Source organism: Rattus norvegicus, chromosome 8, assembly GCF_021556685.1.
Source record: "Rattus norvegicus strain SHRSP/BbbUtx chromosome 8, alternate assembly SHRSP_T2T, whole genome shotgun sequence".
In the NCBI taxonomy this organism is placed as follows: domain Eukaryota; kingdom Metazoa; phylum Chordata; class Mammalia; order Rodentia; family Muridae; genus Rattus; species Rattus norvegicus.
The window spans coordinates 49,826,087-49,898,175 of NC_141541.1; the positions used below are offsets into that span (position 1 = coordinate 49,826,087).

At 42.3% G+C, this 72,089-nt stretch overlaps 1 long non-coding RNA gene across 2 annotated transcripts; it reads left to right on the top strand.

Moving 5' to 3' along the window:
- The first annotated feature begins 13,404 nt into the window (after positions 1 to 13,404).
- LOC102547107 (uncharacterized) lies at positions 13,405 to 39,261 on the top strand. 2 transcript variants are annotated; one of them, XR_015627204.1, is made up of 7 exons: positions 13,405 to 13,772; positions 14,345 to 14,440; positions 14,539 to 14,890; positions 15,157 to 15,382; positions 16,889 to 17,008; positions 24,993 to 25,099; positions 36,604 to 39,261. It is a non-coding gene; the product is annotated as an uncharacterized LOC102547107 (long non-coding RNA). The 2 variants fall into 2 exon arrangements; XR_015627205.1 differs by lacking the exon at positions 24,993 to 25,099 and having other exon boundaries at positions 36,604 to 37,759.
- The last annotated feature ends 32,828 nt before the right edge of the window (positions 39,262 to 72,089 follow it).

Sequence of the window (72,089 nt, forward strand, 5' to 3'; positions counted from 1 at the left end):
GAGGAGGAGAATTTGGTAGATTTTGCCCAAGTATTTATTCTGTGACTGTGGGCAAACTGTTTCTTATCCAATGCTCACACAGGAAGGAGAATGGCTGTAGCCTCTGGAGTCTCCCCCATTGCTGGCCTCTGGCCATGCTCTGGTATACTGAATGTTAGTCACAGTGACAAGATACATGATAAAATTAAAGAAGGAAACTGGTTTGAAAGGTTTTAGTTCATGGTTGCTTGTCCCTGTTGTATCTGGGTCTGTGGTAAGTCAAGACATCAAGATGGAGGGCACCCAGTCCAGCAGAACTCTGTCTTCCCATCTGTTTTGTTTGTTTGTTTTTTAATTAGTCCCTGTGTCATTCTACAAGGACTGGAACAGATTCTGGTGGGGAAGAGGGGAGAGGCCCTGGATAAGAAGCCAAACAGTAGAAAATGCAAATTGAGAACAGTCGATAATGCTTTATGTCTGACCGAGGCTTTTTGCATTTGAGAAAATGAAGAAACATGTAAAAGTACTTTAGGAATGATTCATCACCCATGGACAGAGATGTATCACCGTTAAGTTTTAAGTGTTTCTTCCCTCTGCCTCACTAGAACTGATCGCCGCATGCTCTTTCTCCTGTGTCATTAACTGCTCTGTGCAAACATTATTTGTTCTGATCTTATGCGGACATGTCATAATTTTCCAAACCTCTCATTAGTTTTAGACACTTTGATTGCTTCTAAAATTTTGCTACTATGAATAACTGATGATGAATGTGCTCACACGTAATCTTTTTATGCATTTCTCATCATTTTATGAGGATGTATTCTTACAAGTAGAATTAGCAAACTCAATAGTACCAATCTCCGTGGTTCTTGAAAACTACTGTATGGTCTCTGTCTAGAAAGCAGTCCCTATTCCAAAACTCATATTCGTGGAAGTATTTTCAACGCCCTTTGATGATTTTGGAAAGCTTTTCCTGATTTGGTAAGAAGAAAGAAAAATTTTGATGTTTCTATTTTCTTTGATTTCTAGTGAGGTGGGATAAATGATTCCTTCTTTAAAAGACAAAGTATTCATGGGATTGGAAAATATGTGCTTAATTTTCAATACGTCTTATGCTAACATGTTTTACCTGCTTCAATGCAGGCTTTCTCTTTTATTTGTTATACTGATATTATTTTATATTTTTGTTATATTCTGATTGATTGTATTTATGCTGGAAAGTAATTGAATGCCGTACGTGGGCTTGTAATCCACCACTTGACTTAATGCTAATTCATGCTTAATTTTTTTCAGCTCATTGTGAAGGGATTTGTAATAGACAATAAAGTATTATGGAAATTATGAGTGTTCAGTTTTTACCTTTCAAATGATTCTGCTCTTAATTCTCTTTCATTATGTCAGCATCTTCTCTGCCGAATTGGGCCAACTTGACTGAGCTTGGTATTTGACATTGGTTTAGGGTACAGATTCTTTTACATATTAGGAAGAAATATTGTCTTCCTTATCGCAATATAATTAGTTTCAATGACAGACGTTAAGTTTTGTAGTGTTATTGACATGTTCATGTAGCCGTCCTTAGTTTTATTTTGTTTTTAATTATGCTTATGTATGTCTATGTATCCGTATGTATGTGTGAGTGCAGGTATCTGCAGTGGCGAGAAAAAGGCAGTGAGCCCTTGAAACTGGAGTTATAAGCAACTGTGAATCACTCCCTGTGGGTGCGGGGAGAACACCTCCTCTGCGGGCCATCTCTCCAGCCTTGTTTGCATTGGACGATAGATAATAAATGTTTATTCTTTTATTCCAGATGTGTTACTCTATGTGACAAACAGTGAGGATAGTATCTGTCCTCTAGCACACTCTTTACTTTATATAATGGTGTATTATTTAAGCTTTGTATCTACAGTCACAAAAGAGGTGTTGCCTACAGTCCAATTTTACAAATTATAGGTCAGATTTTTATTACAGTTATGTTAGCTTCTGACATGCATCAGTACATGCTCAACGTTTTCTCTCTACAGGTTACTCCCACTTTGATATTTTGACAGATTCATCATCAGTGAATCTATTTTCTCCTTGAATTTTTTGTGTGATGGATAGAACATTTTCATAATTGTTTTTTCAAGTTCTTTATTGTCATATTATTTCATCCACTCAAAATATCCATTACTCCCCCCGCATGCCTTGGTTAATTGTAAACATCCTAGAGATTCACCGCTGTCTTATGGATTTCCTAGTAGAAGAAGATGTGTCGTTGAGATGATTTTTATGGTGCCTATACACGTTGTACTCAGTCCTCGTGTAATATTTTACTTCAAGTATGTTATGACTTCCCTTCATTTCCTGACTTAAATCATAAGTCTATACATGTCATAGGGTTTCTGAATTAATCAACTAATTTTTATTTTAAAATTTATTTCTTATCTTACCTTTATGGTTCCTTACTACCTACTTCCTTCTACATTGTTTGACTTTACTTTTTTTTCTAGCTATTTGAGATGAAGGATTTTCTATCTACTTTCTAAAACTAAACCATTTCAGGTGATAAAATCCCCTTAAATTGCAAGTTTGGTTATGCCATACAAGTGCTAGTCCTTAGTTCGTATGGTTATCTCTTATCAATATGTCCCCTGAAAGCTTCTTGGTCTTTACTACTGGTGCCTAAACATTTTAAATACTTTTCAAATGTGTTCCAGTCACAACTTTTCATCTGTACTTTAAGTTTTGTACCAAATGTATTATGCATGATACTGTTAAACCCTTTCCTCTGGCAACTACATTCAAACACGAATAATAGTCAATTGACTTCAAAAGAGCTAGTGTTGGTCACATTACACTTTACAAACTAACAATATTGAGTACGTTCTATGTCAATTGTTTGGTGCAGTGAACTGGATCATTGGATCTGAAAGTTCAGTCTTGACAGGAAATCAGCTAGAACTGATCTCCTAGGCAGATGTTCCTTGCCTGTGGCAAAAACTATTTCATTAGCACCATATTTACAAATGTAAAAAAAAATTTAGTACATTTTTTCCTTGATCAGTTAAACTCCAATTTTGTTTTAAAAAACCAGCCTGTGCTTGCTCTTGTCCACTAAGCCATCCTTGATCTCATATGTCTAACTACGTCCCTCAGGATTTTGGAGAGCACCGTGTTCATCTCATTGTGTGCACTCCTGCTGTTCCCTTAACTGTTTAAACATTTTTGTTCATGTATTTTTGCATTTATGTGCGTATACTACACACAGAAGTAATGTGTGAAGGCAAGGAGAATGTGTCAGATATCCCGCAGCTTGAGCTATGGGTGGTTGTCAGGTGCTCAATATGTTGGATAAACATGGGTGCTGGGGATTGAACTTGGGTTCTCTGGAAGAAAGTAAGCACCCTTAACTACTGAGAGCCATCATTCCTGCCCTGTGCACTGCCAGTTTGATATGATCACTCCTCTGTGAAAGATTTTGAGAGCAGTACTGAGTATAATGTTAGACCATTTATAGTTTACGTTTTTAAATGAGATGAACTGATATAATATTGACTCAATCAACCATTTTGAATTAGTAATAACCAATATCAATTCAAGCTTCCATTCTTACTGGTTCTTCAGGAATAGAGTTGAAAAGGCAGTCCAAAGAGAACCCCTAAGGAGCAGAAATGAGACCTTCCTACAAAGTCATAGTGAGATCTCCCTGGGTTATAGACATTCAGTCTCATCTCCAAAGAACGGGTGAGCTACTTGTTGATTCTAGGGACAATGGTTATAGAACATTGAACTTGAGGAGGAAGGACCTTGTAATTTGTTTCTATTGGATAATTATGGTTTTCCGGCTTGTCATATATATGTAAGAACAGCCTCTTAATTCTTCTAATCTGGGCTCATGTCCCAGCCTCTGCAAATGGTCTTTCTGGCCCAGTGTTAAAGGAGCGATTCTTTGTCCCCAGAAGTCTCCTCTGTGTGCAGATCAGGCTGTTCTATTGGTTTCTAGCACTCATGACTTTTTTCTGCAGTTTTGTCATTAAGAAAGCTTGGGTTGTTTTGTTTGTTTGTTTGTTTGTTTGTTTGTTTTTTTGAGAGGAACTTGAAAATACTTTTCTATCTCCCACTTTTGAGCAAAATATTGCACAACGCATGTACCAAATAAAAATGTTAGCACATGGGGTTGGGGATTTAGCTCAGTGGTAGAGCGCTTGCCTAGCAAGCGCAAGGCCCTGGGTTCGGTCCCCAGCTCCGAAAAAAAAAAAAAAAAAGAAAAAATGTTAGCACATGTGTACAGGTGTGTTAACATATGATGATGGTAGGTGTGTATGTATGATTATGCAATGCACAAATACTCTTGTCAAAACTTGCCTCTTTCAACCGAAAGAAAGAAAGAAAGAAAGAGAGAGAGAGAGAGTGAGAGAGAGAGAGAGAGAGAGAGAGAGAGAGAGAGAGAGAAAGACAGATGTGGGGAATGTTTGTGGAGAGGGTAAAATGATCCCAACCTAAAACTTTCCCCAAATCCTTCAACCTCACTTTCTTCCTCCCCCCCCCCCCCCCACCTAGTATTCAGACAAAAACCTTCCAAGTGATGTATGTGCCTCCTTGTGCTGGTACTGGAAATTTTCTAGTTCCCCCATGAAAGCTTAAAAATACTGTCCATCACACTTATTCTAAAATCATTATCAGGAATCAAGAGAAACCCTCAGAAATACACACACACACACACACACACACACACACACACACACACAGCCATATACTCACCCAGCCATATACTCGTGTACACACAGATCACTATCCGGAGCCATGAGACGCATGCGTGCCTAACAGCCGGCACATGTATGTACCTCTACCCATGCGAACACACACGTAATTCATCCTCTCCTTCCCTGACAGAGAGGGCGGAACTTGAGGGCTCTTGAAGCACAGTTGATTTCTAACACCAGCTGCCATGGAGCACTGGTCCAGGAAGCAGAGGGACCATGTGGCTGAATTTCAGGGTAATTAACAATGTAAAAGGGAGCCCTGGGTGCCACTGGGCACTTAGCAGCATGTGCAAAACTCTTCTAGCAGATACCCAGGTGGGCACGAGGCCAACAGTATCCCCACCCCCTGTCTCCTTTGGCAAAGGAAGCTGAACCTGCTCTAAGGAACATAAGTAGAGAGGGGTGGAGTGAGGAAGGTTCACATTAGGCAGCGAACACATTCTGCCATCCATGTTGGAATATTGGTCGCATGCTGTTCTGCCTTAATTTGTCAAGTCTCTTTAGCAGCCTAGGAATAGCCTCCTCCCTACCCAGGCAGACTAACCACGTGAACAGTCGTAAGGGAGATGGTGCCTGCAACACTAACCCCCTAATTTTTCCTTATCTGTCCCCACATCTGCTGCTGCAGCAGGCGGCTGGCAATTTTAGAGAGGGCAGTTCCCACCGGCCCCATGTTTCACCTTCTATTACTTCTGGGCTTTAATTTCTGCTTGGGTTCCATTGTCACAGGAGTTGCTGCCAGCGTCAGGTAACAACAAAATTGGAAAAGGATTCTTACCTCCTCTCAATGCTCCCTACAAACTAATATGCATGTCCCGGGTGGTAGTTTGGAAAGAGGACCTCTTAGGGAGCTGTAAGAATATTAGAGTTGAGTGAGATTTTTTTTCCTCTTCCTCCAACACTCTCCTTAGAACTACCTTGCTGCTCTGTTTCCTCTGAAAGAGCTAACCAATGGTGGGGAGGCTGCTTCGTGCTCTGTGTTTATACAGGTGAAGGGTTGGCAGAGATACTCCCTCTTGTTTTTCTTTGAAAAGAGCCTTCTGAGGGAGCATGAGAGAGTGGAGCTCTTCAGCTCAGTAGAGGAGACCTTTTGCTAGCAGGCTACTGTGTTCCTCTCAGTTCAACCCAGGCTACTCAGATTCCGCTGTAGCCATGCCAGGCTCCAAAGAATTCACTAAAAAAGGCCAATCTCTAGTATGCCTCCAGGACTTTTGGTGGGATGAGCGATCACCAAACATGGCTCTGTCTAGTCGCTTCCTATTTAGATACCCTCCCTGAGAGCCTCCAGAATGTTCTGTGCTTACATTTCTCATGTATTGGGCCTTTTGCAATGAAACAAGGACGGCCAGTTATATGTTGTGACATTTTCAACTTTTCTGGGCAGGACAAGGGATGCATTCTAACACTGGGCATGAAAACATGGTTTTATCTGAACAGGATATTTTCCCTTCTGTTTGTTGACTGCCTGTTGTCAGTTTGATTCCCATTGTCTTTCTCTTTTCTCATTGTAATGGACTCCTAGTCAGTTATCTCTGTTTGAGAGAGCACAGTCCCTTGCGGTGAGGGAGGCATAGCAGCAGCCTGCTGAGTGGTGGCAGCTTCCTGGTGGTGGAAATATGAAGCTTACTCAGCTCTCCTTTGAAGGATGCAGTTGGGATGCTGGCTCTCAGCTGTCTTTCTGGACCCAGCTTCTGAGATTATACTATCCCATTTGGGACAGGTCTTGCTCCCTCTGTTATACTCTCTAAAAACACTAGTCTCGTGTATAAACTCAAAGATGTTCTTCACTAGTACTCCAAGTGTTTCAGAATACAACCAAGTTGACCCTCAAAATCAGCCCACACGCCATATCGTGAATAAGGTGGAACTCTACTCTCCAACTGCTTTGTGGTAGGACATCACTTTCTCTGGCCTTCAGATCCATGCTGCAGTTCCAGGGTCTCTTGGATACCAAGTCCACCAGGCTCTGTCATTAGGCTTACCCTGTCAGCTCTTGAGGTCTCAGAGTCAGATCTGAATGAACTCTACCCGCCCTTCTGGATCTCTGACTTGCTGACGACAGATCTTAGGACTTGCCAACTTGTTTAATCTCGCGAGCTGATTCCTTTTAGTAAATCTCTTTTAGTATTTACATCCTATTCTCAAGAGAACCCTGACTGACTGGTGGAAGTATTTTTAAAACTTGACCTCTATGAGTGCCTATACTGGGAATAGTTTAACATCTATAAAAGAAAGAAAGCAATAGCCAAAAACAGTTACGTTAGATTGGCTGAGTAGCATTTGATCCACCTTATACTGTACAAAACATGTGACCAGCCCATTGCTATGTTACATCTGGCTTTGCTGGTTCTTAATCATCACAAGCCATCATCTGACATCAGTTTCTGCATCAAGTTCTAGGGCATACAGTAGTTGTTATTGCTTTAACTATTGCTGATTTCAAAGGCCAATGGACAATCATGTAGAAAGGCAGGAGAGCCTGGGCTAGAATGGTTTTTTAGATGAAATAAATTTCTGCTGATGGCTTTCTGTTGAACACAGACATAAAGGGCTTTCAGAGCTCTGAGGAGTTTCATTAGCCTGGGAAAACTAAGCATAAGTATGTTGTCCTCGTGATTACTTTTGATTAGTTACCAAATGCTGTTGTTTTTCTTCTTGATAGTTAGGGATTGAACCTACAATCTCGTGCATGTGAGGCAAGCACTCTACCACTGAGCCATATCCCTATCTCTTCACACATTTAATCGTGCCCTTATAACTACTTCCCTACTTAGAAGGACAAATGGCAGGAACTTTGAATACGTGGAAAGTCTTACAACCACCCAGCCTCTGAGCTCAATGGCTATTCAAGATGGAAACCAAGGTTTTTCTTAGGGGGCCTCCCAAGTACGCTTCATTTGTCACAAAAGCAGAAAATAAAACCATCTGGAAACTTCTTCAAAGGGTACCTGTTTTCTGTATGAAGAGACCTGCATGATCAATTCATAGAACCAAATTAGGCTGTTATAGTTCATCTTAGGATTTTTATTACTGTGATGAAACACCATGACCAAAATTTCACCTTACAGCTTATAGTTCATCTTCCAGGGGTTCAAGGCAGGAATCTGGAGGCAGGAACTGATACAGAGGCCATAGAGGAGTGCTGCTTACTAGCTTGCTCTTCATCCCTTGCTCAGTTCCTTTTCTTATACAATCCAGGGTCATCAGTCCAAGGATAGATTGCCACAGAAGGCTGGGCACACAAACACCATTCATTAATCATGAAAATGCCCCACAGCCTTGCCCTCTGGTCAATTTGGTGGGGGAAATTTTCTCAATTGAGGGTCTCTCTTCTCAAACGACTGTAGCCTGTGTCGAGTTGACATAAAACTACCCAAGTCATAGTTTGAGCTAGAAAAAGGCCAGAATATGCCATAACTTCCCTTCTTTGAGAGTCATTCCCTTTGTGACACTTCACTGATTATTATTATCTTTACTACTGGGTGTCAGGAGAGCATCTATACAGATGATCACATTGGCTTTTCTGAGATTAAAGTTGCATTTTGAAGCAGAGTTGATTATGCAGCTACATGCATATTTTTTTCTTATTAAGGGCCACTTTTTCTTTGCCAGCCATTTTGTCTAATACTTCTAGTGTGTTGTTTAACTGAAGGCCTACAACATGTTCTTAACTTTGTTACTGTGAGTATCAACTTTTCTGTTAGGGAAACCAAACATAAAAAGAATAACTTGGCCTGTGGGCTTAATTAAGTCTGCCCCAACTCACCCTTTAGACATGGTGAGGTCTTTCTTAGCCCTTGGTGCATTTGGATGTGATCTTCTTTAAAAATGAAGGTTCAGTCAGTTCAGCTGAGGTCATTTGGGGAGACTTCAGCCTGACATGACTCCTGTCTTCAAAAGAAAAAGAAAATTGAATACACAGAGTGCAGATACTATAGAGAAAGAAGGAGACAGCTGTGTGGCAAAGAACATGGATATCAGAGTGGTACATCTACAAGGCAAGGGGGGCTAAGGACTCTAGGTGGACACAATATTCATATCCTCTAAGAAAGATGGGACATCCCGACACATTGATTTCACAATTCTAGCCTGCAGACCTGTGAGATCATAAGTTCCTGTTTTTAAAAATCAGCCCCATTTAAAGTGTTTTTAGCACATCATCCCTGGGAAAATAGTCCAGTTCCCTTGCCCCAAGTCTCAGAAGTAACAGACTTATATACTAGGATGTGAACCCCTGCCAAACTGAATGTCAAATCCTTACGCATTGCTCATGGTCTAGTAAAAGCAACTAATACTACCGAAGTGGTAAAAATTGAGGCTCTTGAGTTCAATAGAGGCTTCCTAGCCTCAAGTGGATCTCAGGATCTGGGATTCTCAAGGCTCACAGGTACACAGGGGTCTCCTTGACTCTGCAGTTCTGGGTTCTCATTTGGTGGATTCAGAGAATGAAATACATTCTTTGAAGGATGAGTTCTCAAAAAGGGTTTTGTTATAGGATTAAAGGTGGAAGCTTAAGAGAGAGTAAGGGCCATTCCCGTACAGAAGAAGTGGGTCCCAGGAAACTGAATATCACTGTGGGCCCCTGCCTAGCATTAATGAAGTATAGAGGTGGGAGATGAGCTGGTCAATCCAGTCGGCCTATCCACAGGGAGTTTGAGTGCCTCTTGTGCCTTCAATTATAGCATGCAAGCTGGGATAGTCACTATGTTGCATATAAGAGGAAAGAATGGGGCCAGCAAGATGGTAAAGACATTTGCTATACCAGCCTGAAGACCTGAGTTTGATCCTATGAACCCTTGCAGAGGCAGGAGAGAGCCAATTCTATAAAGCTGTCCCTTGACCTCCCCAGATAATATTAAATCTCAAAAGCTTTTTAAAAATAATAAGAGGGATGAAAAGTAGCAAGAAACCAGGTCAGCAGCTAGAGCCTCCTCTGAGCATTCTTGGACTATGTGTAAGACAGAACCAAGGACATTTGCTGCTTCTGGCCAAGGACGCAAGCTATGACCGCTTCTAGGGTCTTTGATCTAAAAGTACCTCACAGGTTTCTATCTACTGTTCTTATCACCACTTGAGAAAATGCTGCAGGAGGGGTGGCATCGAAAAGACGTCTGTTGCCTAGGAGGATCACAGTCTAGATGATGAAGGAGGAGAGCAGAGAAAGCCAGGCAGAAAGAATAGGGCAATCGAGGAAGACATGGTATGTGTTGTGCTTCAAGAGGGGAAAAACATTGCTCATCGAAAGGTGAGGGGAGAGACCCATGATAAGGACATGGCATTCTGTAAACACTATTTCCCAGGAATGTCTGGATGCATGCCCACAGGTGCCTTTCTGTAGCAGAGGACCATTGAAAATGGCCAGATGGTTATAGGCTATAATGCTGGCATTATAGAAGCCCCTGCCCTTCCATTCACTGTGGAAGATTTTGTGCTATAGTTAAGCCTCTTAGGCAGAGTGAGCCAGAAGATTCCATTCACAAAGACACACACACACACACACACACACACACACACACACACACACACACGCACACGCACACACACACACACACTAAGGAACATTTTCCTTGCTTGTCATTAAGGGCTTTCTCTTAATTAAGTCATCCACTTACTCTCAACCAGAAGAGGACACCCGGAAGTCCTTTTCTAGGAAAAAAGTTTCTCTCTCCTCTTAGTAACTACACCTGACCCCACCCTTTCAATCCCCCAGTTACTAGTAGGCTAATGTTTAGGGGTAAATAAGCTGAGGAGATATGGTGCTAGTCCCTTTGATCTTAAAGTGGGAAAAACATAGCAGGAAAGACACTGGAGCCTGAGCTCCTGGGTGATGTCAAGAGAGTGCTCCATACACCCAACACAGACAGACGAAGTTATGTCTCCTGGTGAGATCCTAGCAGCTCATGCTCTGATGAGGCAGGTCATGAGCTAGTTACTAGAGGACATTGCTAGCAAATCTCTAGATTCCAGGTTCTGCCTTAACTCTACCAGTGAAGACTCTTACTGACTACTTTTCAAGTTTATCCACTTCAGGTGAACTCATTTACACGATGCAAAAGAGGCTATGCAGGCAGTTGTCATTGCCTCTGGCGTGTCTTTCCATGGACTAGAGAGCAGTGCCAAGAACATCCTTTCTTCTTTTGTTCTGTGCCCTCCTAGGGAAGTGGTCTCCAAATGCTGTCGAGTCTTTCTTGTTTCCTGATGCCTTTGTCTGCTTTTCCCTTTCTCTCCATTTCCCAGGACACAGTTGACACGGACTCATTCGCACCCATGCTTCGGGGGCAGTCACTGATTAACCCCTCTACAAATTGATTCCTCTGCCTCTCCTCCCGCACTGTGCTATCAGAATTTCAATTATAGCTTCAGCATGGATAACGTGAGAACTACCGTTCCAAACCTCGTTCACTTTAGCCCTCCCGTGGCTAGGTAAGAAGCTAGCCAAAATCTCAGAGTCTTAAAACAGCACTTACTATTGCTATTATATCTCTTGATAGATTGTAGAGCTTACCTGGGCCTGACTACTCACCTACTCCTACTATCAGACCGTAGCCAGGAGGCTGGGATTAGCATCCAAGACCTGATTACTCATGTGTGTATTGCCAAGCTGAGGTAACTCAAACAACTGAGACTCTTTGGGGTACCTCTCCTTTATGTCCTCTCCTCACAGTTTTTCCCTCTTTGTAGTTTCAGTGTAGATCAAGTCTTATATGGCCACTTTAGGCTCCAAAGGCAGTTATTACAGGAGATGCTAAAAAAAAAGGGTAAGTACTATATTGTCTTTTACTCCTAAGCCCAGGCACACAGTGCTTCATCTGTCATAGATACCCCCAGAGTTGATGGGGAGGGACCACAACCCCTCTCTCAACTTCATAGGAGAGGCTTAGCGTCCCAGTGCAAGAAGAGCATGTGGGAATGGAGTGTATTCATGAGGCCATGCTTAGAAAATACAACCTGCCACAGTTACAAATCCAGTGTCTGGCAAATTGCCTGGTGCTTAATGGTCTCTCTATAAATATAAATGGTTGAATGAACGAATGACCCTCATCTCCCTCTATAGACTGTATTATCTTATGCCCAGCCATAGAAGCAGCTTCTATTCTTGTCTCCTTTTCCTGCAGCCCATCCTATGTCCAATTTATCACTTACACCATTTTCTAAAGATCCATTTTCTGAAACCCCTGCTCTTCCCATTTCTCCTTTTCAAAACCCATCAGCAGTCCCTAATGGCTTACAGCAGAAAGAGGGCAGTGCCCCAGTGTGTGATGTTGGGAAGTTCCTCACTATACCACAAGTCTGCATGCCCACAGAGATATCTCCCTCTACTGTGGACGAAAAGAAGAGCATCAGAAGATGCTGAAATGAGCTAAGTATTGTATTGTGTTGTATTGACTTACTTTTCACAGGGGCAGCTTTTGTTTATAAAATTACAGAGTTCTTGTTCAGTATAATGGATTAAAATCCACATTTTCACCAATAGAGTGATGGAAAGGGGGAAGCACACACATTCCCAACACATGAGGCTGGGGATACAGCGTCTTTGGCAGAGCGCTTGCCTAACATGCATGAAGCTCTGGGTTCAGTCCTCAGTATTGAAGGAACTGGGTATGATCACACATGCCTCTAGTCCCTAGCACTTGAGAACTAGACACAGGAGGGCCAGAAGTTCAAGATCATCCTTGGCTACGTAGTCTAAGCTGCACAAGGACAAAACACAAAGCAAACAGAAAAACTAGTGAGCAGCAATGACAAAAACAAATACACGAAAAGCTAGAAGTGAGATGGAGAAGAAAAAAAAATGCCTCAAGTACTCAGAAACTGGAAGATAATGGAAGTCCCTGTTGTGTAGTCTTGGGGTTTAAGAACTGGAAAAAAACACAGAAAAGCCAAAGACCATAAAAGCTTGAATGAGAAGGAAGAGCTGTGTCACCCCCATCTTCTCTGAGAGGTTGAAGCAGGGGACTCTACATGTGGATGGATAACAAGAACAGCTGATGTTGAGGATGTTATTGGAAACAGATGGAATTAAATAAAAAGTCACACATGGGACAAAGAGCTTCTCATCATTTCTTTTTCTATTAGGCTCATGCAGTGCTCCAAGATAAGTTGTGCCCTATACTGCCCTAGCCTGCACCACCCAAGAGCTTGGTGAGTCCTCTCTGAGGAGGGGGAATTCAGATGATTAGCTCTTGAATAATAGATTTAGAGATTCTTCTTTTCATTAACCCGAAAGGAAACTCACGAGGGCACAGTCTGAAAGAGGTGACCATAATGGTCCTTTGGCTAAGAGGAGCTTGTCCATGATCACATTACATTGGGAGATAGACACATAAAGGAGCAGCAGAAGGAGCTGTGGACAAAGGTCAGGAAGGAGCCACCAATAAGAGCTAAGGAAAGAGTTAAAAGGACAACAAAGAAGACAGTCTGTATAAAGATTAGAAGTGACACTGAGCACATGGAACTGAGGGTAGGGGTTTGGAACAGAAAACCAAAGGTTCTGTGGCCCCCTAACATTAGGATACCAAGGAATTTCATAGAGAACAGACAGGACAAAAGTGAGAACAAAAAGAGAGTGCAAGAAAAATTCCTGAACAGAAAGACGAGAGTCTCCAGACACAGTGTCTGGAAATATCCATCCAAATTCCACTCGAAGGGAACATCTGAACATCCCGGAGAATCTGAGTTCCACGGGTACAGCCAGCATAACGCACTCAGCACAGACATGAGCAGTGCCTGACAGTGGCAGGCCGGAGTCCTTGGGAAACAACCTTCACCGTCCTGAGAGAGAAGGCCAAAGGATAGCTTCTTTACATTTACTCTTAAGAGGGGTCTGTGCATAGACTCAAAGAATTACCAAAACTAAACAAAGAAAGCAATCGATCTAGGAGAGGTGGGAAGGAGTTTCAAGTGCCGGGCTCTCTGCAGCAGATCTAGAAAGTGATCAGAGCAGAGTAGGCACCAGAAAAGATGGGAATTCTTCAAGGACAACTGACACACAGAGCCTGCAGCACTGGTTCCAAAGCTCAGAGAAGATTCTGCACTTCAGGCAGTCTGGAGGTAAGTTAGTAGGATGCTCGTTAAAAATGAACGAGGAGCTGGTACAATGACTAATTCCAGCAGACAGGAAAAGGAATCAAAGAAAATGGATTTTTGCATATATCTTACAGCTCATCCCTGAACGGACCGTACATGATGATTCTAATTGTGTGAAGCTTAGCGGTGACGTATCATTACCTTAAAATAAGTAAATAAAATGAAAGAAAGTGGGGGTGAGAGTAAAAGAGAGAAGGGGGGAGTGGGAAATGCCTGAAAGCTGTTTCCCCTATAGTACCAGGAAGCTCTTGCTTGCATGAGGATATCTGAATTCTCTTTACAGCACTCCCTTCTACCCCAGCCCTGTGCTGATTAGAGTCACCCAACACCTTTGGCTTTCCAGCTGTGCCCATCTTCTCTCCTATCTCAGAATTGTCCTTATCACCCCTCTTCTCCATGTTTGATTATTTAAACTGTTCTCTGCACTCTGTGAAAGTCTTTATGGCCACCCCCATTTTCAGGGAACTTTCCCCTTTTTAAACTACCAAGGCAGTTACTATGTGCACTCAATTAGCCTTGGGGATTTTGCATTTCAGCTTTCCTGGAGATGTGTGCAATGAATGCCTCTGTACAGGTCTTGAGGACAGATTCTCCCACTGTGGCTCATGGGGTGCCACGGAGCTGTCTACATGGTAAGAACATTAATATTTTTTGAACAAATTAGCTAATTAATAATTAAGTTACTTTATTTGATGTCTCCCTCATGTTAAGCTTTTGTACTTTTTTCCAGTGAACAACAGGGGTTGGTTGTGACTCTCTACTGATCTCCTGTGCCTGTGGTCCTGGACCTGAGACGACAGAATCTGTCATTTCTTAGAGACACTGTTTGTTCTATGCTCGGAGCATGGCGCCCAGGGAGAGGAGATAATTTGGACACAGATGGAGTGTCCCCAGTACAATCGGTGGCAGTTTTGTTTTGGACAAGCTGTTCATAACAAAGCCGCGTGGGAAAAGAATCAGCAGGTGGAGAGAGTGGTCAAATCAAGTCTTAGCTCCTCGAGGAAGAGAAAAGGCAAGAGGCATTCCAAGTCTTAAAGTACCGGGAGTCCACCCTCTCTTCCCAGCCCTTCCCCTGGAACAAGGTGGGTGGCTGGTAGTGATGTTGGTTCTGAAGATGCCAATTTAAAAGTCACATAGCGCTTGTGGTCGTTTGAACAAGGAATCTCCGTAGGCTCAAGGATTTGAACATTTAGTGCTCCGTTGGTGGTGCTGCCTGGGGAGGTCATAGAATGTTTAGGAGGTGGCACTTTACTTGATGAAGTAATTACTGGAGGTGGGGACACTTTAAGAGTTTTATAGCTTTGCCCAAGTTCTACTTCATTTTCTACTTTGTGTCTGGTCTTTGCAGGAGAGACCTCTCAACTTGCTGCTCCAGCTACTGCCTTCCATATCTCCCCCATAGTCATGGACTCCTCCTCTGGAACTGTGGCCAGAATAAACTCTCTCTTTCATTAGTCTCTTTGGGTCACAGTGCTTTATTACAGGAGCAGCAACAATAACGACGATAACTAATACGGAGGCCTTCCCACGTGGGATGGAACGCAGACACTCTCCAGCCAAGAAATGTGACAAAGGTATCAGCTGAATTTTCAAAAACAAACTTTGGGCATCCCATCTAACCCTCCTGACCCAGATCCCAGCTAGGGTGGGCCAGAGCACTGACACTGCATGTCCTGCTCTACCGCTCAAGATTCCTAAAACCAGGAAAGCAATGAAAATAATGTTTCTTCCCTTTGAAAGGAAAAGGAAGGGGATGCCTTTCACATGGTCCATAACACACCTTTTGGGTCATGGTTCACTGAATTCTAGAAAGTTGTAGTTGGAAGAGTATCAAGAGGCTATTTAGACCCAGAGAGTATTGTTTAGAACTGCCCTGTTCTTCTGCTTCTCCTAACAAGCCCCCCACCTTCCAACCAACCCCACCCCATCCTGCCCATAGCATGCGTGTCCATGGCTGCAGCTCAAGCTTATACCACAGATGGAGAGAAGGACTGCCCTTAGCAAACCAGTGACAGGAGATGCTGCGGCTTGCAGTCTCAGGCTTTGTTGGGTGGAGTAAGACACAGCTTGCCTCTGAGTCAACCGTTTATGTTTTACAATCACAACCTCTTCTCGCCTACCAAGAGAGGATGAAGAACACTTTAGATGCTCTCTAGAAATGAGCATCTAAGCATCCGAAAATGGCATCTGAGATGCTCCAGAATCCAAAATATTCGGAGCACAAACATGGAGTTGCCAGAAGAAAAATCTGTGAAACTTTATTTTGTGCGCAAAATTATGGAAAGGTTCATATAAAACTATCTTCTTTGGACCATGTACATAAGGTGTACTCACAAATGTGCACACAGGCCTTACACACAAATTACACACAAATGACTGCATGTCTAGACATGGTTGCTGTCCCCAAAATCTCTCTCTCTCTCTCTCTCTCTCTCTTTCTCTCTCTCTCTCTCTCTCTCTCTCTCTCTCTCTCTCTCTCTCACACACACACACACACACACACACACACACACACACACACAACCACACATACATATAAGGATATAACTCCATTTTTTTAAAATCTGAAATCTAAATCAACTTTAGTTTCGTTTGCTGTAAAAAGCAGATTCTTGACCATGCAGTTCATAGATTCAAAGGCCCAGGAAAGCCTCCAAAGATCTCTTGGGAAGAAACAAGCAAATGGTACAGTTCCATGAACTAAAACTACAGTTGAGTAATCCTGACCTTGAAGTAAATAAAGATGGAGTCTTGGAAACTCAGAGTTTGGGCTAAGCTGAGGCATCAGCACATCGCTCTCAACATGGGCCTGCACCAAGTGTGTCTGCAGGATGCTGAGAGGGTTGAAGTGAGGTCGTTTGTGAGTGATTGTGTGGGGATGGAAATTCCTCCAAGGTGCTCGCCACAGTGTTTGTAGAAAGCCACACCCTTTACCCTCGTGATGGCGACTCCCACGATTTGAAAGGTTAACGATTTTGTGGATGCAGGCCTCACAAACACTGGACCTCTCAAAAAGCTTCATTTCTCTTTCATCCGGGAGTTCTCCCCATGACTTGTAATTATGTGTATTCTGTTGGCAGGAGTGAGACCATGAAGTACAAGGCTTTGCGTATCTTTACTCGCAAAGTCAAGAAGGCTGTGTTTCCTGTTGATGAGCAGATGGAATTCTGGGGCTGTCCTGGCAAAGAAAAAAGCCCACAGTAAGTGCTGCTTGCTTACCCAGGCAGCCTGGGAAGGCGGCTCAGGTGACATTTCCTTGGTGTATTCCGAGGTTTGTTTGGACACCTGAAGCGTTAGTTGAGGTTGGTCTCTTGCTGCAGGGAAGCTTCCTGAATAAACTGCAGGCTACACAGTCGGTACAGTTAAATGATGTTGGTAAAGAATCGAGGCAGATGTTTGGGAGGGGGGGAGAGGCGTAGTGTGCGTTACTCATCAGAGCAGGTGAGGTGTGTGGTGCTTCTTGGGAGCACTGAAGAGTTCTCTATTATGAAAGGTGAGAGGAGAGGAGAAGCAGACCCTGTTTCTCAATACTGACAACTCCTGGCTCTCAAAGGAACAAATCCATCTTTCTGCCCCTCAGCAACACAGCACTCACACAGATTGATTGGGGGAGCTTCCCCCCACCCCCTTTCTTCTTTTTTTTCCACTATTCCCAAAGAAAAGCATTCAAGTCTTTCTTAACCTTACATTCCAGCCTCTCATGGTGCCTATACTCAGGAAATACTTCTTCAGGTTTAACTAAATCCCTCTCTGCAATGTGAGACCATCGCTATCCTCCAAGGACTCACAGAACAGCTGCCTGGCACCTGGCCAGTCACACCATTCCACGTTTCCATTGTTCAGGGGAGGAACGGCTCTAGGCTTTTGCTGATTGGCTCTCACCACCCAGCAGGAACTCAGGCCAGAACACCAGGCTGCACTGAGGCTGCTTTGCTGGGATGTGAAGCACTATTCTCCCAGGACACTATTCTCCTAGGACTCTGAAGCCAGCACATGTGACTTAACACTTTCTGAGAATGACATGCTCTGTAGGGGGTGTGTGGGGGGGACATTGAAAGGTGGCTGGGAATGTCTTCATAGTGCTTCACCTAGCAAGTTTCATAGGTGTTATATCTATTGTGGTTTTTTTTAAACCTTTTCAGGTAGCCCAGGCTGGCCTCAAAGTTGCTATGTTGCCAAGGAAGGTCTTGAACCCCTGCTCCTCCTGCCTTTGTCTTTAAAGTGCTGGGATTCTTAGGCATGTGTCATATGCTTGGCTTTATAGCTCCCGTGTTTTAAGATAAACAAAGGTTGGCTCTATCAAAGGCCACACGGGTAAGAAAAGAAGCCCGGAGTTGACCCTCAAATTATGAGCATGCACGTTTGGTGCCCCTTCCAATATATGAGAGTGCCTCCCCAGGAACAGGAGAGTATATGTGGCCCTGTCTTTGCAGACCTCAGTGTAACAGGCAGCAGAGGCCAGTGCATAAGAAAAGAAGAAAACGGCTCACTGACAACTACAGACAAGATCACGTTTTCAATCACTATCAACTATGAAGCTAGTTAGAGGGTTTGCTTAGGAAGGCAAGAAGAGGCCAGGGGAGCTCATAGGAGGTTTTAGAGACAGAACTTCTGCTGTTCAGCCCTGACCGGGGCTTAACACTGCTCAGTCCTGCCCAGGCTCACTCCCACTGAGCTTCAGTTTTACCCTTTAGGAAGCAGAAGAATAAGACTTTCACAAGATTATTGTTTAAAGTAGATGAACTGAGTAGTAATTAATGAGTAGTCAGATAGGAGAAGCTAAATAAAGGTTTAGACGGTTCATGTTCTGGAGCGAACAGAGCAATCGGAGGTTAAGTCAGGAAAGGTTGTATGAAAGAAGAAAGAAGATTGAAACTCAGGAAGAAGACAAAGGAAGCTGCCATTCTTCGCCCTTCTGCACTCCAATGGGGATGCTATCTTGGCCTTTGAATGTGAGGACCTACACTGTCTCTGTACACCACAGTATGGTATATTCCTGTATCAACTGGTCACAGGAGAGACCATGGGTGGATGACTTATACGATACCCAAGGAGATGCATTAAAGCAGAAAATACCCCAGGGTGAAGAGTCACTTTACTATACTGCCATGAAAACTTGAGTGTGCTGTGAGGTTGAACAATTATCAGTGTGGATAACTTCTGGAAATGTTAAATCTAATGATTCGACTTGCTTACCATGGACCTGCTGCTTCTGATTTAAATGGGAGAAATGGCCTTCTGTAGACTCCACAAATTATTGGAAATGGAACTGTTGCAATTATTGGAGCCTTTCTATTGACTGATGAAGTAAATCATCTAGTAAATGGAAATCCAATTTGAAAGGCATAGATTTAAATGAGTTAATGGGTGAACTGATAAGGCAAAATGGTAACAGTAATAAGAAAGGAAAAAAAAAAGAGCTAGACTTGGTGGGAAACTTTTAAATAAGCTTTAAACAGCCAGAAGCCAGAGAGGGAAACCATTGGGTGCTCACATGGACTGTGGCAAAAGAGCTTTTGACATTTGCCCAATCCAGTGTGGATCTGCGGAATGCAAACCACGAGGCCACCGGTATTTCCAAAGGCATGCAGTACTGCTTGTGGCTGTCTGATAAGCTGGTTAAGGTGCCCAGACTAAAGGATTGTGGGAAATTCAGCCTGTATGCTTCTCTGCTGCCAAAGCATGATGTGGGTTTCTGTGGCTAGTGAAATGAAGCCAGGAGTTTTTGAGGCTTCACCATCCTGCATGTTATTCCTGCATGGACCACTAACAACACACAGAGGCACTGGTCTGGGAATCCAGTGTACAGCCTGCTGAGAAAAGATGCTCCCCAAATACAGGTGAGAAAACAGAAAAGGCAAGATAATCATACTTACTGAAAGTCTACTCTGTACCAGGTACTATGCGTGTTGTTTTTGTCAATCCTCATAACTGTCTGCCAGACAGAACTCTGAAGCCCTCTAAAGGAACTTACTGTAGAACTGCAATTTTAACTCAGACCTGACTGACCGTGAAGTATAGTAAGACCATGATGGCTTTTCCATCTCATAAATTTAACCCCTTCAAAATAAAATGGTCTAAGCTCACTGAGCTGTCAGTATCTATATGCTGTCAGACTCGGATGAGCTTGAGTTTCAAAGCTGTATCCATATTGTAAAACATGAGACCACTGAGTGTTTGAGTTGAGAGATTCGAAGTTTATTCCACTGGGCAAGAGAAATCAAAGAAGGTTTTAGAAAGTAGTTAACATTGGGGTTATCAGAGTTTGCCTTCTATTGCTGTAATAGGCATGTGAAAATGTGGATAAGCATGTCCAAAAGCAACCTGGGGAGGAAAGAGATTATTTGGTTTACACTTCCATATCACAGTCTATTTTTGAAGGAAGTAAGGACAAGAATACCAGACAGGAATTTGGAAGCAGAGAACTGAAGCAGAGAACGTGGAGTAAGGCAGCCTCCCAGCCTGTTCCCCTTGGTTTGGTTGGACCACGTTTTTATACTATCTACAATGACCTGCCATGAGTGGCACTATCCCTGCCCCCAGTGGGTGGGGCCTGCCCACATTAAACATTAATCAAAAAAATGCCCCAGACTCTTGCCTACAGGAAATCTCATTCAGAGTCATTTTCTCAGTTGAGGTTCTTGTTCCCAGATGACTTCAGCTTGTTAGCAAAATAAATACACACATATATACATACATTCAAACATGTATACATGCATACACACACACACACACACACACACACACACACACACACACACCAGGACAGGGGTATGGTCATACTTTCCTTCCCCACTTTTAGATTGAAATTCGCTTTTTCCAGGGTGTAAGAAGAGACCAACTAGAAAGCAAATAGAGAAGGAAAGAAGCTTTGAATTAAGTGGCAACCAGAGGGCCTAAGTGAGAGGTATAGCAGATTACGTGTCCTTAAGGATGGCCACAGAAACACTTCCCATCATCCTGTGGTTCCCCATAAAGACCTGGAGCCTGTGTTCTCTACCTTGGCAAGCCTTTGTGACTAAAGGGTACTTACTATGTGACTTCCAGGGCCAGATCAGAGACAACAACCCAACCCAAGTTATACTTGGTTCTCTTTGTCTCAAGATGTGGCTGTTGGAAGCTAGCTGTTACTCGGTGAGAAAAAGTAGCAAGCCACATAGGAAGTACCTGTGGAAAGAAAATGGCCCCACCTGAAGCCCTCAAAATAGACTGCAATGATACTAGCTAGCTGAAGAAGACATCCTAGTGGGGACCCTCCCTTCAGTACTTAATTGATGTTTCCTGTGTGACACAGAACAGTTGAGGCAAGCCTCCTTTAAGTCCTGCCCAATTACAAGCTTGTAAACAAGTTACATTACCAAGGTTACTGGTGATCTTTAATGTAGTGGTAACCAGATACGAGAAGGGACAATCAGCACAAAAAGAGCCAATAAGAAAAAGGTTCACTGGTCTGTTAGCCAATGGGCGCTCTCTCTCTCTCTCTCTCTCTCTCTCTCTCTCTCTCACACACACACACACACACACACACACACACACACACACACACAGAGTCAAGTAACAGCAAAAGTCAGCTTTACTGATTCAGTCATGCCTCTATTACTTTAAGAAAGGAACTTGCACATACTGTATTCATTGATAGTCACTGTAGTTCCAATTGTCTAGAATAGACATTTCTATTGACATTGTGGTGGTAGGGGAACTTAGAAAAATGGTCAGATAGAGACAGCCTATTTACTGTGTCTTAGCAAAGATGTTAGCCCTCTTATATCCTTTTTCTCGCCAAGCACCACTTTTAAAAAAAAATCTCTACAGTCTTATACCCATCTTTCAGGTGAATATATGTGTGCCAGGGAAAGGTTCGAACTCAAGCCTCACTCCACTGCCTGGTCTTCCTCCACTATACCATGCTCCATGCTTGCCCCCAAAATGTTTGAGTTTTGTTTGAACAAATGTGCACCGTTAGCTTTTCAGAAACGTGATTGAGTCAAACTCACCGTGCATGGTCGGGCAAGCGTTCAGCTGCGCAGTTCCATTCCCAAGTCTACTACTGACTGCTAGCAGTACACTCACCTTCCTTCAGGAGCCAACTATTTACCTTTCTTGGCTACTATTCTTAAAGGAAGCGTTTGCATTCCTGAAGCGTACACTCCACAGCCCCGTGATATTGGAAGCAGATGGCTCACGGTATGCTGTGAGACATGGGAATCAAAATTACAAAAAAAAAAAATTCTGTCACAGTTTTGGAATGCTGAACTTCTATGATGAGAACAGGATGCAGAGTAGGTCTTAAAAATAGAAAGGTTTCCTTCTTTAATACACTGGTCATTACCTTTGTTTAAAGGGCTCTTGAGGTCAGAGCAAAGACATTTTGCTCCAGTGTATGAGTGTCTTACAGATTGAAGTGCACAGAGCTAGCCATGCAAAACATCCAGCCATGCACCCTCCTCTGGCTACTGAGGCAAGAGCTCCATCTTGGTCTCCTGGGTGCTCGAGTGAGAAAGGTCCCACCGTTTAGTTTCTTGGAATAAAGAGCTCTGAGGCCAGCCAGAGGTGAGTCCTCTCTGCGTGTGGAGTGTTCAGTGGCTGCCACAAGTAGGAGCCAAGGTTCCACCATTTTGTCCTGGTATATCCTCTGCCCACTGTGACTTTGCTCAAGCCATTAACCATTCACCTTCACTCACAAGTTCCACTGTGACAGCCCTAGCGATTTCAAGTCACTTCAGAAAAACAAGCCTTTGGAATTCGTGGAAATACAAATGTCCTCTTAATAATCCAACTGCATTAACCTCCCTTCCCTGCAGGAGCTGTTCATTTCTTTCTTAGCATGCCATTTTCCAAACCTTTGACAGGGCACCATCTCTCATCATTGCCTCCACCATGGAACATGCCAGTTTGTCAGTTTTAATCTGTCTAAAATCCTGCATCTGCCAGCATAAACCTTTGGAGTTCTTATATGTTGATACAAAGATTTCACACATCGATTTTTGTGGAGTTCTGATTTCATGCAAGCTAAGCAAACAGTGACAGGTTGGTAGTTGGGGGGAATGGATGCTTCATCAGATTAATAGAGATCAATGGCATTGGCAGGTTCTGGAGGAGACGCAGGGGCTGGGATCTGGACAGCACGTATTGCCAGAACAAGACAGATGGCCAGAAGCTAACACTCTTACCTCTTTAACTTGATGGGCTCATTAGCAGATTTCTCTCCTCTGGGTCTCATTTGAGTTTCTTGATTTTAAATGGCACCCCATAGATTGCCCACCAGTCTGGAAAACTACTGACATAGGCTTCCCATGACCTGGCACAGAGAAGATTCTAATACCCTTTATTTAGTAGCCCAGAAAGCTAGGACTTCTGCAGATGGGCACTGGGTATTCTGCTTATCCAGTGCACCACAGAGAAGTAAGCCTTCCTTATTGAGAACCATCTTCACTCCAAACAGCCGTGCAGGAAGGATCAAACTCTGTATCAGGCACACGATATGCATACACGGAGTACAGTATAGGATGCACTGTCATCGCTGTTGTATTTCCTAACCAAGGATTGAGGATTTTGTCCAAAAAGGAAAGAGTTAGAAAATGGAAAAGTCAGAATTTGTCTTTGGGTCTATATGGCTGTGAAGTGCTGTGGTCACCCGCCTTGGTAACCCTTCAAGTTATCACTGGTTTTGGTTATGAAGGCAGATGGCTCAGCCTGTGGCCAGTGGTTTGGGGCACTAAATTACTTCCTATTCATGACATCTCCCTCGTTCTTGCAGACCTTGGGGATGCTCAGCTTTCTTTCTTCGTTTTATTTATTTATTTATTTATTTATTTATTTATTTATTTATTTATTTATTTATTTTGGAGATGTGTTTCAACCCTCAGAGTTCTTTCTCCTCCCCTGCTCTTGTTTCAGATGGGTATCATCAAAGGAAAGAGGCAGATTGGGAAGAAAACTCCCAATCAGTCAGGGTCCTTATAGTCAAGATCCAACTAATAGAGACCCTGACTTTCTCCATTAAAGGCTTCCTTGTTGTTTATAGTGATTGCTTTTCTAGGTGGTGTCTTCAGGATTTCTCTAGATTTCATTTGGCTCCTTCCACTGTAGCCTGAAACAGCTGCTTGGTTTCCAAAGCTGGCTCTGAATTTTTTTTTCTTTTTTTCGGAGCTGGGGACCGAACCCAGGGCCTTGTGCTTGCTAGGCAAGCGCTCTACCACTGAGCTAAATCCCCAACCACCAGTTTTATACTCTTTATCCAAGCCTGGGTTATCTGCATTTCTTCACTCCTTTATCACAGTCAGCTTCTCAGACGGCGATCACTCCCATCCAAGAAAGACCTCAGGAGCGCATTCACACATTTCAAGCTGCGTTCTACAGAATGCTTCTTCACCCTGAGAGTCATCTCCTTGGGTTTGATGAGTTCTCTGCACCCTGGTAATTTGACGACAGAAGGTTCTCCAGCTGTTCTTGCCTGTTAGGGTTGGTTTGGTGCTGCTATGTATCCAAAGGCTGAATACTGTATCCCAAGACCTGGTTGCTTCAAGACTAGTGAGAAGTCTCCTGTGTGTCAGATGCTGTTGTGCAAACCTTGCTGCCAAGTTATCCCTGATTGGTTAATGAAGACGTGGCTAGCCTGGGCTGAGCAGGAGAGAAGGAATAGAGCAAAGGTTCCCAGCTTGGCATCTTAGGTAGGGACCAGTGGGGATAAAGGAAGGAGGAACTAGCTGTGTGGTAGATAGATAATGAGCCCACAGCCATGAGGGCTGGCCTGATGGGGTGGGAGTAGCCCAAGCCGAGCATGGCAAGTGATATCTCAGAGATCACCACAGGGAGGTAGACAAAATAGTAGAGAGGGTTCATATCTACTCAGCTCTAGTGCTTTTAAGCTAAAAGTTCATGTGTCTTTTACCTGGGAACAATATCGTGTGAAGTGGGATAGAAACCCCTATAGATATTTAAAGACAACAGGAGGTGCGGCAAACCCCCAGAATAATAATTATCACTATACTTGACGATCTAAATACCATCCTTTCCCTCAGACTCTGCCTGTGAGCATTGCCACGGCTTCAGCCATTTTGCTCAACTCTTTGAAAAATGGTAGTATTCCTGTTTTCCCTGACTTCGCGCTTCTCCTCCATATTACTTTTCTATCCCTGCCTCAAGTGTCGGTCCCACTGTGCAGCCTTGTCTTTCCTTTCTCAGATGTGTCACAACATGTCCTGAAAGGCGAAAACAGCTCAATATCATTGGGACAAAGGCTTGCAAGTATCCACACCTATCTTAACTCCAAAACAGTGAGAGATGCCCAGGTAAAGTAAACTATGGTCCTTAAATATACTTCCTATTTGTAGCTTTTCTGCCTTTCCAGATATCCATTCATCCCTTCGGCTCACAATTCATAAGTCAATTCATTTATTCATGAACTTGTCCAGTACACATTTGCCAGGTGTGTGCTCTGCATGGAGTTCTAGGCAAGACAGTGACAGTACAAGAGCAAATGACCCACCTTGAGTCTGACACCGAAGGTGTTCCAGCCATCATTATCACCCTCACACGAACTCTTCTCCCACGATTCCCAACATTTCCATCATTCACACTGACGAGTTTTTTTCTTACCTGTGTCTTTGTTCTTTGTTCTTCCTGCCTGGAATAACTGCTTTCCATTTTTCTGCCCTCTCAAAATCCCCATATTTCCCACAAGTCACATGCATTTCAAAAGTATCATTGTAATTCCATCTCCTCCACATCCATTTCCTGTAGCCCTATAGGACATTGTGATCCAATGGTCCCTTCTTTTGCTGTGATCATAGGAATTAGGAAGACGGGAAAAAAGTGTTTTGGTAATGGGTTCATCTTAAGTCCTTTAGTGGGGTTCTTGTAGCAAGGACAAACTTCCTGAAGGAGGACAGCATGAAAGCACTCTTCTACTTCCATCCACTGCTGAGCTCTTTCTTGAGGCCATGAGGCCTTTGCTTGGATAGCTACACATGCAGCTGGCTCTGTGAGCCCTGGCTCTGCTGGCCCTGATTCTTTGCAACCTCATAGTGCTTGCTGGCAGTTCAAGCCTGAAAATAGGAGAAACTACCTTAGAATATGCAACACCAGTCAACAGGAGCAAACTGCAGCAGGTAAAGATTATTCTGATGCCTGTGGGATCTCCTGATGGACCTCTTCTAGAAGGTCTGGCTCAAATGGGTGTCCAATAAACTCAACACCATGTGAGAAATACATTCTGATGTTTTAAGGAGAAGGAACACAGCAACCCAAACCAAAATACACCCTGTCTTCAACATCTCCTAGGTTATTGATCATGGAGTTGACCGCCACTTTTCAGACTGTGGCATCTACACAAACTTGACCCGTGACAAGTATGCCATTACCACTAGTTGATGTTCCTAAGGTCATGGATGCATACTAGAATCCCAGTGTTATGTGGGAAACTCCTTTCACCAAGAAATCTTCCCATGGCCTATGTCAAATGGTGAATGACTAGACATTTCAAAATGACCCAGATCAAACTTTCCAAGACAGATGACAAAGTCACTGAATTATAACTGTGTTATGTGATCCAGTGGGAAGAGAAGGACAGTGGCAACTGAAATTCATTCCTGATCTTCTACCCAAGAACAAGAGCAGGACAGTATTGGGAATAAACCCTGTTCCTTCTCAGAACTAGAGAACTGGCCACAGGCATAACTGTCTCAGATTTCACTACCCCAAGTAGTAGCCTAAAAAAATCAGTCCACAGCTTGCTAGAACATACAACAAACAGAAGCATATGATCCACACGGACTTTCAGAGACATTGGTTTTGTGCATAGAATATGTGCCCTTGGAGCTATTATGTCAGCACCAATGACTTTATCCTATGGGATATCAGTCAACAACACAGACTCCCAGGGTTAGACTTTCATATACAGCTTAACTCACATGTCTGTAGAGCAAGAAAAAATAAGGATACAGCAAACAACAATTTCCATTAGTGATCCTATAGCCTGGGGTTCTCATTCTGTTCCAGTGGTCAACTCTCATTATGAACTTGAACAGTCAATGACTCTTTCTTGATCCTCCACAAGCCATTCATAAAACAGGCTTACTTTTACAGAATCAGATATTCAAGGGTCCAGAGAAAGAACTGAGAAAGCTGACACCTATGTATGTCGGGTTGCTTCTTGTTTTGTTTTTGTTTTACACTATTTACTTTCTGTTGCATCCTTAGAGCCTGCCAGACATGTCACACAGTACAGGTCACACAGACACCAGGCATACATGAGGTATAAAAGAATGAGTGGAGCTGGGCATTGGCAGTCATTCATTCTTTCAAGAGCAATCAATACATTTTTAAAAGCTTGCAGAGTATCTGGATTCCTTTTCTGTTTCCCTCTTTCTTTCTCAGCATTCATTTTACACATCTCAACTTGAATCACAATCCCTGCTTCATTCTATAGTCATGGTTGTCTGTGATATAGGAATTCTGTGTGATTGGCTTGAGTACCATTCACTCACATAGGGAGAGCATGAACGCAATCTCTCATAGCCTCAAATTATGTAGCCAAGTCTCATGTATTTGGAGAGATAAAGGGAGTCAACATATCTAGATGAGCCTCATACTAGGAAACTACCTCTGTGATCATAGTATCTCCCTGAAAGGTAAGCATAGCACACTTTTACCATCATTTCTACCATGCGGTTTAAGGTGTGGATCGATGTAGAAGGGAGGAGTAGTCAGAAGTTAGAATCAGAGGTTCAGGTGGAGCTGATATTGTCTAAGAGTCCCAAGTTATGTCCATATTCACAGAGACTGTTTTCCTCTGGAAATCTGAACCAAGAAGTGTGGGCATGGTAGAACAGAGGAAAAGTTACAGGGTGGATGAAAGGTATGTGTGTAGTACCAGAACCAGTCCTCAAGCTTCCTGGTATGAACCTCCCTATGCCTTCATTGGCCATAAGTAGTAGAAAAGGTTTGCACTCTACCTGTTCGGTTCTACGTGGCAGGGCTCCTCATCTTCCACGGGGCTCAGGCCATAGAAGGTGAAGCCCATTCTGATAGCTACAATTCCTTGATATTGCTGTCTGTGAGAATTACTGTTAAAGACTTGGTCTCTAGCTGGTGGAATTTATTTGAGACGTGGTAGAAACTCTAGGAGTGAGTGGAAAAGTATAGGAAGTAGGTTCTATAAACACGCTCTGTGGAGTTTTGTCTGGCCTCAGGCATCTTAATACCTTTTCGTTACTGTGTCATCACGAAGTGAAAAGCTTCCTCACATGCTCCCACCTCTGTAATATTTTGCCTTGCCTCATGCCCAGTGTGACAGAGCTGGCTTGCCATGAACTAAACCTCTGAGAGTGTAAGTCAAAGAAAAATCTTTACTCTTATAACCCGGTTTTCTTAGACATTGTCACAAAGTCAAGAAAATAACACAGAAAATTGATGCCTGAGAAGTGAGGACATTGCTATGAGCATTCCTCACTATGTGGTTCAGGAGCCTTTAAGGAGCAATTTGTAAGAGAAATTTGGGGAAGCAAACTAGAAAGGCACTCGAATGATGTGATCAGGGCCTTATCTTCAGTTCCGGTGGGAGTTTAGCATACCAGAACAGTAACAGAAACACAGACAGTAGAGACTCAACTCCCAGTTTCTGACAGGAATAGGACTCTACTGGGAATTGAAGTACAGGCCCTGTTCTCAGACTTGGTGGAAAGATGAGTTTAATTATGACAAACTAGCTAAAATGGCAGAAGAAATGTCAGGTAGTCCATCATTCGGTGTGATCATTGCTGCCACTTTTAGCCAAGCTTAAATTAAGAATTAGAAACAAAGCACAAAGGAGAAAGATTTAAAAATAATTTGGCCAGACAACAAACTCATTAGTGCGTTTCTCAATTCTTATCAGAGAAACTTCTTTTTGGTAGATGGTAGCAACATGGATGTACATAACTGGCCAAGGTACAGAGAATAATACATTGAAAAGTCTCAGCCCTTAAGTAACTGTATCTCACCTGCTTCTCCAAAATCCCAAGAGTCATCATGGTAGAGGAAGCTTAAAGATTTCAAGAGCAAGAGATAGTGGATGACTAAGAGGAATATCTTAGTTTTTCAGACACATCAGGGAAACAGCACATATGAACTCACATGGGTATGTATGACAGCACATATGAGACCTGTGCCGGTTTAAGCCAGATGAAATGCCAACGTGGAAAGAGGAGGCAGGGTCTTCCTGGTTGCTGCCGCGGCAGAGAGCCCCTGGGCAGCACCCCACGAGCGAACTTGAGCCTCGGGACCACAGGTAAGACCAAATTTTCTGCTGCAAGAAAGCTGCCTGGTGAGCTTGGGACACACGGAAGCAGAATTTCTCTAGAACCGGGCACGTTCTGTGTTTACCGGAAGTCCCACACCCACGGATCCCGGCCCGCAGCAGCTCTCTGCTCCCAGACCCGGTGAGAGAGAGACCCAACCGCCTGGTCAGGTGGGCACTCCTGAGGCTGCTCACCCCTGCCCACATCCCTGGCCCAAGAGGAAACTGTATAAGGCCTCTGGGCTCCCGTGGGGGAGGGCCCAGGAGCGGCAGGACCCCTGCCGGAGACACCGCCGGACCCTGAAGGAAACAGACCGGATAAACAGTTCTCTGCACCCAAATCCCGTGGGAGGGAGAGCTAAACCTTCAGAGAGGCAGACAGGCCTGGGAAACCAGAAGAGACTGCTCCCTGCACACACATCTCGGACGCCAGAGGAAAAAGCCAAAGACCATCTGGAACCCTGGTGCACTGAAGCTCCCGGAAGGGGCGGCACAGGTCTTCCTGGTTGCTGCCGCTGCAGAGAGCCCCTGGACAGCACCCCACGAGCAAACCTGAGCCTCGGGACCACAGGTAAGACCAAATTTTCTGCTGCAAGAAAGCTGCCTGGTGAACTCAAGACACAGGCCCACAGGAACAGCTGAAGACCTGTAGAGAGGAAAAACTACACGCCCGAAAGCAGAACACTCTGTCCCCATAACTGACTGAAAGAGAGGAAAACAGGTCTACAGCACTCCTGACACACAGGCTTATAGGACAGTCTAGCCACTGTCAGAAATAGCAGAACAAAGTAACACTAGAGATAATCTGATGGCGAGAGGCAAGCGCAGGAACCCAAGCAACAGAAACCAAGACTACATGCCATCATCGGAGCCCAATTCTCCCACCAAAACAAACATGGAATATCCAAACACACCAGAAAAGCAAGATCTAGTTTCAAAATCATATTTGATCATGATGCTGGAGGACTTCAGGAAAGACCTGAACACACTTAGGGAAGCACAGGAAAACATTAATAAACAAGTAAAAGCCTACAGAGAGGAATCGCAAAAATCCCTGAAAGAATTCCAGGAAAACACAATCAAACAGTTGAAGGAATTAAAAATGGAAATAGAAGCAATCAAGAAAGAACACATGGAAACAACCCTGGATATAGAAAACCAAAAGAAGAGACAAGGAGCTGTAGATACAAGCTTCACCAACAGAATACAAGAGATGGAAGAGAGAATCTCAGGAGCAGAAGATTCCATAGAAATCATTGACTCAACTGTCAAAGATAATGTAAAGCGGAAAAAGCTACTGGTCCAAAACATACAGGAAATCCAGGACTCAATGAGAAGATCAAACCTAAGGATAATAGGTATAGAAGAGAGTGAAGACTCCCAGCTCAAAGGACCAGTAAATATCTTCAACAAAATCATAGAAGAAAACTTCCCTAACCTAAAAAAAGAGATACCCATAGACATACAGGAAGCCTACAGAACTCCAAATAGATTGGACCAGAAAAGAAACACCTCCCGTCACATAATTGTCAAAACACCAAACGCACAAAATAAAGAAAGAATATTAAAAGCAGTAAGGGAAAAAGGTCAAGTAACATATAAAGGGAGACCTATCAGAATCACACCAGACTTCTCGCCAGAAACTATGAAGGCCAGAAGATCCTGGACTGATGTTATACAGACCCTAAGAGAACACAAATGCCAGCCCAGATTACTGTATCCAGCAAAACTCTCAATTAACATTGATGGAGAAACCAAGATATTCCATGACAAAACCAAATTTACACAATATCTTTCTACAAATCCAGCACTACAAAGGATAATAAATGGTAAAGCCCAACATAAGGAGGCAAGCTATACCCTAGAAGAAGCAAGAAACTAATCGTCTTGGCAACAAAACAAAGAGAATGAAAGCACACAAACATAACCTCACATCAAATATGAATATAACGGGAAGCAATAATCACTATTCCTCAATATCTCTCAATATCAATGGCCTCAACTCCCCAATAAAAAGACATAGATTAACAAACTGGATACGCAACGAGGACCCTGCATTCTGCTGCCTACAGGAAACACACCTCAGAGACAAAGACAGACACTACCTCAGAGTGAAAGGCTGGAAAACAACTTTCCAAGCAAATGGTCAGAAGAAGCAAGCTGGAGTAGCCATTCTAATATCAAATAAAATCAATTTCCAACTAAAAGTCATCAAAAAAGATAAGGAAGGACACTTCATATTCATCAAAGGAAAAATCAACCAAGATGAACTCTCAATCCTAAATATCTATGCCCCAAATACAAGGGCACCTACTTATGTAAAAGAAACCTTACTAAAGCTCAAAACACACATTGCACCTCACACAATAATAGTGGGAGATTTCAACACCCCACTCTCATCAATGGACAGATCATGGAAACAGAAATTAAACAGTGATGTAGACAGACTAAGAGAAGTCATGAGCCAAATGGACTTAACGGATATTTATAGAACATTCTATCCTAAAGCAAAAGGATATACCTTCTTCTCAGCTCCTCATGGTACTTTCTCCAAAATTGACCATATAATTGGTCAAAAAACGGGCCTCAACAGGTACAGAAAGATAGAAATAATCCCATGCGTGCTATCGGATCACCACGGCCTAAAACTGGTCTTCAATAACAATAAGGGAAGAATGCCCACATATACGTGGAAATTGAACAATGCTCTACTCAATGATAACCTGGTCAAGGAAGAAATAAAGAAAGAAATTAAAAACTTTTTAGAATTTAATGAAAATGAAGATACAACATACTCAAACTTATGGGACACAATGAAAGCTGTGCTAAGAGGAAAACTCATAGCGCTGAGTGCCTGCAGAAAGAAACAGGAAAGAGCATATGTCAGCAGCTTGACAGCACACCTAAAAGCTCTAGAACAAAAAGAAGCAAATACACCCAGGAGGAGTAGAAGGCAGGAAATAATCAAACTCAGAGCTGAAATCAACCAAGTAGAAACAAAAAGGACCATAGAAAGAATCAACAGAACCAAAAGTTGGTTCTTTGAGAAAATCAACAAGATAGATAAACCCTTAGCCAGACTAACGAGAGGACACAGAGAGTGTGTCCAAATTAACAAAATCAGAAATGAAAAGGGAGACATAACTACAGATTCGGAGGAAATTCAAAAAATCATCAGATCTTACTATAAAAACCTATATTCAACAAAATTTGAAAATCTTCAGGAAATGGACAATTTCCTAGACAGATACCAGGTATCGAAGTTAAATCAGGAACAGATAAACCAGTTAAACAACCCCATAACTCCTAAGGAAATAGAAGCAGTCATTAAAGGTCTCCCAACCAAAAAGAGCCCAGGTCCAGACGGGTTTAGTGCAGAATTCTATCAAACCTTCATAGAAGACCTCATACCAATATTATCCAAACTATTCCACAAAATTGAAACAGATGGAGCCCTACCGAATTCCTTCTATGAAGCCACAATTACTCTTATACCTAAACCACACAAAGACACAACAAAGAAAGAGAACTTCAGACCAATTTCCCTTATGAATATCGACGCAAAAATACTCAATAAAATTCTGGCAAACCGAATTCAAGAGCACATCAAAACAATCATCCACCATGATCAAGTAGGCTTCATCCCAGGCATGCAGGGATGGTTTAATATACGGAAAACCATCAACGTGATCCATTATATAAACAAACTGAAAGAACAGAACCACATGATCATTTCATTAGATGCTGAGAAAGCATTTGACAAAATTCAACACCCCTTCATGATAAAAGTCCTGGAAAGAATAGGAATTCAAGGCCCATACCTAAACATAGTAAAAGCCATATACAGCAAACCAGTTGCTAACATTAAACTAAATGGAGAGAAACTTGAAGCAATCCCACTAAAATCAGGGACTAGACAAGGCTGCCCACTCTCTCCCTACTTATTCAATATAGTTCTTGAAGTTCTAGCCAGAGCAATCAGACAACAAAAGGAGATCAAAGGGATACAGATCGGAAAAGAAGAGGTCAAAATATCACTATTTGCAGATGACATGATAGTATATTTAAGTGATCCCAAAAGTTCCACCAGAGAACTACTAAAGCTGATAAACAACTTCAGCAAAGTGGCTGGGTATAAAATTAACTCAAATAAATCAGTTGCCTTCCTCTATACAAAAGAGAAACAAGCCGAGAAAGAAATTAGGGAAACGACACCCTTCATAATAGACCCAAATAATATAAAGTACCTCGGTGTCACTTTAACCAAGCAAGTAAAAGATCTGTACAATAAGAACTTCAAGACACTGAGGAAAGAAATTGAAGAAGACCTCAGAAGATGGAAAGATCTCCCATGCTCATGGATTGGCAGGATTAATATGGTAAAAATGGCCATTTTACCAAAAGCAATCTACAGATTCAATGCAATCCCCATCAAAATACCAATCCAATTCTTCAAAGAGTTAGACAGAACAATTTGCAAATTCATCTGGAATAACAAAAAACCCAGGATAGCTAAAGCTATCCTCAACAATAAAAGGACTTCAGGGGGAATCACTATCCCTGAACTCAAGCAGTATTACAGAGCAATAGTGATAAAAACTGCATGGTATTGGTACAGAGACAGACAGATAGACCAATGGAATAGAATTGAAGACCCAGAAATGAACCCACACACCTATGGTCACTTGATTTTTGACAAAGGAGCCAAAACCATCCAATGGAAAAAAGATAGCATTTTCAGCAAATGGTGCTGGTTCAACTGGAGGGCAACATGTAGAAGAATGCAGATCGATCCATCCTTATCACCCTGTACAAAGCTTAAGTCCAAGTGGATCAAGGACCTCCACATCAAACCAGACACACTCAAACTAATAGAAGAAAAACTAGGGAAGCATCTGGAACACATGGGCACTGGAAAAAATTTCCTGAACAAAACACCAATGGCTTATGCTCTAAGATCAAGAATCGACAAATGGGATCTCATAAAACTGCAAAGCTTCTGTAAGGCAAAGGACACTGTGGTTAGGACAAAACGGCAACCAACAGATTGGGAAAAGATCTTTACCAATCCTACAACAGATAGAGGCCTTATTTCCAAAATATACAAAGAACTCAAGAAGTTAGACCGCAGGGAAACAAATAACCCTATTAAAAAATGGGGTTCAGAGCTAAACAAAGAATTCACAGCTGAGGAATGCCGAATGGCTGAGAAACACCTAAAGAAATGTTCAACATCTTTAGTCATAAGGGAAATGCAAATCAAAACAACCCTGAGATTTCACCTCACACCAGTGCGATTGGCTAAGATCAAAAACTCAGGTGACAGCAGATGCTGGCGAGGATGTGGAGAAAGAGGAACACTCCTCCATTGTTGGTGGGATTGCAGACTGGTAAAACCATTCTGGAAATCAGTCTGGAGGTTCCTCAGAAAATTGGACATTGAACTGCCTGATGATCCAGCTATACCTCTCTTGGGCATATACCCAAAAGATGCCTCAACATATAAAAGAGACACGTGCTCCACTATGTTCATCGCAGCCTTATTTATAATAGCCAGAAGCTGGAAAGAACCCAGATGCCCTTCAACAGAGGAATGGATACAGAAAATGTGGTACATCTACACAATGGAATATTACTCAGCTATCAAAAACAACGAGTTTATGAAATTCGTAGGCAAATGGTTGGAACTGGAAAATATCATCCTGAGTGAGCTAACCCAATCACAGAAAGACATACATGGTATGCACTCATTGATAAGTGGCTATTAGCCCAAATGCTTGAATTACCCTAGATCCCTAGAACAAACGAAACTCAAGACGGATGATCAAAATGTGAATGCTTCACTCCTTCTTTAAATGAGGAAAAAGAATACCCTTGGCAGGGAAGGGAGAGGCAAAGATTAAAACAGAGACTGAAGGAACACCCATTCAGAGCCTGCCCCACATGTGGCCCATACATATACAGCCACCCAATTAGACAAGATGGATGAAGCAAAGAAGTGCAGACCGACAGGAGCCGGATGTAGATCGCTCCTGAGAGACACAGCCAGAATACAGCAAATATAGAGGCGAATGCCAGCAGCAAACCACTGAACTGAGAATAGGTCCCCTATTGAAGGAATCAGAGAAAGAACTGGAAGAGCTTGAAGGGGCTTGAGACCCCAAAAGTACAACAATGCCAAGCAACCAGAGCTTCCAGGGACTAAGCCACTACCTAAAGACTATACATGGACTGACCCTGGACTCTGACCCCATAGGTAGCAATGAATATCCTAGTAAGAGCACCAGTGGAAGGGGAAGCCCTGGGTCCCGCTAAGACTGAACCCACAGTGAACTAGTCTATGGGGGGAGGGCGGCAATGGGGGGAGGGTTGGGAGGGGAACACCCATAAGGAAGGGGAGGGGGGAGGGGGATGTTTGCCCGGAAACCGGGAAAGGGAATAACACTCGAAATGTATATAAGAAATACTCAAGTTAATAAAAAAAAAAAAAAGAGGAGGCAGGCATGAAGTCCCACCAATAGGTTAGGTTGATAAGTATAGTTGTTGGGAGAGGAAGAGTCAGCTCTCTTGAGGATATGGTCCCTGGTAGGCAGATCATGCATCCAAGAATATGTGGGCAGCAAAAATTGGACTTGATGTGGGTTTTGTTATTGATATTTTAAAGAAGACATAAAATTAGGTAGATAGGGTAGGCAGGTAGAACTTAAAGGAGGTGAGAAAAGAGGGCAGATGGGATCAAAGCATTCAAAACTCTCAAAGAATTAATTTTTTTAAGTTGTAAAACTGGAAAGTTGGGTTGTTCAAAAGATGAAGAACGTTAAAAAGAAGTCAAATACTTTATATTAAGACAAGGCAAATAACTTACATTAAGACACTAGGCGACATGATATGAGTGTCTTTGGAATCTGCTAGGCCTTGCCCACTTGTGTATGAATCAAATTCATTTAAAAATATTTGCTTTAAGAAGAAGCCCTAAGGAGTACTACTTCCATACAGACATATAAGGAAGGTTTTAGAGTATTACAGTATGCAGACACTCAATTGATGCTGGACACTATAGCTGTAGTTCAAGAAACTTTGTTATTGCTCAGTCGAGTGGCAGACCTTAGCATTATTCACATACTGTTCGGTTTGGAGACATTCAGAATACAAGAATTACGGTGTAGTGGAGGCATCCAATTAACCTTCGAGGAAAAGCCTGTCGTAAGATGGCAGGAAAATTCCCCAACTCTAGACAAAGAAATGAGGCTTCAAACACAAGAGGCACTTAGAAGCCCAAAATAGACTTGACAAAGAAAGTATACAATGCAGCAAATAACAATCAAGATGACAAAATTGCAAAACAAAAGAAAAGCTATTAAAAACCTGCAGGGTAAATGCTCAACTCACAAAGACCAAAACAGCAGAAAACTTAAAAGCTGAGAAAGCACAGGATGGTGCATTTCAAACTCTAAAAGTAAGTAACTACCAGTGGAGATTGCTATGCCCAAAGTCTAATCTACCTTTTAAAATCCACAGAGAAAGGAAGATGTTCCAACCCAAGTACAAACAAAGAGACTCCTGACCACTGAGCCAGCATAGCAGAAGATATAGAAAAGCCAACCAGGAGGTAAAAGATAACCTCAACCGTGAGAATACAGGAAAGAATGACTTCCTAAGAGTATTAGATGAGCAGAGGAGAAATGAAGATGAATCTGTCATGTCCAGCTTGGCAACCTACCAAACCCCCATAAAGGACTTGGGTAGAAACAAAAGAATAAACAATGAACCACCAGAAAAATAACCATCAAAGTTGAGAAACTAGTGAATCTCTCTTCATACTAACCCTAAATGTACATGGTCTTAATTATCCAATTTAAAGATGAAGAATAGCTGTTTGGATTTAAAAAAACAACAACAAAAAGACAAAAAAACAAGGACTAACTTTTTTTTGTTGTCTATGAGAAACACATCTCACTGGCAAAGATCCACGTGGACTGAGAGTAACAGGATGCAAGCAATTTACAAAGCAAATGGAGACCAAAAAGCACCTACACCTGACATGGTAGACTTCCAACAAAAGCTAGTCAGATGCAGTAAATGCAACTATATATGTTGTTAACAGAGCTGTTTTCTCTCAGTTGAAATATTCCCTCTAGGAAATAAACAAAAATTCACATGTCCGGGAAAGACAAAACTTGAAGGGTAATGAGAAATCCCCTCTCCGCTTTATAGAAGAAGTATATCACTGGTGGAAGAGAGTCTGAACAGCTGAGATGCAGAAGGGAGACCTCCTAGACCTGTCCAGTTTGCAGGAAGCCCCAGAGTAGCAATGTTCATGAGTCATTTCCCATGTTGCAGTGAGATATTTGGTGATACGGCCAATTTAAGTCATACCTACTCCTGTAGATAACCTCTTACTCATGTTCCTACTAGTAACCCTAGTACAAACTCCAGTTCACCAAGCCGAACTTCGTACAATTACTTTGGTCTGCCAAGGATTTCTGGCCTGAATATGTATGTGTGTTGCATTTCCCCAAGAAAAATTTCTCATACAAGCGTTTAGGAAAGAAACTGATACAACAGTATGCTATAATACTTGCAAACACATATGCACCAAAAGTTGGTACCTCCAATTTCATAAATAAGAATTACTTTAAAATGAATAAGAACCAACAGCAAAGGTTTTCAAACTCAACAAGAAACCAGGTGACATCAAATATTGGTGAGAGTGCTTTGTTCTTGCTCTGGTTAGCTCTTTCCTTGCTATTTCTCTATTCTTCCCTTTGGACCTATAATTTTTATTCTATGCCTCTGTATATGGAATGCACATGATTTATTCTTGATTTGACAAGGGCTCACAACTAAAAGTTTACCACAAATCTCAGAGGAGACCTTGGTCTTGAACTTTAGAATTGCATTGGAACTAAGTTTGGGGAGGTGGGGGTCAATTCTGGGAGATGGACTGGGTGCATTTTGTAACATGAAATAGCCATGTGCTTCTTTAGAGACTGTGCTTTGGGAAGGTCACAGGTAGAATATGCAGTCTCCCCACAGCCAGATTACTGAAGTCTTAGTACCTAGCTGGTTGTTTTGTGAGATGGTGGGCACTCTAAGAGGTAGACTTACGGGGGAAGTAGGTCACAAAGATGTATCCTTTGTGTGTCTATATCTTGCCCCTTTTATGTCCTTCCTAGTTTTGGCTGATAAGGGGTCACAAATGCTCTTCCACACATTCCTATTACTATTAGGTTTTGCTTGCCACAGGTGCAAAGCAACAGTGACAACCAATCATGTACCAAAGCCCCTGAAACAATAAGCCAAAGAAATTCCCCCTTAAATCTGTTCTCTCAGGTGTTTACCATAGGGGCAAGAGACAGCCTAACACACTGCCCAAATTCTGAGTGAGACTGCCAGACCTGCAACCGAGTCATAGGTAGAGCGCCTGTCCTTCCTTTAATCTGCCTAGGTTACCAGCTGGCAATGGCAGTGTCTGTTGCTATGGGCAACTGTGGGTACACAGCAGCACAGCTTTCCTCTAAGTAAAGCAAACTTAAGAGATGAATGACTAGAAAACCTCAGCACATCTAGGCTAGCCACAAGCTCTGGTCTTCAGTCTCTGCCCTACATCTCACCTTGGGACTCCTACAATTGCAGACATAGACCACGATGTATAGCAGTGTGTGGATTCTGGGGATTATAATTCAAGCCCTACCACTATGAAGGGAAACAGTACCCATTGAGCCATTCCCCCAATCCTGGAGATATCTATTAAATGACAGTGTAGGCAAACTTCCCATGAGTATCTTTTCTGTGCATTCCAGTTCACTGTGCTCTAATGGCTGCAGTTACAGTAGTCAGTGCCCCTCCATGCACTTTTACAAAATGCTTTGTGAATGAGGAAAGCCCTGTGACCCAGCTCCAGGGTGAACACCAGCCAGCATCCCAGCATGTAGCTGGTACACTCCCACTCAACAGGATCTTATTTTATCAACTTTGCCCTACCCACCTTGAAAGAGGGAGGCAAGCATTTGCCTCCACCTGTAGGAATTCACAGTGCAATGTTCCTCTTGATAAGGAACAGTGGAGGGGGCTCGCCAATATTCCTCTGCCACCAAAATTAGCCTATTATTTATGTTTGCTTTGGGCAATTACCAATGAACCAAGATAAATAAAAATAATTGGCTTTCAGCTGGCTAAATGGATTTGTTAATTATTCACCAGGAAATTAATCAGCCCCATTTATTTAAGGGGAGGTCATGGAGGAATCTCTCTATAGCCATCATTTTAAAATATTGTCGTAAACAAGAGGCAAAGTCAAACAAAAGGCAGGAATATAGGATGAGTTGCTCTGTAAACAAAGATAAGGATCTGGCGCTAAGCCAAGGAAATAGACAGGTTATGCCCTCAAGGAGCTTTGGATCAAGAACACAAATCCAGGCACTCAAGGCAATCAGGGAATAACATAGTCGCTACAGGCGCACACCAAAGGATGAGGAAAGAAACGGCCTTGTAGGGTAGGAGAACACAGTTTTAAAAGGTCTTTAAATTGGTGTGTACTGACTTGTCTAGAGGTACAAAGGTATCTGTTAAATCAGAGGCCTGTGTGATCGAAAATTTTAAGTGGTAAATGACCCAGTCTCTCAGAGATGAACATGATCTTGGTATGCATTCCATTGGAGTCATATTTGAGCGAAGAGAAGGGTTTCAAGTGTCATTAGGTCACTTTATATAATAGTCTTCAACTTATTGGTAGTATTTGTGAGCTAGTGCAGGAATTCTTTGCACACAAAAAGCTCTTGTGCACAAGACAGGTTTGATGCATATGTTTAACCACACGTTACAAAAATTGCTGGGTAATTCAGAGCTGATCCTAACAGAACCCGGATATATACACATCTAAGATGTCTGATGATAGGTGATTTTGTCTGCTGGGAGGTATGCCCTTTCTTTGAAAAGTTCCAGGTAGGAAAGAGAATATTTTAGAGGGATCCTGACACCAGAATTGAATAATCCAATGATCTCTTCTGACCTTAACCACTAGGCTATGGTGAGAAAAAAAAGTTACCTATTAAAATACATTTTATTTTTGATTTGTGTGTTTTTGCATATGTATATCCATGAAGAGCATGACTCTTCAAAATTGCCTGTATTTAAAAATATCTATATCTTTGACATAGCCCCTTAAAATGCATCTTGAGCTTTAATCTGGAAACAGTTGCTTGCTGGCTTTCCTGTGATGCAGAGGCGAAAGATGGTTTGTGAAATCCAACTGCATTTCATAATAGAAGCCTGACCTTCAGAAATGAGGTTAAACTCATTGTGTCTTGTTATCTTTATTTCAGAAGGGAAGAAATGGCAGACAGGCAAAGGAGCATCGCGAAGATAAAATGGCTCATTGCTGTCATGCTGCCTGGCGCATATTAGGTCTTAATACAGAAAGTATTATCATCATTATTAGTAATATTATCTTGGTCTTCCCCTTCCTTGCTTCAGCACCTCCCCATCTTTTCTACCCCAGTATTTCCTTCCTCCCTTTATGGTACCTGCAGGAGTGTCAGTTTTCATCTTTTTTACTCCTTCTCTGATGCTTTCCTTGGTGATTGAGAGAGAGAAGACTGGCCAGGGTGTGCAAGGGACAAAATGTAAACAGAGTGGTAAGAGGAGAAAGTAAAGTAAGACTGTGATAAAGAAACAGAACGAGCCAGCTTTTCCCCTCCTCCAGAACTTCACCCCACATCCCCCAAAAGGGGATAAACTCAGGGCGGAAATACCCACAAGGGGAAGTTGCTCTCCAAAGATCAGATGTGGAGACCATGGATCAAAGCAGCATCTGACATGGAAAAAGCCAGAAAGAAGTGAGAAACAAGAGAGAAACTGCCAGGCTCAGAGAAAGTACAACGAAGAAGATAGATGATCTTTAAAAAAAGAGAGAGATAACAAACGAGTCTCTGATAAGTTTAATTTTCTAGGCCTGGGTGAGCTTTCCCTGGCGCTAACTAAATGGAAATATAAAGAACTGAGAAAGGCGCTGGTGGACAGGAACTGACATAATGGACTATATTGACTCTCAGAGAGATAGGAGGGATCTTCTTAAAAGCATAATATTTTACATGATCATTTATCAGGCTTCCTCTGGGTGAGTAGTATCCTTGGGGAGCGGGGGTAAGTGGATTGGCTAATCTTAGTGTCTTGTTTGCATTGGGTGAGAAATCAGTTTACTGTACTAGGCAGATGGCTGAAAGAAAGAGCTCCTGTCTCCTGAAGCTCCTGGTGACATTCAATGGATGACCACCCAACTGAAGATACAACAGCCACTTTTCTCCACCTACTGTGTGCCTCCTTAACTCAATACGGGTCCTTCAGGTCCCTCATTTGAAGGAAAAGGCCTTTTCATCTTCCAGATCTCATAGAGTATAACTAATTTGTGTGTTCTACAGGTGTTTACGCAATGGAAACGCACTTGTTAGAATCATTCACCCTTGCCCAGTTGCAGATCCATTCACACACCCTCCAGTTCATGAACTTGCACCTTCTGCCTGTCCTTAGGGATGAGGTGTTTGCTTCCTGTTACTATAATAACAGAAACAACTTGGGGAGGAAGAGATTTAGTTTAGCTTACACTTTAGAGTCCTTCCACCACAAGGGAAAGTCAGTCAGGAACCCAAGGCAAGGGCTGATACAGGAACCACTGAGGAATGTGGCTTACTGGCCTTCTCTGGTTGGCTCAGCTTTCTTGCACAGTGCAGGCCCATTTGCATAGGGATGGTACTGCCCAGTGGGCTGGGCCCTCTCAAATCCATCAGCAACCAAGAAAATGCCCCACAGGAAAATGTGTCCAGGAGCCAGTGTAATGGAGAAAACTTGTCAGTTGAATTCTTCTCTTCCCAAGTGACTTTAGCTTGTGTCAAGTTGACAATACAACCCAACCATTATAGTGAGGTTCCCTGAATGTCCCAGCGCTTCCTACCCAGCACAGTGTTTGAATCAGTTCTTCAGAACAGTTGGAGTCAATCAAAAGCCCCAGATGTATTCTTTTTAAACAGTCATTATTTCTTCTTTTGAGAACTGTCTGTTCAGTTCATTAGCTCCTTTACTGATTAACAGGTGAGTGTGTGTGTGTGTGTGTGTGTGTGTGTGTGTGTGTGTGTGTGTGTTTAACTTTTACACTTTTCAGGGAAATACAAATTAAAACAACTTTAAGATGTCATCTAACCCAATCAGAATAGTGAAAATCAAGAAAACACATAAAAACAAATGCTTATAAGGGTGTGAGAAAAGAGGAACCCTGGTTCATGAGTAACGGGAGCGTGAAGAAGGGCAGCCATTCCAGAAAGCAGTATGGAGTTTTCTCTAAAAATAAATAGTCTGCCAACTAACCCAGCTGTTCTACTCCTGAGCGTATACCTGAGACTCTGTGTCCTACTCAGAGACATTTATGCATCCACTGATTACTGTTTAAAATAGCAAGAAAATTGGACTAGCCTGAATGTCCATTCTCAGACAAACTGATAAAGAAAATATGGCATATATCCACAATTGAATTTTATTTAGCTGTTAAAAATGAAATTCTTGGGGAGTGTCTTAGTTAGGGTTTCTATTCCTGCACAAGCATCATGACCAAGAAGCAAGTTGGAGGAAAGTTTATTCAGCTTACACTTCCACATTGCTGTTCATCACTAAAGGAAGTCAGGACTGGAACTCAAGCAGGTCAGGAAGCAGGAGCTGATACAGAGGGCATGGAGAGATGTTGCTTACTGCTTGCTTCCCCTGGCTTGCTCAGCTTGCTTTCTTATAGAACCCAGGACTACCAGCCCAGGGATGGCACCACCCACAATGAACTAGACCCTCCCCCATTGATCACTAATTGAAAAAAATCCCTTACAGCTGTATCTCATGGAGGCATTTCCTCAAGGGAGGCTCCATTATCTGTGTTAACTCCAGCTTGTGCCAAGTTGATACACAAAACCAGCCAGATAGATGAACCTAGAAAGTATTAGATTAATATTGATCCAGACTCAGAAAGACAAAAACCTCTCACTCAAGTAATCCATCCATGCAGTTGGATGTCTTAGGAGTCCCAAGCTGGTGCAAAGGTATTGAGGAATCCTGGAGAGCCATTAGTTGTCTTAGGATTTTACTGCTGTGAAAAGAGACACTAAGACCAAGGCAACTCTTTTATAAGAACAACATTTAACTAGGGCTGGCTTGTGAGTTTAGAGGTTCAATCTATTATCATCAGGATGCAGGGCAGGATCCAGACAGGTATGTGTAGGAGGAGCCAAGAGTTCTACATCTTCATCTAAATGTTGCTAGAAGATTGGAAGAGCTAGGAGGAGGGTCTTAAAGCCCATGTCACAATGACACACTTACTCTATCAAGGCTATACCTCCTCATCGTGCCACTCCCTGGGCCAAGCATATTCAAATCACCACACTAGTCTTCTGTCCATGTTGGAAGACTGAAGAATCTTGGCTCCAGTATCAGCAAAGAGATTTGCAGCAACAGTAGCATTAGGATAGATGATCTCACCTGTCAATGTGAGAGCCAAATATGGGGATTTAAAAAAAAAAAGCGAAAGGTTTCTTTCTTCCATGTCTTTCTATTGGATCAATACAAGTTCCCACAGATAAACCTGACAAAACCCAAAGTGTCACTGATGCTCTCCTCCCAAATGAATCCAGGTTGTAACAAGTTGGCAATTAGAACTAACCTTCAAAGTTGACTTTACCCGAGTCCATCTCAGCAGAGTTCTAAAAGGCCTCTAAGCACTTGGCCTTTAAAGAATTGACTTAAAGATTGTGGTAGAATTCGGGGACTGTCTCAGCATTCCCACACCCGACCTTTTTCATACCTCACACCCAATGTAATATGAGTGGCCTCTCACTCTCTACAGTGTCAAACTTTCCATACCACAAAGGTTCTCTCTTGTGTTTGCCATTCTTTTGTATCACTTCGTTTCTTCAATCCACTCAGAATTCAGATAGAACAGAGAGATGAGGGGAAGAGAGAATTCTCCCCCATTCTTCCTGAGTTAGGTCACCCATCTTCCTTCTTCTGCCTTCTGGTTAGCAGCTCCTATTTCTTAGACCTTCAGACCCCAGAATGTATGTCACCATTTTCCCTATTTCTTAGCTTATAGCCAACATATTGTGGGAATTCTCAGTCTCCATGGTTTTGTGAGCCAATTTTTAAGTACGTCTTTCTATGCAGCTATCTATATCTTCTATTGTCTTTTTCTCTATCCACCTACATATTTCTGTGTCTGTTTTCCATCACATCTATCTGTCTGCCTACATATCTTCTATTGTTTGTCTACGCCTATTGTTGGTTTTGTTTCTCTGGAGAATTTGACTAATTCAGAAACATAAATGCGTTCCCAGGGATGTAACCAAAGATGTTGATCATGTAAAAATGCATGAAAGAAGAGAATACATTAGGGTGGTAACTAATTAATTCTGAAGCCAAACACATATACACAGCTTAATTTTGTGGATAAGAGCAGGATAACATCAAGTTAGCCTGGATATACAACAGCAGACTCCAAGACTGAGATAAACCCAGTTTTTAGTGAGAACTTAAGGTGACTGAATGGGCAGAAAGTCTCTCCTTTTGTGGTACATTTCCACCCAAGGCAGTGTTATCCCTGTGGATAACAATTCCATGCATTCTGTCTGTACCTGAGAGTGGCATAACATACATATAAGACAGAGTTCTCTTTTACTTTCCTGTCATGCATTATAATTTTCAATAAACAGAAACGCGACTGATCATTATGAATACAGTTTCAATATACAAAGTCCCACCAGCTGATTTAAGGGCTCACTTCTAAACCAGATGAACTGCCCCCTTCAAAAAATGTCCCAGCTACAAATCCCACCCCAGCTCTAGATTTGCTTCCTCCTAACCCATGAGTCTAGTGCCAACCTTGAGAGCAGAAGCAGCCTCCCACTTCATTTGTTCACTGTACTTCAACAGTCCATTAGGAAGATGTCAATTTCCCTGCTGTTTCCTGTACTCAGTTTACATCTCTGCCTCCAGCGCTAAAGGCATTCTTGGCCACCTCTCAAGCTCGCTTTAAAATGTACCTGGACTTTAAAGCTCAATATATTTCTTTGCATGGACTTCTCCAGCAACTTATTCTCAAATTGGTCACCTGGCGACTGAGTTCATTACTGAAGTTGACCACCTAATTTTCACTTTCAGGTGCTTGGCTTTGTCTTCTCTAACAGACTGCCAATGTTTCGGGGTTTTAATAGCAGGCAGACACATGGGCCTCAGATGGTGGTTTTGTGGTTTTGAGAAAGTTGCTTGTCTGTGTCTTATTTTCCTCTGTATCAAGTTGTGGTAAGGCAGAACCTCATGGAACTGCAGCAAGGCCTGCTTAAAATAATTGTTCTTTTAAAAGTTAATTTTATCTACTGTAGGTAGGAAAGCTTATGTTCCACTGTCTATGTGTGGAGCTCAGAGGGAAACTTCACAGAGTCAGTTCTCTCTTTCCTCAGTAGGTTCCATGGACCAACTCAGCCATTAGACTTGACAGAAACTACTTCTATCTGCTCAACCATCTTTCCAGCCAAAGTAATTGTTCCTTAAGTATTAGATCCCACTCATGCTAACCTGTGTGTCTGATGTAGGAGTAGCTGGCTCACGGTCCTGACAGGATGCTCTCACAGTGTACAGCTAAACCTCCAGCCTTGCTAGCACATTTCCTCCAGTATCTAATGTGACTTGTGAAGTTTCTATTAATTTTTCAAACCTTGTAGTCGAAGAATATTCTCATATACCTGTTATATGCATGGGCATACATACATGTACACACTGTGTGTGCATATCCTCCTGCTTTCTAAAATTCAATAAGCATCCTAGGAGATATGAGTTAATGAATAGATGCCCTTTGTAAAAATATACCGTCCTCACTGCCTGTGAAGGTGCTGTTACTTGTTGATAGTAGGGTGTCACTTTGCTCATACAAAGCTGCATACCACTTTAGTAGCAAGCAGCCATCTGTGGCACTGTTACTGACTGAGTTTTACTCATCTGAAATTCACACATGGAAGTCCTAATCCTACTGTGCCATTTGGGAGATATGACCTCTCAGGAGATGGTTAAAGATAACTGAGGTCCTAGTGTGGAACCCATCATGGCCCAAAGCTTTACATAAGGTAGACACCAGGGATCTGTACTCATAGATAAAAGGCGATGTGAACTCACAGCAAGAAACCTGATATCTAGAAGCCAAGGAGGGAGAAACTCACCAGGTCAGTACCTTGACTTTGGACTTCCTACTTCCAGGATTATGAGAAAATTAATTTCTGTTGTTAAAGTCACCCAGTCTGGAATTCCTTACGATCACAAATCTATTAACAAAGGTGCCCTCCATTAGACTAACCACTTAAGAGAATCCAACAAGCACAAAGAAAGCCAGGTCACTGTAGAGGGAAGGAAGGAAATGGACATCAGACAGATTATGGACAACACTGGGCAGCTCCTGCACGGATGGGGTGAGGGGATGGGACACAGCAGGGTCTGTGAACCCACACTCTTTACAGCTAACCCGTGCTGTGGTATCAGGAGGAGAAAAGAGTACTGGCCTGCTTCCCATCCTCCCCAGCTCTTTGTCAGTTTCCAGGAATTGGTTCTGATCTGATGCATGGGCTGCACTTAAGCTGTGTAGCCAAAGTAATTAACTCCTGTGGCCAGAAGTGCTGTGTCAGGACATCCATTCACTGGGCTGTCTCCGCTCACTTGGAGCCAGCCATGTCTCTGCATCTCCTGACGTTTTCTAAAGCCAGCAACCTTCCAGGCGATGGTGGAGGTCAGGGCTCGAAGAAGCCAAGACTCACAGAAGACAGAGCTTGGAGAGCATCCTTGGTATTCTTCCTATTGCACCTTTACTTTGCTAAGTGCTGGTCTTCGTATGAAATGTCTTCCACTGCGGAGTATCTTCTTGTGCAGTCTGGAGATCTGAATGCAAATCCCATCTACACAAATGACTTCGATTGATCTCTTTCTAACTGAAACATGCAAGTTACCAGCCTTGAGGGGTCCGTTTTTCCCTTTCAGACACCGTGAAGGTTTTAGGTAGTAAGACACACAGAGAACATCAGACCTGTTTTGATCTATGTTTGAATATCTACATGCCTGGAGAGACTTGCTGCTGTGGGCGCCCAACCCCATTTCAGTGTCTTTGTCTGAACATAATGGCGATAAACTTAATAATCCATAAAGTGTTATTTTTTTAAATTCCTGAAGGCAACTCCCCTTCTCTTTTTCTGTGTGTGTGTGTCTGTCTGTCTGTCTGTCTGCCTGCTTGTCTCCTCTCTTTCTCTGTGTGTGTGTGTGTGTGTGCACGTGCATGCGTGTGTGTGTGTGTGTGTGTGCGTGCGCGCGCGCGCGTGCGCTTGTGTTCCCTAAAATACCTTTATCACCCCTGCTTTAATTTGTTTGATTATAGGCATTACCCATGGCCTCAGTGCCTCTACCCACACACTAAATAATGCTAACCAGAAAAATGTGTACTATTAGGTAAACAGAAAAAGATAGATATGGACTGGAGAATCCAGCTGAGGGAGACCGTGTGGAAGGGTGGAAGAGGGAGGCTCTAAACTGCTTATGCCAAGAGGAGGAGAGAAAAGTAGCCCATGTGACCCTCTGGCTACTCTGAAATGCCAAGGCTCAGCCCAGTCATCCAGAGCCACACAACGGTTGCATTCACTGCTCTGGAGCCATCCACTGGCCCACATGCTTTGGCGCTAAGACGCCATGTGTGTGCCAATCCTCCAAATGCAGTCAACTTGAACCAGAATCTGTGGAAGATTAAATAAAAATTCACCAGGTAAAACCCAGATATGAGAAACTTACCAACCATAGGAGGATTTGAAAACTACATTGAAAAAGGAGAGAAGGAAAAGGGGGAGGAAAGAGAGGACCTCGCTAAAACAAGGCAGCCATTGAATTTACCGAATAGCTCCTTTAATTAAGGACAGTCTCCTTCAATTACATTAATTTCTCCTCCCCTTTTCAGGCAGTCCGAGTGAATAATAGGTTTGTTTCTGGCTGAGGAGATGCCAAGTTGAAGGCAGGTCTTGGTTAATAAAACTGCCCTGGACCATCAGAAAGAAATCCTGTCTGCTTCAAGAGACAGAGAAAAACTAGTTTGGCCTTGATCTTCAAGAAATAGACCCTCTGTTAACCTGTAGCATCCATCTTTAGCACATTTGGGACAAGTGAGAAGCAGGATTCAGAAAGAGACCTTCTGTTAACCTGTAGCATCCTTCTGTAGCACATTTGGGACAAGCGAGAAGCAGGATTCAGTGGTATTTGGACCAACTCTTCTGTTTCTGAGGAGTCCTCTTGACTGATTACAGACAAGATCGCACTTGGGCTCTGACCACTATACAGTGTAGTCTCACAGTGCTGCCAACTAGTATACAAACTACATTCATTAATCTCCCGGGCCCACGTTCCGGTAATGGCTTCATATTACATATCTACAACAACATGAAAAAAAAAATCCTCACTATTGATTGTGAAATGATTTGAGGCGGTTGCTTTCCTCCCTTGTCTCCACCTGTCACTCACCCTAGCAACTAAACTCTTCAGACACACCTCTTCAATAACTCTCCAACATACAGACCCTCATAATCTGCCTCTGCTTACACCAGTTTTCTACTTCCCCTGTCCAAATCCTTGCACATTTCTCAACTTCTGGCAGGAAGCCAGGCATCTAGATGGCACAAACTAAGTGTATGTTGAACAAAAAAAAAAAAAGAACAAAAAGGGAATGGACCAAAGTTTGAAGACCCTCATGGCTCCCACTGGCCTACCTGTATTTATTCCCATGACACTTCGAAACGGACTGTGAGATGAATCAGTAGCCCCTTCTCCCACCCCTCTTCTGCCCATCTAGACAATGAGGACCAGTGACTGGGACTGCCATGCACCATCTCACCACGCCTAGAGCTAACCCCTCAAGCCAGTCTGCCAGTGTCACATATGATAGAAGGAATCGCTCAATCAACCGTCTGGGTTCTATAGCAAATGCTCAATATCACTGGCACTGGTGGAATGAAGTGGCTTTCCCTTTTCTCCTCCTGAGTTCCTATGTGTTCCCCGCCAGCTGTCCCTTTGTCGTCTCTCTAGTTTGGTGCTATGTTCAAGGGACAGGATGGCATCTGATTGTCTTGGCTCACCACGCGGATACAGCCTTCCAAACCGAGACCTGAGGCAAGCCACTTACCTTCCCCATGTGCTCGGGATTCCTCATCACAGACTCAGAGCGGATAGTAGACAAATTAAACTGTTATTCGTGCCGTGTACACATAATGCCAGATTCCATCACCTGCTCCCGTGCTTTGGCCACACTGGTCTTCTAAAATCCGACACACGGTCTACTCAACCTGCCTTCTTTTCCTCGCTCATTCTTCTCCTTAAGTGTCTGTCAAGGAGAACATTACATTCCCCACCTACGTGCAGCCTAGGCTCCCCTAACTCCCTATCTGTCAATGTGACCGGCGTTTAAGGATCATTTTGCGTTCAGTGATTATTTTCCAAGTAACGCCATATAACTGAAAGGAAGTAGGAAACGTACCAGGCTCAGGTATCCTTGGGCACTCTCCTAGTTTGCATTCTAATCTCATGATAAACACCATGATTGAAAGAAACCCTAAAAGGGGTTTACTTCACTTATGGCCCCACTCGTGGTTCCCGGAGGGAAGCCAAGGCAGGAACTCACACAGGGAAGGAATCTGGAGGCAGGAAGTGAAGCAGAAGGCTTGAAAGAAAGCTGGTTACTGGCTTATTCCCTACACTCGCCTAGGCAGCTGAATTCTACCACCCAGGACCAAGTGCTGGGACCTCCCACAATAATCATTAATTAGGAAAATGTCCCACCGAGTTGCCCACTGGCCAGTCTGATGATGACATTTTTCTCAATGGAGGTTCCTCTTTACCAGATGACTTTATCCTGTGTTACTCTAACAAAATAAACAAAACAACTAACCAGCCCAGATACCCAACACCTCTCACAGAGATTACAAATAAATCTTTATTGGGCAACTAAATTAATGAAGTGACAAGAGGTAATTGAAGAAGTTTTGTGCGAACGACAGTCCTAGACTTCAAGATAAAGTCCCATCTGACCAAAAAAAAAAAAAAAATGTAAGGTGCAACATAAGATTAGGTTAGCTACCTGGAGGCCAAGCAGCCATGGGATAATCGAGGTAGTTAGGGAGGTGGGAGAACATGCAGGTCTAGGTGAGATGGGTGGATTCAGTAGTCTCTCTCATTGGCTTCACTAAACAGAGATGCTGGAAGCTGGGTGTGGGGTGGGGTTAGATGACAAGTATTTTACTACCTGCCATAAATCACCATGGCTTTCCTCTCTAAAGGCATTGGGGGATGCACCATGGCTTAGTAATTTTAATACAGCTCTTTTCAGCTCTCCACCTGAAAGACAATGATTTTGAAGTTTTACTTTTCTTTTTAAGGAGACAGGTGGGAAGTAGCAGTGAGTACATAAACTCCAGGTGCCAAAACCAAACATACAGAAAAAAACAAAAACCGAGTGGAGGTGAAAAATACAGACTCAGCCCACGAACGGCCCCTTTCTTAGAAAACAGCTAAGCATTAAACATTTCAAAAGTGAACTTGCACGGCACTCCAATCACCCACAGAACAGCTTCTAAAACAACTTGCATGTTCCCAAGCCCCTAATTAATCAGAGCAAGTTGGAGCCTCACGGTGTGGCAGACAGCTCTAACAAGCTTGCTTTAAAGTAGTTAAGGAAATGTGTTGATTGGAGCAAGTCAGGAGCAGGTATGGTAGCGACAACACGTTCTCAAGTGGCAGAGTCGATTCTGGAAGAGGGAAATGTTGGGAGTGTAAACTTGGGACCATCAGGAAATAGGCGCCTTTCTCTAGAATCACAGCCTCAAAAGTCATCTGTCTGGGCTCTTCTTCGGACGGAACAGATGGGACGAATGCCTGCATTCGAATGCCTCACTGTTGACTCTCGAGACTCTGGCAAGTGGTCCAAGAGTGTAGGAGCAGAAAGCAGCGGAGAGGAGGAGTGTGCGCTGTAGGAGACCGAGGTCACACAGCAGCCTTTAGAGATACACGGGGAGGTGAAGGGATCCATTCACTCCACACAGTGGGGAAGGAGGGACAAAAGATGCTCAAGTTCACTCGCTGTGACACCTTTGTGAAGAACCAACACCTTTCATCTTGAAAGGAGTTCATAATTCTTTTGATAGCTTTCAGAGGAGAATGGGTAAAAAGTTAATCTCCCTTTGGCTCTCTTATCAGGAGTAAACAGGGTTCAACTTTGCAAGCTCTCTGTTAGCCAGCCCCGCCTTGCTGGACCCAGAGAGAGGGCAGCTCCTTAACGGAGATATTCAGTGAACACAAGGAGGGTCTGGATGGGGGTGGGGGAACACCTGCTCCCTGTTCCTCCCAATGGCTGACTCCTGCTAGCACCCCCATCAGCCTCAGCTCTAGAAACCTTCACGTGCAGATGCTATGCCCCTTGGTTAAATCTGTCCTAGTCCCCAGGGCAGCATTGAGCATCTTCTTCCAGGGAACGAAGTTGGCTGGGAAGAGATGAATGGGAAGATGATGAATGGGAAAGAGATGAATGGGAAGACGATGAATGGGCCTGGTCAGGTCAATGGCTTTTCTACTATGCTCTCCCAGCTTCTCTTTAAGACCTTTATAGGCCTCAGGAGTCCATTCTGTGCAGTGTGATAATAATTCCATCTTTGCCCCATACACTGGTTCCACGTCAAGGTGCTGGCACTTCTGCCATTATGCATCAGCATCTGCATGGGTGGGGGAGAAGCTAAACCTCCAGATGGACAGAAAACATCTGAAACAGTCTACATTGTCCATTGGCAGGCTAGCTATGGAGGTATTCCACTCAATGTCTGTTGTTTAAAAACTTTCAAATGTTCTAGTCGTTCTAGTCAAGTAACATCAATGAAAATTTTTTCAATAAAAGGGTTTTTTTTTTAATGCTTAAAATTGAATACTGTAGTTGTTACTTAGTTCAGTATCCCCCACCCATTTTTTTCAAGACAGGCTTTCTTTGTGTAGCCCTGGTTTTCCTGGAACTCATTCTATAGTCCAGGTTGGCCCAGAACTCAGAGATCTGCCTTCCTCTGCCTTCCAAGTACTGGAATTAAGGTGTGAGCCGACACCATCACCCAGCTTCTTCAATGTAACTTTTATGTTAAAAAAAAATCTTAGCAGTAATTGGGAAAGATTTTCCCACAAATCATCAAGGGAGGATCTTTACTAGGAGTTGAACCCAGGACTTCACATGTGATAAGCCAGCACTCTGCCACTGACCCACATCCTCATCCCTCTATTAGCTCTTTGTGAACTATTTTATATGTGTCCTTTCTTTAGCTAGACTATTGCCTTGTAATTTGTCAGAACTCCCCCACATTTTGATCAATAATCTTTCCCAAGACAGCACAACCAGGGCTTCCTACTGCCCCAGCTAGTGAAATGCCCTTGCATTTCAGCCAGGTGTGTTGGTCAAGAGTGACCTCAGAACGTGTGAGGCATCCTTTAGAGACTTGTTTAAGGACCTTTTGTGAACATCAATTCAGAACGACAGTAGCCTGCTCCATAAGAGTCAGGAAACTGCTTACAGACGAGATGATCAAGGTGCAGAGGGGTTAAAAAAAATGTCTGAAAGTGTATAACTAATGGGAGTCAGAATTTAGTTTTAAGATTTCACTTCTCAGAACCAGCGAGGATCAATTTTCCAACATCATATATTTCTATTCAAATTAGGTCGATGAATATTTAGGAATGCCTAGAAAGGCAAAACACAACCTAGTGGAAAAAATTAAGGGAAGAAATGAGGAAGATTCACTTCCCATCATCCTCAGGGGTCCAGACCCTCAGAGAAATGCACCATTTAAGAAAAAACAGAAGACTTCAGAGTCCCTGATTAACCAGCAAACAGTTGAAAGAGACCAAACGAGAAAGTAATCATGACAGAAGATTTAGCATCTTAATAATCAGGGAAGGTCTCTGAGCTGAGCCTTAAAAGGACAAATAGAATTTGGACAGGAGATCTTTGAGACAGAGGACATTGTTGAAGGCCAGGGTACGATTGGAAAGCCAGACAGGTTTCTGTTTCACCTGATAATTTTCATAGATTTTCTAGAAAGTTTTTCTGCATGTCTAGTGACCCTGCACTGGACTTGGACACCCATCCTATGATCAAAGATGCCTTGACCATGGATTTACTGGTTGATCCAAAACCTAGGTTGTATGTGTTCATATTTCACCCTCTGTATCTGTTGTAGAACATAAGTAACATCTCTGACTCAGTCTCCACAGATGAAAACCGTCTCTACGACACCAGTTTATTCAGAGAGTTGTTAGTTAATGCAGATAAAACTCTGTTAATACAGAACAATGTCAGGGACATGGTAAGTGTTAACTTGGTGTTTGTTAAAGCCATGCCAACTATAAAGCTGTGCATTTCTTTTGATCAAAGATTCTCTGAAGAGCCAAAGAGTTGGGGGGAAAGTTCCTCTTCTCTCACCTTAGTACTCAATTCTGAAGTGAACTCACGGAATGAGAAATGCCTGAGGTGGAACCCCCTGGGTCATTTCCTCTGTGTCCTTATTCATCTCTGCTCTCACAGATCCACACTCACATAGAGTGACCCCAGGCACTCTTCCTCTTCCTGAGGTGATGGGTTTGGCTCTGCCCAAAATGCAGTCTATTCTGGTGATGCTCTGGAACCTCAAAAAGCTTAGCAGTCCACAGCTCAGAATAGAACTTGCCCTCACTGTGGACTCCCCCTTGCCAATGGTTTCATGTAGTCCAGATTGCATTACTACCAGGAATCGATCGCTCAGCTCTATAAACACTGTCTATTTTGGTCATCTTTCCCCAACTCTTAGATATATTTATTTCCCAGAATATGTCAACTCTTAGACAAAATAAAGTCTGATTACAAAAGTGGAATCAGTATGCTGTCCCATTGTCGGGAAAGCTGGAAGATTTCCTAGAGAAATGTTTTCATCGGTCAGAGCAAAGAGAGTTCGTTTCTCTCCCATGTTAGGTTCGGAGTGTAAAAGACAGCTAACACTTGAGAAGAGCACTAAAACCATTCTTGTGTCTTCTAGAGTCCCACCCCCTGCCTTTTGGATCTGGTTTGCATGACCAGGAGCCACTGATGACCACAAAGCACTTGAAAGGTAGCTGGAGTTAGACAGAAACTGAACGTCTCACTTTAATTCCTTTTAATTTGGGATTTGAGATGTTTGTGAGGCAAGTGACCTACCCCGGGTTTGATCCTCAGCTCCAAAAGTTTGTACTCCAGAAGCAGAATCGCATATAAAAATTTTAATGTAGGTTATTTTACATTGGCTACTGTACGACAAGCCTGAAACTTTTAAAGTTTGGGAACATTTGGAAATATAAACCCATTAGCCAACTGTAGCTATTCTGTCATTTAAATATGTATTAAGTATTTCTGATGTGAATTTAGCATCTACATTGAAATGTATAGTAATCATACAATGTATAGATTTCATAAACAGTATGAGAAGATATACAATCTATTCTTAATATTTGATATTATAGTTTTATTATATCTAGTTAAATAAAAAACCACTAAAATTACATGTGCTGACCTTTTTCTAAAATTTAATTTGACTCAAACAAATATACTTAGATGTTTTATCTGTGTTTCTATTGAACAACAATAAGAGCAATCTCAGGTATAATTTTCTTTTCCACAACTCAATTAGATGGTTATAATCTCAGATATAATCTCCTTCTTCTTTACCACAACTCTATTAGTTGGTTATAATCTCAGACATTATCTCCTTCTTTTTTACCACAACTCTATTAGTTGGTTATAATGTTATGATTATCCCCATTTTAAAGATATGGAAATGTAAATTCTAGCATTGTGAGGCCTCAAACCTTGGAATGAGAGCCAAGCATGTCTCTAAGATTTCTGGAAAGGAGATGCCTTTTATAAATGGCAAAATGTAGCAATGAAATAATTTCTTGTGCATACATGAGCCAGTTTCTCTTTAATTATCTATTTTATACCCAGCCCTTCTTTCTCCAGTGATCTCCATGATGTTTTCTGAATATCTAATTTCACACATTAACCTTGTTTTTTAAAAAATTCTAAAATTCCTTATAAAATTTAATAAATTTTTAATTTCACTGAATATAGATAAAACTTTAAGAGAATCAATAATTACAATGAGAATTACTATAAATAATGAGAGAGGGCTGGAAACCTGAGTCAGCAGTTAAGAGCACTAACTACTATTGCAGAGAACAAGGGTTCAGTTTTCAGCATTCACAATTCTAGGAAATCTGATGCCTTCTTCTGGTCTCTGTGGACACTGAACCCCACAGTGCACATATACATTGCCAAGCATACAAAGCCCCCAAATTCCACTAATCCTTAAATACTTCTTAGTTTTTGTGCTCCTTTGAGTAGTGTTTTAAGATATGGTTTAATATTATTTATTATGTATATGGAACATTATTATCACTTTATAGAAATTTCTTATTAGTTCTATGCCTGAGTTAATATTTTCTGAATAGAAAAGCTTATTATATCTTAATAAGAAGACTTTTATCTCTTTTCTTCCTGACTGGAAGCATCTAATATATTCTTTGTTTCTTATTGTATTGTCCAAGGCTTTCATTACTTCCTTAACTTATAGCAAAAATAACAGTGCCCTTGTTTTTTCTTGACATTAAAAAAAGAAAACCAGTATCACAAATAAAGATGATGCCTCACATAGTTTAATATTTTCATGTCAAGTACTTTACTGTAATTTCTTCTTATTTGATACTATTTAGCTATAAATCAGTTTTTATCTTCTTTGTATATCTTATGTGAATCTACTGAGATAATCATGATTTTTCCCTCATTTCAGATAAAATCCTTAAACATTATTGGTAAACTTTAACGCGTTACTTATTTTACCTACCTTGCAGTTTCATTAGATTCCTGCTTTTAGATTTATAAATAAAATATGTGTAAGATCTTCTTTACTATTACCATTTTAGTAGGATTTTGGAATCAAATTTATTATTTCCTTTAAAATATGGTCTGGAAAATGAAGAAATCGAGTCTATTTCTACAAAATTTCCTAGATATAAACTTAAGGAAAATTGTAAACATTATCTACCATAAAATTGTAAAACATTGAAGAAGGAAACTGAAACACAAAACTATGCAAAGATGCCACGTGTCCTTGGATTGTGAGAATCCATTTTGTTAATATGTCCACAGTACCCACACGTACCCTAACAAGTGGGTGGGCTTTCTAACCAGATGTTGTAGTTTGGAGGAAAAGGGTTCTCAGAAGCTCAGAGGGAGTGGCACTATGAAGTACAGCCTTGTTAAAGTCAGTGTGACATTGTTAGAGGAAGTATGGCACTTGGTCTTTGAGGTTCCACAAGCTCAAGCTAGGCCAAGTATATCACTTTTTCTTCCTACTGTCTACCATTATGGTGTAGAATTCTCAGCTTCTTCTCCAACACCATGTTTGCCTATATGCTGCCATGCTTTCCACCACGACAATAAAGGACTAAACTTCTGGAACGATAAGCCAGTTCTAATGAATTTTTTGAAACAAGAGTTGCAGTGGTCATGGTGTCTCTTTACAGCAATAGAAACCCTAAGACACCAGATATCAGGGACATTCTTCACACAACTAAAGTTAAATACTAACATTTGCACAACACAACAACCTGAATAGCCAAAGCCATAATAAGCAAAGACAACAAAGCAGGAGGCATTACTCCATTTGACTTTAAATTATATAACAAAGCTACAGTCCTCAAAAGAGCATGGTATGGAACGAAGACAGAAGCATACATAACTGGAACAAGAAACTAGAAGTAAAACTACTCACATACATCCGCCTGACTTTCTGCAAAGACAGCAAGAGGATGTGTTGAAGAAAGAATAGGCGTTTGTTTAAATGGTACTCATACAAAGAGTAAACCGGACACCTACCTCTCAGGAGTGAAACTTAAGATTTGGAACTACTCGAAGGAAATAGAGGAACCACAATGGGGCATTGGAATGGGTGAAGGTTTTCTGGGCAAGATCCCTGAAGCACTAGAACCAGAAACAAAAATGGGAAAATGGGATTACATACAACTTAAAGTTTACACACTGCCAGCAGTCGTCAGCAGTATTCAGCATGCAGGGGCAACTAGCAGAATGAAGAACAGAGTTGAAAAATATTTACCTGACAAACAATCAGAATCCAGAATATCTAAGGACTCCAATAATTCAGAAAACGCAAAATAACCCCCCTTAAAAGTATACATTTCTTAACATATGCCAATGGCCAACAAGTATTACTCAATATTACTACTCTTTATGAAAATACAAATCCGGGGTTGAGGGTTTAGCTCAGTGGTAGAGCGCTTGCCTAGCAAGCACAAGGCCCTTGGTTCGGTCCCCAGCTCCGAAAAAAGAAAAGAAAAAAAAAAGAAAAGAAAAGAAAATACAAATCAAGACCACAGTTAAAAAATAGCTATTATATAAGTAACTTTGTAAAAGCATCCATTGGTGTTTTGCCTGCATGCATGCCTATGTGAGGGGTCCCTTGGAACTGGAATTACAGACAGTTGTGAGCTGCCATATGGGTGCTGGGAATTGAGCCTGGGTCCTCTGGAGTAGCAGCCAATGCTCTTAAACCACTGAGCCATCTCTCCAACCCTACTGTTATTTAAAAACTAAAACTAATACATGTTAGTAAAGATGTGGAAAAGAGTATTTGCATAATTGGGGAGAATGCAAATTACAATAATAATGGTTAATAGCATGGACTCTCCCAACCCCCAAAAAGAATGAGTATATGATCTGTTCTACTCCTGAATAATGGCCCAAGGGAATGGAATCGGGATGAGAACAAGACAGTCTCATACCTTTGTTGTTTAAAACATTATTAACAATAAACAAGAGATGGAAATAATGCCCAATGCAAATCTATATGAACTGATAAGCATGATGTGGTACACCAATGGTCATAGAAAGAGTGAAATACTGCTATTTGTAACACGGGTAGGGTTGAAATGTGAAATAAAACCAGGCATAGAAAGCTAATTATTATCTGATTTCACTGTAGAGAGAACATACAAAAGTTAATCATGTTTGTGTTGAGAGCAGGATGGTTACCTGAGGCTGGGACAGTAGGAGATGATAAAAAATGGAGAATGGTTGATTAATTGGTACTACGTTACATTTAGATGAGTGTACGTTCTTGTGTGCTGTTGCACAGTAGGGCGACTAGGAAAAATAATTTTGAATTATCATGATGAAACAACGAATGTACGTATGCTTCAAACACACATGGCATCTCACTAGCATTGTTACCTTGTATATCATTTTTTTTAAAGTAAGCAGTTAAAAATATGATTTTCAAAGCTATCTGCCCTTGTGCATTGTTATATACAAAGATTATCTCTTCCTTGACCTCACTTGGAAATTACTCGAGCCTGTGGCTTGTGGGTTGGGGAGGTAGTGAGCTCCTCCATCCACAGCAAATTATCTAACACCGGCACATCGAAGTCGTGGAGGTAGAAGAAGAAAGAAGAGCTCAGACGTGAGGAAACATGGCTGAAAAACGTCTCATGTTTAGCAAATTACACAAACCTGTGACTCAACAGGTTGAGAGAACGCCAAGCAAAATAAACACGAAGAGCTCCTGTCGAGACGTATCATAATCGATCATCCGAAAAACTAAACACAAAAGAAAAATCTTGGGATTAGAGAGAAACTGCGCATGACCAGCAAGAAGGAAACAATTTAAACAACAGCAGATTTCTAAAACGAGATCCTGGGAGCCACAAGGAAACACCAACGCACTTTCAATGCTCAGAGAGAAGAGCTGGAACCCCAGGAGAATATCCTGCATGGATGAAGAGGAGACACACGCACACACCCACACACACACACACACACACACACGCACGCACACGCACACCGCTAGGTGACTGAAAGCAAGGAGAATTTGTACTCAGTAGCATCAGTGAGAGCCCATCCAATGAAGTCCCTCAGGCTGGGAGGAGAAATGACAGACTCTGGAATGAAGAAAGGGGCACTCTGAGTGGTAACACAAGGGTGTCAGACTGCCCCACCACTGGACTGTACAGTGCCATTTTATATATAAAAACTGGATAATAACCTTTTCACAGAGTCTTCAATGCACTAGTTAAGCTGGCCGTATTGTAAGAGGGAGATGGGAATAGGAGCTGAGGGTTTGGGCCATCACAAGTTGAGGCAGACTCCATCTGAAGTAGAAGAATGCTGATAGCGATTCGTTGGGGGCAAACCAAGAGTGGGTGCCTATTGTAATCCCTAGAGTGGACTCACACACTGAAAATGTGTATAAGAATAAATCAAAACTGATTTCCAAAAACAGTCTGAATAGTTCCTATGAAAATGGGGATGCAGAAGAGAGGACAGGAAAGCACAGGCCACAAACGGAAATGACTTACCAGAAACCCAACAGCTCCTATCCTAATAGATGTGTCAGTTTAGAAGCAAATCTCATGGGTCCGGGGATGTTGCTCCGTGGTAGATCACTTGCCTGGCAGGTCTAAGGATTTGACTTCCATCCCCAGCACCAGATACATGTAAATTTTATATAAATGCCAATCAAAAGATAAAATTGAAAAAATAGGTTAGAGTAAGGAAAAAAGAAAAACATCCACAATCCCAGGACATGCTTGTCACCAATGAAAATCAAAAAACCAAAAACAACAAACACCTTTAAACATAATTATATTTGTGGATTAAGAAAAAAAAATCACTAAATGGCCTGGGAGGTGACACTTTAGCAAGCATGAGGACCAGAGTCTGGATCCCCAAGTCCCAGTACCTGGGTAAGCATCAAGCCCTATCGTCATAATTTCAGCCTCCTCGAAACAGGATCCAGAGCAAGGTAACTAACAAGGCTAGCAAGGCAAGCTCTGGGCTGCAGTGAGAGACATCTTATTGATTAAGGTAGAAGAGCAATTGAAGACTATCTCCACATCAATCCCAGACCTCTTCACACATCCACATGCATGTACACCCACCACCCCAAACATATGCACACACACACATGCAAACATGCATACACGCACACTCATCACATACACATGTGCACACACACATACACACATACACACACAGGGGAAAAGATAAGAAAATTATGTAAAAGGACAGAAGAAATATCAAGCAAATGATAATCAAAAGATAGCTAAATTGGCTATATTAACATCAGTCAAGATAGAATTCAAACCAAAGAAAATTGCCAGAGACAATGAAGGATATTATACATTCATAAATGGCCAATTCCTAAAGGATATAGCACGCTTGAAAGTGGCTGCATTGTCAAACAGACCTGCCTGCAGAGACAGTGGGTATGCTTTTAATCTGTCAGGAAGCAATAGCTGAGCTCAGTTAACTCAGGCTCGGGATGTGGCTCAGTGGTAGTACACTTGCCTCGAATGTATAAAGTCCTCACATGTATAAAGTCCTCGGTGTCCACAATAGTACAAAAAACAAAAACTAACTCAAAATGAATCATACACAAATATGAAAACTGAGCAGTACCATTTTCAAACACTGGCAGTTGGGCACGGTACCTCCCTTCTGTAATCGCAGTACCTGAGAGGCTGAGGAGGATTGCCATACATCTCAGGCCAGCCTGAGCTAATCAGTGAGCTCTGAGAAAAGCCTGCGCTACAGCAGGAGACTGTAGCACAAACAACAAATGCAAACAACAACAGCAACAACAACGACAGGACGACGACGACGACGAAGACGACGCACTGCGGCTCACTCTTCAGTGAGGAGATGGGGGAAAGGTCAAAACCAATTAGAAAGCAGACAGAACTAAATCAGGACAGCAGGAAATTAGACAGCAGCAATTAATAAAATTTTGGGTTCTCTGGGCCAAGTGGGTTTAATAATTGTCTTGGCCACAGATAAAGTGTGTATGTACCAGCATCGGTACTCCATAATGCAGGCGTTAAGAGGCACAATGATAAAGACAAAAGAACGGGACAGATGAGACACACAGGATAGACTCATAGACACGAGAAGAGGTGCAAACGTATACAGGAAGCAACTGCACACATTGCTGTGTTCTGAGATGTAGATTTTTTTTCAACTACATAAAACATATCTATTTCATCGGCATGTTTCAGCTACTAGGGATGACATTTATGCACTTTTCCTGGTGTTCCCTGATGGGTCTTACACTGTCATCTTTGTCCCTCAACTATACCTTGTGAAGACAGCAATTGTTGCTAATTTAGTAATTAGTGTTAGATGCTATAAATTTATGCTATTACAATAATTATGCAGGACAAATATAATCTTATTTTAAGGTAAGAAAAACTGAGGTTCAAATAGCTGGTTTGCCTGAGTCCTAGAGCTGCCTAATGTTACAAATGAGATTCTGCTGAGGACTTTCAGGGGCCGACACAATGGCTTCTTCTTTCTTAGGAATATGACTCCTTCTATAGACTTCATTTCCCAGCTTCCTTGCACCTGGCCACGTGACAGACTTTATCCAATGAAGTGTTAGCATTCTACCACAGACTTGTTCTTACTGGGTTGCATTGTGTCTCCTTCATGCTTGCTGTTGTCTAACTCAGTCTTAAGCGACTAGAACAAAAGCCTGTGTCTCGGATGATTAAGCCGAAGCCAGAAGTTCCAGAAAGACGCTAAAGTAACGCTTACTTGTATTGACTTATGAAGCTATCACTCCAGCTTTCAACTATCTTTGGAGAAAACCCCTGAAATTTATATTTTGTTTAAGCCACTTTTGTTTGTTTTGAATGAGTCATTTTGGGTCACTCAGCTGACTCGCTCTCCTAACGTATTTGGATTTCAAACCTTCTATTTTTTTTAAACTATTATTTGTGTGATCTCTGAAGCGCCATAATGCTGCACTGTGGTACAGGCCGCAGCATACAGCATACCTTTTCACTGCATTCAAGCAATTCAGATTTATAACTCTCCCCAAGCCATGCACAGTGTCCGCTACACAGTAGAAATCCACCAGAATTAGAAATACATTAACTATTTTACCAAAAGCAATCTACAGATTCAATGCAATCCCCATCAAAATACCAATCCAATTCTTCAAAGAGTTAGACAGAACAATTTGCAAATTCATCTGGAATAACAAAAAACCCAGGATAGCTAAAGCTATCCTCAACAATAAAAGGACTTCAGGGGGAATCACTATCCCTGAACTCAAGCAGTATTACAGAGCAATAGTGATAAAAACTGCATGGTATTGGTACAGAGACAGACAGATAGACCAATGGAATAGAATTGAAGACCCAGAAATGAACCCACACACCTATGGTCACTTGATTTTTGACAAAGGAGCCAAAACCATCCAATGGAAAAAAGATAGCATTTTCAGCAAATGGTGCTGGTTCAACTGGAGGGCAACATGTAGAAGAATGCAGATCGATCCATCCTTATCACCCTGTACAAAGCTTAAGTCCAAGTGGATCAAGGACCTCCACATCAAACCAGACACACTCAAACTAATAGAAGAAAAACTAGGGAAGCATCTGGAACACATGGGCACTGGAAAAAATTTCCTGAACAAAACACCAATGGCTTATGCTCTAAGATCAAGAATCGACAAATGGGATCTCATAAAACTGCAAAGCTTCTGTAAGGCAAAGGACACTGTGGTTAGGACAAAACGGCAACCAACAGATTGGGAAAAGATCTTTACCAATCCTACAACAGATAGAGGCCTTATTTCCAAAATATACAAAGAACTCAAGAAGTTAGACCGCAGGGAAACAAATAACCCTATTAAAAAATGGGGTTCAGAGCTAAACAAAGAATTCACAGCTGAGGAATGCCGAATGGCTGAGAAACACCTAAAGAAATGTTCAACATCTTTAGTCATAAGGGAAATGCAAATCAAAACAACCCTGAGATTTCACCTCACACCAGTGCGATTGGCTAAGATCAAAAACTCAGGTGACAGCAGATGCTGGCGAGGTTGTGGAGAAAGAGGAACACTCCTCCATTGTTGGTGGGATTGCAGACTGGTAAAACCATTCTGGAAATCAGTCTGGAGGTTCCTCAGAAAATTGGACATTGAACTGCCTGAGGATCCAGCTATACCTCTCTTGGGCATATACCCAAAAGATGCCTCAACATATAAAAGAGACACGTGCTCCACTATGTTCATCGCAGCCTTATTTATAATAGCCAGAAGCTGGAAAGAACCCAGATGCCCTTCAACAGAGGAATGGATACAGAAAATGTGGTACATCTACACAATGGAATATTACTCAGCTATCAAAAACAACGAGTTTATGAAATTCGTAGGCAAATGGTTGGAACTGGAAAATATCATCCTGAGTGAGCTAACCCAATCACAGAAAGACATACATGGTATGCACTCATTGATAAGTGGCTATTAGCCCAAATGCTTGAATTACCCTAGATCCCTAGAACAAACGAAACTCAAGACGGATGATCAAAATGTGAATGCTTCACTCCTTCTTTAAATGAGGAAAAAGAATACCCTTGGCAGGGAAGGGAGAGGCAAAGATTAAAACAGAGACTGAAGGAACACCCATTCAGAGCCTGCCCCACAGGTGGCCCATACATATACAGCCACCCAATTAGACAAGATGGATGAAGCAAAGAAGTGCAGACCGACAGGAGCCGGATGTAGATCGCTCCTGAGAGACACAGCCAGAATACAGCAAATATAGAGGCGAATGCCAGCAGCAAACCACTGAACTGAGAATAGGTCCCCTATTGAAGGAATCAGAGAAAGAACTGGAAGAGCTTGAAGGGGCTCGAGACCCCAAAAGTACAACAATGCCAAGCAACCAGAGCTTCCAGGGACTAAGCCACTACCTAAAGACTATACATGGACTGACCCTGGACTCTGACCTCATAGGTAGCAATGAATATCCTAGTAAGAGCACCAGTGGAAGGGGAAGCCCTGGGTCCTGCTAAGACTGAACCCCCAGTGAACTAGTCTATGGGGGGAGGGCGGCAATGGGGGGAGGGTTGGGAGGGGAACACCCATAAGGAAGGGGAGGGGGGAGGGGGATGTTTGCCCGGAAACCGGGAAAGGGAATAACACTCGAAATGTATATAAGAAATACTCAAGTAAATAAAAAAAAAAAAAAAAAAAGAAATACATTAACTCACAAATGTGAGAATAAATATTTCAAATAGTCTAGGAGACCAATGCGTACCCCACACTGGCCTCCAGGTGCTACCCATCACTTGCATCAGCGTACTGGTGTCAGCTCTGAAGAATTGCATATTGACTTAATATTGACCCCGGAAAAAACAGAACAGAGAGCTAAAGTTGCCTCCAACCAAAAACAAAAAAAAAGCTACCAGGTTTGCTTTTATTAGTCCAGCCTTGAGAGGATCTAAAAGAGGGTCTTCGAGTTCTCCTGCCTTGCCCAAGTCCTGAATGAACCTTCAACACGTGACCCAAAACACAAAAGCTCACTAGCTCTCCTTCCAGAGTTTACACACAAAACAGAAGAGGCTTCTGCAACCTTATCACTCACAGAGAAGCAAATTCCCCCCACTGGCTATACATCTATATAAGAGGGGGTGGGGTGGGGGCTAAATAAGCCTGTCCCAGGTGGTCCAGCAAAAAGGCCACGGAGAAAAGTAAACCTTGGCTTTTGGAGCCCCCAGTGAGGCTTCCCCAGTGAGTTAGGGAAATGGCTCTATAGGAAGAAGGGGAGACTTAGGTCTGGGATACAGGGTTGAAGGTCATGGCAGTCCTTCCAAGTTCCTATACCATGTGAGCTCTTAAAAACATCAGCTAATAGAATTTTTTTTCTTAAAAAAAAAAAAAAGAAAAGGCAGATGTGGATAGGCACCCACATCTGGAAAGAAAAGGCACAAGGCTCTGCCAGGCACAGAATTAAGCTGGTGTTTGTGTTTGTATCATGGCAATTGGCTTTGCCTTCTCGTTTTGCATAATCTCCTCTATGGAGAGGAGAGTAATTTCCCTTCAGTTCATAGACTGGTGCCTGGAGAGGACAGAGAGGAAGTCTCTGCATTTTGTGAAAGAGAAAATCGCCAGCATCCCTTTTGTTCCCTTAGGCGGGATTTGGGTGGATTACTTATACTTAAAAGGGAAGGCGGCTTTTAACCTTAAGGGGAAAAAAAGTGAGAGAGAGAGAGAGAGAGAGAGAGAGAGAGAGAGAGAGAGAGAGAGAGAGAGAGAGAGAGTAAGAAAAGAAAAGGGTGGTGGGGGCAGAAAGAAAACTTGATGCATTAACACAGTGCATTGGCATGTTACTAAATCTAAGGAATTTTGAAGGATAAATTCTCAGACTTTATCCAAATGATGAAACAAATTCTTCAAGCACAGGCTTCCAAGCTCAAGGACTTGTTCAGATCCCCATAATGTTTGTCTCACCGAACTGGGCGCTTAGCTCTGTGATTGGCTGTTTAACACTTCCAGGCTGGTGGAGGTGGTGGGCAGGGATGTGCAGAGGGGACTGTTCAACAAGCCTGGAGTGTTGGCCTCCCTCAGATCAGACTTCTGGAAGCGATTTGGGTCCAGAATTGCATTACGGAAGGAATGCGGAGTATGTGCAAGCTTTGACAACAGCTTGTGAACCACACTTCCTGAAGCTGGCCACAAGCCAGCTCCGAGACCATCAGCATCTTAAAAATGAATTCTTTATGAGACAAAGAACAAGCCACCCAATTTCTGAAATCACTGAAGTGGAAAGCTTGTCTGTAAGTAACCTAAAACTGGTCAACACTTAGACTCCTTTGTATTTTGAGTATATGGGAGAGATCAAATGTCACTCCCAAAATGCCTTTTTCCTTTCCACAGGCAGGCATTCTGAGACCCTGGGTAGCCTGGGATTATTATCTGGCTGAAACTAAATTGCTCTGGTTAGACATCTGTTATTCTGTCAAGAATATTGCCAAATGGATGCACCAAACTCAGGCAAATAGGACCCAATGTGTTAAGAAAGGGTAATGTCTTTCCAGGAACTTAAAGTCTGGACAAATGAAGATCCCCAAAACTCCACAAAGCCTGGGTGCTGGAGGGGATGTCTTACAGGCTTCTATAGGGACAGTAAGCTGTGCAGCCATGATTAGAAACAAAAAAGAACGTTCCAGCTGCTCAGAAGCCAAAGCCAGTGATGTTAGCTGTGGGTGTACCTGGCACCACTACAGAAATGCTGGCTCAAGAGGATGATGAGAGGAACATGAGGTCAGGGTAGGACAGAAGGAAAGTCATGCAAGGTTTAAGGCTGTATTCATCTTGTGGTTATAGTTTGCTGCTCTGTGAGGCAGCCAGTCGTTTTCACCTGATATCCTTCAGGCTACATTGTTTCTTTTGTCACAAGTTTGGATCCTTTCCTTCAAAGTCAAAGTTACAGCAACCTAGAAGAAAAAAAAAACATGCTCTTGGCTCACAAAGGACACTTCTGACTGAAATTCTACAACTTCATAGAGTCCACCAGCCTAAATAGCTTTCCTTTTCTTGTAAAGAGAGAACTAAGTCTTCGGAAGTGAAGAGATGCATGGAGACTTGTGGGTCATATTCTGCCTTAAATAACTCAAACACGATTGTCCAGCACGCTGCAGATAAGACTAAGACCTTCATCCTTCTTCCCTCATACCACGAGGCCTTATATCAGAGTTTCTTGAACACGTCTCACTCGATAGCCTCCTCCACTGGATGAAACATTCACATGACCCTGGTTATGTAAATATGTAAGATACATCTGCAGATCAAATATATTTATTGATAACAAATCATAAAGAAATTTGTTTTAAAACAATTCTTTGTTATCCACATAATTGTGGCATTATTAAAGATGGAAGAAAATTGATGATATACATTGGCCCCTTTATTTTTATATAAACTGTTAAATCATGCTCAAATAGTTGATACTGTGGAATGTTCCGAATCTTCAATGTCTTTCAGGGTTGAGCTATATTTCGACTTTATGATTATCATGCTGAAAATCTGCTTCTCATAAATGTATAGGATAAAGCAGCAATAAATTTTGGAGCCTTTCAGAAACTGCTGGCAAATATCCTAATCTCAAGCCAAAATTCAGTTGGCTTTTTTAATGAGACTCAAGGCAGCAACGCAAAACTCAGAAACCAAACATTCAAAGAGCACAATCCAAAGATACATGAATTTGATACATATATGGTGAGAAACAATGCTCAGGACATATTTAAAACCTTTATTTGCAACAATTAATTCATCATGTCTCAATAAGATGAGAAAATATTGCTTGAGCAGCAAAAACTCTGCAGTTTATAGCAGGCAATAGTCTCAAATATGGGTGAGGTATTTTAGGTAGCCTTTGCTGGTGCTCTATGGTACGACATCCTGTGCAAGTATGACATTGTGTGCAAAGCGAATATGTTGTGTGTTTAGGGCCAAGTCTGCAGTAAAGTCATATGATATAGTGCAGGCAAACTCTGCAAGGAACACCTCAGATTCATCATGAAATTGGTCTTAAATTAATTTTGGTGGTTGCATGCTCGGGAGCCTTTCATCATTGCTAAAATTTTCACAACCCTATATTCAGCCACACCCATGTTTTAAGAAAGCTAAAGCCCTGATCTGGTGGTTTGAAGAGACAGACTTGAAGGTCACATATTCTAATGAGTAGACATCAAGGAGTGGCACTATTTTGAAAGAATAGGGAGATGTGGCCTTATTGGAGGAAGTGAGTCACTGGAGGTGGGCCAGTCGTGCTCTCTTTTTCCTGTTGCCTATGGATCTACATTTAAAGCTCTCAGCTCCATTTCCAGTACCATGTCTACCTGTGTGCTGTCATGCTTCTGCCATGATGATGTTGAGTGTAACCTCTGTACTGTAATTTCAATTGTGTGTGTGTGTGTGTGTGTGTGTGTGTGTGTGTGTGTGTGTGTGAATGGCTGTGGTCATGGTGTCTTTTCATGGCAATAGAGCACTAAGACAGAAGACATAATAATGAGGTTTTACCTTCAGTGTAAATCTTCATGTCTATTGCCCAATGAATCATTATGAAGAAGCCAATGTAAAATCTACCCCTGAACAGTGCATGCCTTATTTTCCTTACTGTGAGAACCACGCACATATTTAGCCCATCTGTCATTATAGCAATACTAAAAAGTGACATTCTTAAGGTGTAACAGTGAAGATTTAAGTGAGGCCCATGTTTCCAAGTGAAGCCCTAATGTTTGATTCAGATTCAGCGATCTGAATAAAAATATTTCCATGGGAACCTGGAGCCGGCCTGATATACTTACTTCCAAATTGAATAAATCTTTTTTTATTAATAAGTTCTGGGTTCTGTTTGTTTATTTTTATTTGCTTTCTAAAACAATACGATGAACTAAAAGACAGTTTCAAAAACAATACTGACAAATCCAGATAAAAGCTGTCCTCTCTAAACTGTATTTAAACAATAAAATTAAATTTCTTTGAGCATAAATTCCCTGAGCTGTAGACAGCGTCTAGTACAATTGAGAACAAATGAATGAATGAATGAATAAAGAACTTTAAGTGAAAGATTTATACGATCTGAAGAGAAACCAGACTGTGAAAGACTGTTTCAAAGCTCTTGTTCGGTGGCTAGAGATGAGGTAACCAATAAGAAAGGCCAGAAATGGAAACACATGAAGGGGGTAAACTCATACAGTCTATCTTAAGACGGCATTAACAAGAATGCTGAAGAAAGAAATCAGCCTATTGGGTCAGAAGATCAGGGTCACCAGAACTGTTATCATAGACTACCACAAACTGATTCAACTAATTTTCCGCTGAGCAATGCATTCCAGGGCTTTTGAAAGTCCCCCACACTTCACAGCATGCTTCCCCAGCAGGAAGGGCCCCTTAAACATAATTTGATTCAGTCCATGTGTTTAGAAGGAAAAAGCAAAGACCCGAAGCAGTGGTGTAGCACGCCCAAGGTCACACAGTTATGTAGCCACCCACTCAAGGTTCCTTCCAGGGCACCATGGTATCATGCTAAGAGTTCGTGGAAGAGATGGAGAGCCAGGCTAGTGAAAATCAGGGTGCCAGAGACAGAAGGGCTACTTAAGAAAGGATGGGCTGGGGGTTGGGGATTTAGCTCAGTGGTAGAGCGCTTGCCTAGGAAGCGCAAGGCCCTGGGTTCGGTCCTCAGCTCCGGAAAAAAAGAACAAAAAAAAAAAAAAAAAAAAAAAGGATGGGCTGGCTCTACGTATTCAGAGTGAATCGGGAAAACGCTAGAGAATGTAAAATGTTGGTGTGAAGGAGCCACAAGATCCCCACAGAGCCAGGGGAACACAAGACTTGATTGATGAATGTATGGAGAAGGAACGTGGCTATAAATCCAGTTGGGACACTTCCTTCCAAAAGGATCTGTCCCAAATATAGCAATGTCACAGGAATGCAGGCTGCTTTTGCTGTTGGCTGGGAGAAAGAGAAAGTGGCTTGAGCCATGCTGCGTAGCAAGCATTTCCGAGTGAGATTCCATCATCTTTAGTGATGCCAGAACCCCCAAACCACCAAGGACCACAGGGAAATGACTGGCTGCTCCGATCCAAGCAGAACCAAAGGGCTGAGATGTTCTAGGAGTTACTTTTAAAGAAAGTATTTCACCACCCCGCTGAGGAGAGAAAGCCCACGAAAAGGGGAGAAATGGGATTATATTACAATTCATCAGTACGTGTCTCTGTTGACCGGAAGCAGGAGAGCACGAGAGGCAGGAACAAGGCGGGTTATATACTTTCCATAGCATGAAACACTACGGGCCTGGAGTAGAATGCAAGGGGAGCTTTCAACATGGCAGGCCAGGATTCAGATGATGAACTGTTGGAATAGCTGCAGACACAGAGAGGAGCAAAACATGCAGCCTCCCGAGGTCTGGCATAAGAATGTAGACAGGACATAAGACATAAGAACAAGACACACAGCCACTTGCCTTAAAGTTCAGGTCACACCTGGAGACACAGTGCTAGAACTTTGACCGAATGAGGGAAACGGGGCTTCCACCTAATGAACTCAATCAGGCAGATTGACCCTCCTACTTCCTACACAGTGTTCAGGCTAATGAGGATCAAAATAAACCACAGTCACCAGGAACCATTCCTCCGGTCCTTTCCCCTTTGTTCTGCCTGTCAACACCCTCATAATGCTTTAGCTCTTTTTGAGTGTTCTGTAGAAACAAGCCAATGACGATTGGACAACCAGTTCTTTTTTTAAAAAGTGTGTGATGACTTCTTGAGGATTCTAATTCTGAGATGATAAACATGTGGGACCTTAGAGCAATCTGTAAAGCCTCAAGCCACCCTCAATCACCACACTGCATGCACACAAGACAACAGCTAAGGTCTTAAAAGAGACAATGCGCATCACACTGGCATGGCATTTGGGTACCTGAGCTGACTATACCCTCAGCTTCCCCATTATACAGAAGGGGAAACTTAGAGATTAGAACATTTAAAATCTTCCTTAGGGTTGTATAGTTAAGAGTCATGCCAGTTTATCAGCGTCAACATTGAACCACTTCCACTGTTTGCCACCTCTCTCTCTCTCTCTCTCTCTCTCTCTCTCTCTCTCTCTCTCTCTCTCTCTCTCTCCCCCTCAGCTTTTTAAGGCAATAAATGCTACACATTTCAAAAACTATATAATCTATTCTGTATTCTGAACTGCCCTGGAAACCAGGTTCTCACCAGAACTGGGGCACTTAATGCTGGGGACAGACTGATGGCATTTAAAATCTCTCACTCCACTTGTCTGCTTTCATATAAAGCCATAATGCTTCACCTCAAAGAGGCATTCCATTCCCACAGATTGATTCAGACCAAGCCAGTGTCATTAATTAAGAGAATGCATTTCCTTGAGCATCACACTCTGTAGAAAGGCCAACTCTTTAGTCTTCTTGTGGAGGGACCAGTAAGACAACACTTCTGCATCTAAATCTCAGGGTCCCGCTCCTGCTATCTTTGCCTCTGTGAAATCACTTTCCACCATTCAGGACCTCAATGTCTCCTCTCCCGACTCTTCCATAACATTGCCCCAAACCACTTTATAACCAGGGCACAATTAAAGAAACAGACTGCATGGCAAAGTTGATCAGTTCTGTATGCCCGCATCTAAAAATTCTCTGTAAGACACAGAACATTGTTGAGTGCTTTCGAGTGCTACTCTGTCATCTCCCTGATAAATCATATAGTTCTATTAATGTTGGCTGAGCCTTGGAGATTATTAGGAAGAAAATGAGGTACCTTTTACAGTTGGTCATGAGATAGAAGACGTCTCCTTGATGAGTAACATTTCTGCTCTATGTTTATAAAAGTGCTCCTTTCTATTCTATCCGTCTTCAGAAAGTATAAGCGTCTACCTTTGGGGATGGAACAGGACAGAGAGGTGTTAGCCTGCCAGCATTATTTTCATTCTCTCTGGTACAATCAGGTAGGGTTTTTTTTTGTTTTTGTTTTTGCAGATTAAAAAAAGTAATCAATTTCAAATTCTTTCCTTATAAAGTACCTGCGTGGTAGTTTTCATTAACCAGCAACTTGACACAACCTAGATTTTCCTGGGGGATGAACCTTTGGATACAGGAGGACCTTGATTGCATTCATGGAGGTAGGGAGATTTGCCCACTGAGAGTAGCACCATTCCCTGGGCTGGAATACTGAACGGAATAGGAGAAAGTGAACTGAGCTCTGCATGCATGACTCTCTACTTTGCCATTGTGGATGGGGTGTGACCAGCTTCTTCAAGGTGTTTCAGCCTTAACGTCTCTACCATAATGGACTCTATCTATGAGACAAAATAAATCCCTCCTTCCATAAGTCACATTTGTCAGGATGCAACAAGAAACTATGTGGCTTTTTAATGTGCATCAGGATTGGCAGGTTAGGTGGCCTGACCTTGTTGTTAGCTTAAGACTGATAAAAGCATCCTGCTTGATGTAAACAGTAGCACCGTCTTCGTGCAGAAATCAAAAGCTTTCTAAACTGA